General features: G+C 31.7%; 5 protein-coding genes, 1 long non-coding RNA gene, 1 other non-coding gene and 2 pseudogenes across 17 annotated transcripts in view; 7 read left to right on the forward strand and 2 right to left on the reverse strand.

Moving 5' to 3' along the window:
* LOC107934075 (chaperone protein dnaJ 13-like) overlaps positions 1–1691 on the forward strand; it is a 5725-nt pseudogene extending 4034 nt beyond the window's left edge.
* Positions 1692–5289: 3598 nt separating this feature from the next.
* On the forward strand, positions 5290–7792 carry LOC107934067 (bifunctional adenosine 5'-phosphosulfate phosphorylase/adenylylsulfatase HINT4). 2 transcript variants are annotated; one of them, XM_016866414.2, is made up of 6 exons: positions 5290–5986; positions 6100–6146; positions 6235–6311; positions 6440–6506; positions 7147–7215; positions 7348–7792. In XM_016866414.2, the coding sequence occupies exons 1-6, from the start codon at positions 5900–5902 to the stop codon at positions 7448–7450; spliced, it is 450 nt and encodes a 149-aa protein (XP_016721903.1). In that variant the 5' UTR covers positions 5290–5899; the 3' UTR covers positions 7451–7792. The 2 variants fall into 2 exon arrangements, with proteins under 2 accessions (XP_016721903.1, XP_016721904.1); XM_016866415.2 differs by having other exon boundaries at positions 5457–5974.
* A 2775-nt stretch (positions 7793–10567) lies between these two features.
* LOC107934096 (probable aspartyl protease At4g16563) lies at positions 10568–12565 on the forward strand. Its single transcript, XM_016866446.2, has one exon. It carries the CDS (start codon positions 10915–10917, stop codon positions 12349–12351), a length of 1437 nt encoding a protein of 478 aa, XP_016721935.1. The 5' UTR covers positions 10568–10914; the 3' UTR covers positions 12352–12565.
* A 21814-nt stretch (positions 12566–34379) lies between these two features.
* LOC121204632 (uncharacterized) lies at positions 34380–36194 on the reverse strand. Its single transcript, XR_005899824.1, has 3 exons — positions 36114–36194; positions 35556–35641; positions 34380–34679 (listed from the first exon to the last, which is right to left on the reverse strand). It is a non-coding gene; the product is annotated as an uncharacterized lncRNA (long non-coding RNA).
* Positions 36195–53132: 16938 nt separating this feature from the next.
* On the forward strand, positions 53133–54605 carry LOC107934070 (small heat shock protein, chloroplastic-like; annotated as a pseudogene).
* Positions 54606–55141: 536 nt separating this feature from the next.
* On the forward strand, positions 55142–55211 carry TRNAG-GCC (transfer RNA glycine (anticodon GCC)). Its single transcript has one exon. It is a non-coding gene; the product is annotated as a tRNA-Gly (tRNA).
* A 5344-nt stretch (positions 55212–60555) lies between these two features.
* Positions 60556–65303, forward strand: LOC107905654 (uncharacterized). Of its 6 annotated transcripts, XM_041074859.1 has the most exons (7): positions 60576–60875; positions 61239–61322; positions 61504–61589; positions 62242–62456; positions 62734–62880; positions 63187–63739; positions 63850–65303. In XM_041074859.1, the coding sequence occupies exons 4-7, from the start codon at positions 62319–62321 to the stop codon at positions 65199–65201; spliced, it is 2190 nt and encodes a 729-aa protein (XP_040930793.1). In that variant the 5' UTR covers positions 60576–60875; positions 61239–61322; positions 61504–61589; positions 62242–62318; the 3' UTR covers positions 65202–65303. The 6 variants fall into 6 exon arrangements, with proteins under 6 accessions (XP_016687840.1, XP_016687841.1, XP_016687843.1 ...); XM_016832352.2 differs by lacking the exon at positions 61504–61589 and having other exon boundaries at positions 60575–60875; XM_016832354.2 differs by lacking the exon at positions 61239–61322 and having other exon boundaries at positions 60575–60875.
* Positions 65304–66013: 710 nt separating this feature from the next.
* On the forward strand, positions 66014–69364 carry LOC107905653 (probable WRKY transcription factor 15). 5 transcript variants are annotated; one of them, XM_041074259.1, is made up of 5 exons: positions 66014–66202; positions 66432–66522; positions 66796–67422; positions 67523–67648; positions 68876–69364. In XM_041074259.1, exons 3-5 carry the CDS (start codon positions 66824–66826, stop codon positions 69027–69029), a joined length of 879 nt encoding a protein of 292 aa, XP_040930193.1. In that variant the 5' UTR covers positions 66014–66202; positions 66432–66522; positions 66796–66823; the 3' UTR covers positions 69030–69364.
* Positions 69365–70416: 1052 nt separating this feature from the next.
* Positions 70417–72089, reverse strand: part of LOC107902667 (protein NRT1/ PTR FAMILY 6.3) — a 3298-nt gene continuing 1625 nt past the window's right edge. Inside the window, exon 5 of the mRNA XM_041074863.1 lies at positions 70417–71428. Coding sequence (XP_040930797.1) covers positions 70573–71428 — 856 coding nt within the window. The 3' untranslated portion in view covers positions 70417–70572. The remainder of the gene's footprint in view (positions 71429–72089) is intronic.

The following is a 72089-nucleotide window of genomic DNA, read 5'->3' on the forward strand; positions in this document are numbered from 1 at the left end:
TTGAATGGTGTTCTTTATTCCATTTCCTTTTGGATAAATTGAATAAGTTATTTAGATATTAGGTGCATGGATATACTCTTAGTTCTTGTATAAGAACTATTATTTTAGAAGTTATTTTGTACCCAATTCAAGCTAAATATCATCTACAGAGGATAAACTAGTTATGTCTCTAAATTTTCTTGCTTTTGTCTTTTATAATTTTATTTGTTTTTACATAAATGACTATCATTATATGCACACATCAGAAATTTGTTTTTAAACCATATTACCTTAAGAGGGAAAAGCAAAAGAACTTAAAAAATATAGAAAGGACTGCCACCGAGGTATTTTTATTGGAATGCATTAGGATTCCTAATTTTATTACCTTTTGGCCTATTATTACTTTCTTCTAGATACTTGAAATCTTCTTTTGTTGTATACTTACTATGTAACTTATTTCTAGTTATATGTTTATGTAGTTGGTCATAGTATTTCTCATATAAATGAAAGTTGAGATGTAATCCACGTTGTCTTTCACCATAATTTTCAAAGCCATGATTGAATTCCTATATGTTTTGGCAGGAAGGTGGTGCATATAACAATTTTGAGATTAAATATTGGTGTTGCATACTTTTTTTATAAGCAAATAAGTTGTGTTCAAATAATTTTAAGAATATATTTTTACTTGGTGTGTATAAAGGTCCGAGAGGCAAGGAATGCAGTTGCAAAAGCTCAATAGTTGTTAGAAAATGTGACCAACAGAAAAAGAAATAAGCAACAAGAAACAGGTGGACTTGTTATTACTAATGCAATTTATGAAAATCGTAAAGCTTTGAAGAAAGGAGATGAGCTGAGAGAAGCAAACAATGAATTACCTTACAAGTGTTGGATGTAACATTATCTCTAAATTTCCTCGTTAACAATTTAGGGAAACTTAAAGCTTGTTTCTTTGACTATATGATAATGTATGTCATTTGGTTTATTGTGATAATGCCTTATGTTTAATTAGCCAATAACTCAAGAAATTTGGAAGACAAAATTCCCACTGAATAAGCTATGGAAGTTGTGCACCAAAAACCATCCAACATGGGTTCTTTCAATTTTAAGACTCTTGAAACATGTATTTTGTAAATACAGAAGCCAATTGAATAATTTGACTATGGATACATTTTAGTTTGTTTATTGGCTTCATATGCATCTGAAAATCTAGTAGTTGATAGATCCCATTACCAAAACTTATCTTTTGTATTGACACAGTTTCATGGTGGTGTAAAGAAGTCAGGCATTATGGGCTTCTACGATCCTTGCCCTAGGGAATCTAAGCAATTACATGTTGAGTACACTTATTGCAGTGACAGATATGAGGTACTACGGACTAATCACTTTTATTTTTTTTGAACAAAATTATTTTGATAAATGGTAACGAAGAAGGATATTGACCAACTTGAAATTTTAGAATCATGTTGTTGTAGATGATTACGAGGAGTTGCAAATACCTAAATTGGTGCACAAAATCTGAATTTACAAATTTTCACATGATTCTCTTTTTGACTCTGACAATTTTGTACACCAGACATGCTTCAAGGTACCACAAGTTTCAGTCATATAAATTCATTAGATTGGATCGTTCGCAACCTGAATAGAAGCATTGAATGGTATTTTATTTGGTGTAATTTTGTGATTGCTGAATAAATTCCTTGTTTATGTGATTTTGCCTCTAATTCAAACACCTCAGCAATCCTTTCAAGATTAAAGTTGGTGAACCTTCCCTAAATATTTCAAGATTGGGAGATGCCTCTGTTTTCTGCCTTAGATTAGTCTAATCATTGTTTTATTTTTATTTTTATTTTTATTGTTGACATATCGATAACATACTTTTAGAATAAGAGAATGGTTTGTAGATACTATGGATTTTGTAATTATTAGATGTCACGAATTAAGAATAGTTGGGAAAGCAACTAAATTAAACCCTGTTTTGTGTGCAATTTACTATCACCATGTAAAGTTGTTAACAAACAAATTGGAATTGTTCAAATAAAAGCATAAAAATTCAAAAAACTATAAAAAATTTTAAAAAATATATATCCTAAAAGGACAAATGGCAAATCTTCTACTTCATGTTATTCCCTTATGCCCAACTTTATGCAATTTCCTTTTATGGTTTCGGGCTCACTTTCTTTTACCTTTCTTCTACATAAAAATTGCAAATTTGATGACAAATCAAGTTAAAACATTCATCGTTTCTCTAAAAAACTTAGTCCTTCACTTATTCCGCAACAATCCCACCATTTTTCATTAATCAAACCTGAAAATGGCAAATATTAAACCCTTAAAGTTGTATCCAAGTTTCCCATTTGGGTATTTATTGAATCCCATTAGTTCAAATGGGTTAGCTACCATGAGGATCGAGGAGGGGGGAGTAGAGACTTTTTCTTCGGTGAGAATTTTGTGGGAAAGCTTTATTTCCTCTATCTTTTTTCTATATTTATTCAAATATTTTGGAAATATATAATATGGAATTAAATTTTCCCTTTTTATTTTATTTTGGAACAAAGCTTGATTTGAGGATTAGAATGAAATGTTTTATGATGTTTTTCTTGGTTTAATGGTGTGAAGTTAATGTTCTTTCTTTATACGGTTTCATTTCTCTTTTATGATTTTTATTTTTTTTACATTTTTATAACTTTTTTAATTTTTATTTATTTTCAAAAAAAATAAAAATTTTTATCAAAAAATCAATTTTAAATAATTTCCTATTTTATCTTTTATTTTATCTATTTTTTCATTTTCTAAATTGGGACTAAATTGATAATTTTTTTAAACAATGAAAGTTAAATTTGTTGAATTTTTTAGAACTAGGATTAAATTGATAGAATATGTAAATATTGGAGGGATAATTTTATTATTATGCCAATAAAAAATCCACATCATACTCCTATTATGGACTTAACAATAGAGAGACAAAAATCAAATTTTGAAAATGTTTGTGACTAAATAAAAAAATTAATTGGGTGACCAAAAAAAAAACTCTCATAATTGGATGACTATGCATGTAGTTTACCCAAAAAATATAATACTAACTATTTTAGGATTTTTTTATTATAACTAGTTGCAATGCACAAATTTATTGTTTTTAATATTAAAAATATATTTAATAATTTACATTATTTTTTGTTACATAAACATTTATTTTTTTATAGTATTTATTTAAAGTTTTCATTTTAAGTTACGCCACATAAGATATTATGTGTCATTTAATAAGTAAATTAAGACTTTAGTAACGAAATGACCTAATTGATATAACCTCAATAGTTTAGGGGTGTAATTAGAATTATTTGAAGTTTAGGGACCAATTTAGAATGAGGATCATAGTTTGAGGATGCTTGGTGCAATAAACCCAAGTTTTCTTCTTAAATTTAGCTACGTGTCATTTAATAGTTAAATAAACGGTTTTAATAACTAATGGACTTTATTGATATAACATTGATAATTTAGGGATATATTTAGAACATTTGAAACTTAGGGACCAAATTATGATGAGAGTCATAGTTTGGAGATGCCTGAATTTAATAGATGTACATTTTATATTTAAATAAATAAAACTAGAAATTCTATCATACATATGTGCATGTGAAAACCAAGAACACATATATATGTATAAAAATCATATACTATAAATAAAAGATATATGGTTTGAAACTAATAACAATACAAATGCAATATGTGTTAAATGAGATATGCAATATGGATGGGTGAAAACCTTTTTGTAATACTATTAAAATGCACCAAAAATTTAAAATGAATCATTGGTTATAGTAGTAAAGTTGAGGTTTTATACATGCTAATAGCATTAGTTTAAATCTCATTATTTACATTTTTTATTGGTTTCATTTAAAATGTAAAAAAAAAAAAGTACCCTAGTAAGAATATAACTTATTTCAAATAGTAAGAATAGTTTAGTAATTTTCCCAACCCAACTGGTGTCTGATTGACTTGTAATTGTTCAGTTACCTGATTAGTTAAAAGACTTGGTTAGTCAAGACACAAGACAGCCTAAGCATATTTATATGTTGGCCTTTTTGATCTAGACCTTTTTGGATGTTGTTTTAATAAGCAAATAGGCTTCTTGGACGTTCTGATTTCAATATTCAAAGCTGAAATTAAAGTAGTTGTATTTACGAAGAGTTTAAGTTTGACTTGAATTATGGTAAGAGTTTTTTCTCAATCTCAATGACATGTTTAATGGCTATTTTTAAGGAGATTTATTCTATTTAACTTAGGACTTCGTTAATAAATATTTTTCACTAGATGTCACTTACAAAAAGTCAAGTTAATCTCGATTTATTTGAGCTTATCCTTGTTGCCTGTGAAGCCTATAAATAGGTTATTATGCCGCATATTTGAAGGTGCCTTTTAGAGTGCTTTTGACTGGTTATTTATTAATTTTCTATTTGGTATTTTTGCACTCTTGTGTTAGGCTTTTATTAGATAGTTTATATTTGATGTAAGTAAGGTTTTTGGGTGAGTGGTTTGTAACAATTGGGATCGGTGGTGGAGCTCCAATTACTTCTTTGTGTAATGGTAGATTGGGCTTGAACCAATAGGTGATCCGAAAAATTATTGAATAAGAATCATTCACTGAACGAAGCTCTACAAAGTAGGATTATTTTCGAACTGCGTTAACAAAGGACTATGTGCAAATCTCTCTTTTTATTTTTTTTCGTTGACTGATCAATCCTGTAACTGAACACGACATTCAACAGTCAATCTAAACTTATAACAAACCTACTAGTTCTTTTTAATACTATTAAAGTGTACAAAAAATTGATTATATGCAATATTTATGGGTAAAAAATTGTGCAATACTATTAAAATGTATATAAAAAAACAAAATAAAGCATTAATTATGCTAATAGAGTTGAGGTTTTATGCACGTTGGTAGTATGGGTTCAAATATCATTGTTTGTAAATTTTTAATGATTTTCATTTAAAATCTAAAAATACAAAAGTATCATTATAAGAAGGAAAATTATTTCAAATATGTAATAACAAATTAATAATTTCCTCAACCGAGTCGAGTTAGCGCAGTTGTTGATACAATGTACAACAAGGAAGACAGGATGAGATTGTGGTGGTCCAAAAGAGATCGGTTCACCTTAACAAGCGAAAAGCTAGAGAAAGACGAGAAGATGGGGAAAAGGCTATGAGGACTTAGGAAGCTTGGTTGTAAAAAGTAAATGCTCAGGGAGAAGGATCCATTTCTCTTTGTTTAGGAGGGTATTTATAAGAGATGTCCTCTTGTCTGTTAGTATGACGAGCCAAGTCGTTATAAAGGAGGTTGTCATCATAGATTATGTGAAGGACGTACACGATGAGATCCATTCTATTATTGCTTTAGCCAATACAAGTTTGTTACACTTATAGGTCCTAGTAGTCACTGGAAAGAGTATTTACATTTGGAGTGTTTACATAAAAATGAGTGACCAAGCCACAAGCCACAATGAGCAGATGGCTAGATGAATGGAGGATATTTCTTTTATCAATAAGTAGCTTCGCAGCAAATAGCTAATGCGGGAGGTTGGACAATTAAAGATAACTCGAGGGATGGAGGGTAAAAGTCGGAGGTTGGACAATTAAAGATAAACTTTCTAGAAGTGCTAGGTGTGTAGCTTGGGTGGTGATATAACAATAATATAGATTAACAATACAAAAGGATTATTGTAAGAATATAATTTACTTTAAATATATAAGAATAGTAATTTCCCAATGGAATTAGTGTTTTAATTTACTATTTACACCAACTCTACCTGGGTTTAAATAATAACATAGATTAATCCTTCATTTCATAGATTATTTTAGTATAGATAAACTAAAGGTGGAAAATTTAGGGATTTAGAAGTGGTCTCGATTTGGGGATAAAATGGCGAGAGCGATCTCACCATGCATCTTCTGTCAAATTGCTGGAAGTTCCAACTCCACGCCCCTCCTTCATTCTGTTCGTTCCTTGGTTATTTTTTCTCTTTATATAATAATCCTTTTGGCTATCATTTTAATTCCACTTTCGCCTTCTTTTCAACTTGAAACTTTACCTTCTAATTAAATCTGTTCCACTCTTTTCAGGATGATAAGGTCGTTGCATTTAAAGATATCAACCCTTCAGCCTTCAGGTTTCATCAACTGATTGAAATGTAGAATGCTTTGTTCCATGAAAATTGTGTAATTTTAACCCTGAAATTACTGATTTTAACTTTATAGGCATTACTTGGTAGTCCCTGTGGAGCACATTCCGACAGTCAATGATCTTCAAAGAAGAAATGAGGATTACACTTTGGGTAAAGTTCCCTTTGGGTAAAGTTCCCTTTTTTTTTTTACTTTTTTTTTATTTACCCTTTTCTCCTTTCATTTTATTTTATTTTCCTTAGCTAAGTTTATTTTTTTTCATTATGTTATTATTCTTTAGTAAGTCATATGATAAATGTGGGGGAAACGCTGTTACGCCGAGATGCACCTCAGTCAAATCAATACAGGTATTGCTTCTTATAATGCAAATAAGTTTGCTATATGAATCTCCTGTGATGTACTAGCTTATGGAATTGATCAATGTTGAATATTGCTTATGAGTTTTCATTTCCTGACTTGACTGCCATGTTCTGTTTATAACTGCATTGCAATGTTACTGTAATGGTTTTCTTACTCTCTGCATTAAAACTCGGAATTCAGTTTCCCCTTCAAAGTCATGTAAATGCTTGATAACTTTTGCAATCTCATTCTTGTTGGAGAAAGGTAGTATATTTTTTAGTTATGTTTTATTGCATGAGCTCGGTGGCAAAGGAGCAGATGTTGCCCTTTGTGAGGAGAATGACGGGGAAGAGTATCAAGAATGTTAGCCTTACGTTGCTCATCCAAATCTATTTAAAATCCATGATGGATAATGCTCCCACTTCAATTTCAAATCTGCTTGTAAATCATAAATAAAACATTGAATGGAAATACAGTAGTATTATTTACCTAATGTTTAATAATTCTTGAACGAAGCATGTCCTGGCCTCATAAGTTACCTCAATTCATGTTTTATTTGGGAAAAAATAAAACATTTCTTTGTCTCTGAATGTGTTAACTCAAAGAAGGTTTATCTTCTGATCCTCTTGATCCTATGGGTTTTGGCAGATTTGGTTTTCATCAGCCTCCATTTAACCATCTCCACCTCCATTGTTTCGCTCTTCCCTTCATACCTAGGTAGGTGTTTGGGAGTTAGTAGTTTAATCTTCTTTCTTTTTTATTAAATTATATTTTTATTTTATGCTGAAATTTCCCAAATAAGTTACAAAGGCTTTAAGTGCTCATTCTAATTCTTAAAATATATGACAGATGGAAACAATTAAAATATATGTCTTTGGGACCACTTGGTGGGTTTATTGAGGCTGAGAAGTTGTTGGAGAAGATAAAACCTTTGTCACCAATCCCTCCATAGGTGCAATGGAATCACAGTTGGATTTCTCTCCCATATTGAACTCTAGGTTTTTTTTATATATGTGAAGTTCCTTGAGAAGTCATCATTATTTGTTCAAGATAGAGAATGCCATTAAAAACTTATTCTTCATAAGCTCTATGAATATTTGTTGTTATACTAGAGAAGGGTCATTGTTCTTAATAAGCAGACATAAACTTCTTCACAGGATCATATTCAAAATGTCCACAGATTTTTCAATGTCAATTGTGTATTCCAGATGTACAAGTGTCTTATGAATCTGCAATTTATGATGCTTGAGATTCTTGTAGCATAATCAATTCCCATATTCATAATTTTGTTTCAGGTCACATTGTTTTAGACTAATGATAAATTTGTCTGTACACGAAATGCTAAATTTATGGCTAAATTGACTCTTGTCAGCTTCTAAAAAACTTACAGGAGCAAAAGTAGAGTTTTGATACTGGGGAAGATGAACTGATCCCCTGTTAATCATTTTTACATTTTTAAGCATTGGTCATATATGTAATAACTATAGAAGTTTTGTGAAGCAAAAAAAAATATATATATATATATATAGAAGTTTTAATGGTTAGTACTGCAACCCATATGATAAATGGTGGTAACTGTTAAAGAAGGTAACTTTTTTCTTTTGGTGATTACCAAAAGTTACTGCTCTTGATAGATTTGGCATCCATTGTGCAATTTGTATGACATGGTTATTTCATCTTGCTATACTAACACACTATTTGTAAAGAATTGTTGTTCATAAGTTTCAACTTAATCTCTATTATTATCCTTGTTAGTATTGTAGGTTTTACTTCAGCTCCACAATCAGGAAATACTTCAAAGAGTTACTTTAGTTCTTTTATGAAATGCTTAATTGTTTTTAGTTATTTCTTTACAAGAATTCAAGGAGAAGCATAACAAATATTAGTATGAATATATGGTAGGCCAGTGAAATGCATGTTACTTAGTGACTGAATCATTTAAGAAGAATTTATCCATCATATGCAGTTCTGTTTGGTTTGAATTTATTTGTAAGGCCCTCAACAACGGGTTTGACAGTTGCTTAAATTTCTAATAAAAGTCTAATTCGGGTTCTATTTTTGGGTCTGGGGATGATGATCTTTGTTAGATATTATTAGTTCATGATCAACACCTTCCTTTATTCATATGGTAGATAAATTGCATTACTGGTTGCGTCCTGTGCATGAAGTAAGTTGTGTTCTTCTTAAACATTAATAACTTTGGAGGCTTATCTGAGGATGCTACAATAGGGAAGTCAGAGTTTTAATGTGATTAATGTGACTTAACTCTCATCATTTCTTTCTGTCTATGAAAACCACTTTTTTGAACCTTGAGATCAAACAAAATACGATCTACTCACAGGCATCTTGTGTAACAAGATTGAAGACAGCTTGCAGAGCCTTTAAAGTGCTCTATGTCATGGCTTAATACTGTGTTTACCATATGCTGGAATCCTACTGACCTGGTTGATGAAATGATTGCAAAAGTAGCCTATTTTTTAACATTCAAGGAAACAAATTCAAGTGAGGAAGTAAACCCAGTTCGATGAATGGAACGAACCCAACACAATTTTCACACAACTCCCATTGTTTATAGTTTCTTATGGAGTTTGAGGATTGAGGAAGGCACCAACAACTTGCAAAGCAAAGGATTTGGGTGTATGCTTGTGCTGTTTTGAAAGATTTCATTTTAGTTGTGCAGATGAATCTAACTGAACTCTGGTTCCTTTTGCTGTAAGCCTGAAACTGTACCAAAAATAAACTAATAAGAAATCCCATGTCTGCCTCTAAAAGAATACAATAGTGTATGTGTTTTTTCTAGAGTCTATATTTCATTCCATACAGAGGATGATGCTTTGCTTAATCTTTTTTCTTAATTTGTCATTTAGAAAAATGATTTATGTTATTATCTTCTTCTCTATCAAGCTCAATCGTTCTTGCTTTAAACACCCAAGCCCTCTTTAAATATTCTCTTTCTCTTTTCTTTTTTTTCTCGCCTTTTTTTTAGAAGTTACTTGCTGGGAGATACAAAGGTGAGAGATTTAGGTGTATGGTAGTGGAAGATACATGCACCATCCATGTTTTGCCCTTGATAGGGTAAAAGGACAAAAGATAGCGCCCAACTCCCAAACTTCAGAGCCTAATGCTTAGCTAAGGGCACTCACGAGATTTCCCTCTTTTCTCTTGTCGCATTAATGGATTACTTTGTTTTCTTTCAATACCATAAGTCATCACAACAGATATCCTTCCATTTGTTTCCTAGACCATTAATCAAGTTATTAGTGTCCTATGTATGTAGGTCCTTTGATTGCTACAATCATGTAACATCCCAAATACCATCAGATTTTTCAGATGAAAAAACACAAACTTTCTTCCCAACATTATTATTTCATAAACTATTGGATAAGGTTTGTAATTTAAGTACTGAATATGAGAAATGAAAATGAAAATTCATATAATGACTTTTAGCAGATAACAAGTAAATAGCAGTGCTGGCAATATCTATAAAGAAACTGATAAAAGAAGACTCATAAAGTAGTTTGTTTTTCTTACTTGCATTGGGTAATTTGATTATTTGCTGCATTTGGAACACTTTTATCAATGTTTTGCTGCTTCTTCCCAAGTTATTCAGGTTTATTGCTGTAATACTAACCAAGGCTGCCTCAAGTAATTGCTAGTCAGCCCATGCAGTAAAACAGAGTGGTTATTAAAACTTTAACATTCAAAGATATTGATTAAATTATCTTTAAACTTTTAACATATTCAATATTTTACATTATAAATTACGACTCTCACTTTGGACTTGGGTTATTACTTTATTTTGCTAACAAATTTCAATTATTTTTCATTCTTGAATTGACAAAAATGCAGTCCCTACTCTCCATAATTATGAGACAATTGAAGAGATTGGTGGGAACTCAAAACCTTTGTATTTCATGCAATTTCTTAATTAATTGATTTTTTTATAATTCAGACCTCATTGATTTCTTGGGAATCATTTCCAAAGGCCGCGAATTGCATCATCTTGAGAAGTAATAAGTGTTAATTTAGAAATAGGTTTAAACTTTTGTCCTTGTTCAAAGTCTCAAACACATGCAATAGTTGAATATAATTTACGGCGAAATGATTTGAACTAATATGAATAAAGTTATTACATTTTAACAAGAAGCCATTTCCATTAAAAATGAAATCCCCTGTTTTATGAGCTGCAAAAAAACGTTAAGAATTGTCACCCGCCAACAAACCAGAACCTTCCCCCCCCCCCTCTTACCACCCCACCCTTTATAAACATCACCTTTCTTTCACTTGTCCCAAAATTCAAATCATCTCTCTTTCTCTCTCTAACTTTCCCTCCTCTGTTTCTTACATGATCCAGCTATAAGCAAAGCAACAAGACTCTGTTTTTGCTCTGTTGTTTTACAATTCTGAACTCAAGCCATGGCAACTTGTGTTTGTCTGCTATACTTGTTTCTCTTTTCCACATGCTGGCTTACGGTTTCAATGTCAGAAGCGCTACTTCTTCCTTTAACTCATGCATTCTCCAAAACCCATTTCACCACCCCACACCACCTCCTCAAAACCACCTCTGCTCGCTCCGCCGCCCGATTCCGCCACCGCCATAAGCAAGTTCCACTTCCTCTTTCCTCTGGTAGCGACTATACTCTTTCCTTCACTCTCGGCTCCCCTCCTTCCCCGCCTATTTCCCTTTACCTTGACACAGGCAGCGACGTTGTTTGGCTTCCTTGTTCTCCATTTGAATGCATCCTCTGCGAATCAAAAGCACCACCACTCTCTCCTCCACTTAACCTTTCCGCCTCAGCCACTGCTGTCCCATGCAAATCCTCCGCCTGCTCAGCTGCTCACTCTTCCCTCCCTTCCTCTGACCTTTGCGCCATGGCACGTTGTCCCCTCGACGCCATCGAAACCTCCGACTGCAACTCCTTCCCTTGCCCTCCTTTCTACTATGCCTACGGTGACGGCAGCTTAACCGCCCGTCTCTATAAAGACTCTTTAACTCTCCCAAACTCTCTCTCTGTTCAAAACTTTACTTTTGGTTGCGCCCACACCACCTTGGCTGAACCGGTTGGTGTCGCCGGCTTCGGTTTCGGCCGGCTCTCTTTGCCGGCTCAGCTTTCCTCCGTGTCTCCTCAACTTGGCAACAGATTCTCCTACTGTCTAGTTTCTCATTCGTTCGATTCTGACAAAGTTAGGAGACCAAGTCCACTGATTCTTGGTCGGAACGAGGAAAAAGAAAAGCAGTTTGGTAATGAGATTGTTGAGTTTGTCTACACCGACATGCTTCACAATCCTAAACATCCTTATTTTTATTCTGTTGGGTTGGAGGGAATCTCTGTCGGGAAGAGGAATATTCCGGCGCCGGAGAATTTGAAGAAGGTTGATAGGAGAGGAAGCGGAGGGGTGGTGGTGGATTCAGGGACAACGTTCACGATGTTACCGTCGAATTTATATGACTCAGTGGTGAATGAGTTTGATCACCGAGTCGGACGATTTAACGAGCGGGCGAGTGCGGTAGAAGAAACAACGGGGCTAGGTCCGTGTTATTACAATGACAAGGTAGCCAAAGTGCCTGTAATTAGATTGCATTTCGTGGGGAATGGATCCCGTGTGGTGTTGCCTAGGAGGAATTACTTTTATGAGTTTTTAGACGGTGGTGATGGGATTGGGAAGAAGAGGAACGTGGGGTGTTTGATGTTGATGAACGGTGGTGATGAAGCGGAGTTGAGTGGTGGACCAGGGGCCACTCTAGGGAATTATCAGCAGCAAGGATTCGAAGTGGTTTATGATTTGGAGAAAAGGAAGATTGGATTTGCAAGGAGAAAGTGTTCTTCTTTGTGGGATAGCTTGAAAAATTAAGTTTACTTTTGGGTAAAAATCAGTGAATTGTTTTTCGTTTTTTTCCCTGTGGTTTATATTATTATATGCACTTCAATTTTTGCTTTATAAACTCTACTACCATCCTGTATATTTAAATATTGATGAAGCAAATATTGAAGTGCAAGGAAAATAAAATGTAAATGTTTGTGCATATCGGAGACTGAAAATAAAATAATAATACATCCCATTTTACTAAGTGTTTTGGTTGGTTGAGATTGCTGCAAATATGTTATAACCCAAAAACCCCCACTTTGGGGGACGCCATAAAAACTTGAATAAAGATGTAGGAAATAGTTTTACCAGTCAGCAGAGTTTTGATGGTTAGATTGGGGGGCTAGGGATGTGGACCAGAGATTGATCCTTATCTACACTGCAGCTTCGTAGCAAATATCTAACTCGGGATATGTTTGCACTGCTGAGAGATAACCAAGGCCGGGGGTTCTACATACAAAAAATCTTCACATTTTGATTTAGCTTGTGTTGCTGCTACAGTGATTGTAAAAAGTTTGTGATTCTCCTATTCTTTGAACAAAATGTATACAAATTGTTGTCTTGTAATTTTATTTACATTTTATAACTCTTTTTTTTGCTCTTTATAAATTGATACTTGGAATGGAGTTGGTGTAAAAGGCACCAATTACTTTCCCTAATTCCCACTTCGTCTGTATTTTGTGGGAGTGGTTCCAGCCTTGGACTTGAATCTTTTTGACCCGAATTTAAGGCGGCAAAAGAAGGAAGGGTACCACAAAGTATCTGCCAAGCTCAGCATGGCGTAACCCTTCAGCCACGAAATGAATAAAGTGGGTTTTGGCAGGAGTCGATATCAGTCTTTCTCTGACAATTCCCCCCCCCCACCCCATAATGTGATTTTCTATTGGCGCTGATTTTATCCGACGTACCCTGTCCCATCAACGCAATGCATGCATATGCTTGGACTTGGTCCTTCTTGCTACATGATTCTCCATGTTTTGGACGTATGAAAGTTAGAGGACAACGATATATTTCTTTTAGTTTTAAATTAAGTTCCGTTGAAATATACGTAAAAGTTTTTTAAGTTCCGTTGAAATATACGTAAAAGTTTTTTAAAAAATTATTTGCAGCTCTTTCCTATATTTATTTCATATAAGATAAGATAGTCAACTTAAAAAAAATTTCAGTCTAACATAAAATTATCCTCTTATACTCGTAAAATATCTTATCAATTTTTTTTGAAAATATTTTACAAATTGGTAAGGCTCTGTTTACTATAATACTTCCATACTCGACCCAAACATCGGGTCAAAGCACTAGGGTGTTACATTCTCTACTACAATCTTCACTTATCAAATATTTTTTATAAATTTTCATAACTTATCAATTTAGTCCATTTTTGTCATAAAAGTTTAATATTCACAAATTAATCATATTAAATTATTTTTCTTTTTTGTTACACTTTAATCACATAATTTATCTCAATATCTTATTTCACATATCAAATTTCTATGTATTTCACTTCTATTATTTTATCCACATATTTTCTCAAGTTTAACAATTTAGCCTTTATCATCGTAAAAATTTCATATTTTTCTACAATTTCACTTTCACAATACTTTATGCATATTTTATCATCTCATAACACATTCATCAAACTTTTATCATAATTTCCTGATTCACATATTAAATTGTTTCACACTTAAACTTTTGTACATTTTTCAATTTAGTCTTTATTGCCATGTAATTACTTTTCACCATATAATCACTTTAATCAAATAATTCATTATAATATCTTATTTCATATAACAAATTTTCATGCATATTACCTCTCTTATTTCAATTATAAATTTCACAAAATTTACAATTTAATCCTTAACATCATGAAGATTCATTATTTGCTATAATTTCACCTTAGCATCACTTTGTGATCATCTCACTATTTCATTTAAATTCTTTATCATAAATCTCAAATGTATTGTTTCCATTATAAATGTAGTATTAATTGAACTAAGGCTAAAGAAAGGGTTAGAAATTTATTAAGTACTTAAGGTCTGCGAATACGCCCTTTGGCGAAACCCTGATTAAGGCAAGATCGGAGGTTTAATAGACTCTTCGATAGAGTATACGCCGCCCCAAAAATAGATGAAAATAGTGAGTCGTATTGTTAAACCCCTAGTTTGATAGGAACGATAAATATATTGTTATCTTATTCTCTGATTAAAGAATTTAGTTGACCTAATGAGGACTAGTCAGGATTGAACAAAGTTTTTGAAAATGAAAGGACATGCATTTAAGATAAAAGAGAAAACTATTAGTTACGGGTAACGAAGGAAAGTTAGTGGAAGGAAATAAGCTTGCCCACTAAGTTTCCTATTCATGTGCACTTATATAAAGCCAACCTTAGCTTCCTAAACAAATTCTATACTTTCTTTGGCACTTCATACTTCTTTTCAACAATTCTCTCTGCATTTTCTAGGAAAACGTTAGAGCCAAGGCCTGTTTGAAAGATTAAAGTTCATTGTAATCAGCTAACTTCACCTTTGTGAGACCTGGTAAAAATGATTAAACCCTAACTGTTTTCGTGATTATTTATAGGGCCCTGGGCTTCATGCTTTAGGGACAGATTAAAGATTAAAGGAAGAAACTTCCAAATTCTGGGTTTCTTGATTAAGTGTTCTTGAAAGCTTGTTTAGTTCTTCTAAAAAACATGATTTGATAAGTTAACTATTTATGTTATAGCTCAAGAAACTCCCAAAAGCTCTCTAGACAAAGGTAAGTCACCTGCTGTTTAGTCTTTACTTCATCTTCTAGTGTGTTCCTTCATACCACATATGTGTGTTGTACAAGTCTGGGTCAAAGTAAGTTTACCTGTTTGGTGAAAAGTCTTGTAACACCCCCAGCCAATTTCTGTCGCTGAAATAGGATTACGGAACATTATCGAATAAAAGTAACCTAAAATTATTCATTGTTAAACATTTCAATAAACATAACATAATCCATTAATATACATGCATATCGTCCCTTATTCGAGCCCTTGAGGTCTTAGAATCACTTTAGAAATGATTCGGGACTAAATCGGGAACATTTGAAACATTGAGAAAAAAGTTAGAAAAATTCAAACTGTGGGGGTCACACGGCTAAGACATATGCCCGTGTCTCAGGTCGTGTAACATTCAAAATAGGGACACACGGTCGTGTCTCAGCTCATGTAACTCTCTTACTTGAGTCACACGGCCAAGCCATACGCTTGTGTGTCAAGTCATGTAACACTCGAAATGGCCTCACACACTTGTGTGCTAGGTCATGTAACTGCCTGATTTACAACCTTTAAAGCCTACAGGGGACACATGGCCGTGTCACATGACCGTGTGTCACACACGGCTGAGACACATGCCGTGTCTTAGGCCGTGTGGACAAGTAATTGGCCAAAATCAAGTCATTTCTTTCACCCATTCAAACATGTACCTACAAACCATTTGGATATATAACCAAAACCTTAAAACATGTCCAAATATACATAAAATGACCAAATCCCTATACCAATATTCCATACAACCAATATGCCAATAAGGCACCTCAAATACAATCCATCAAACCTATCTGAACATATGCTTACTTGGCTATTCATCAACCTTACACATTTAACTTATTTCAACTCAAAACATACCTTAATTAACCACATTGAAAATACACCATCACATACCAAATTGGTCATTCAAAACATGTATCATCTTGGACATAATAACACCAACCATCAAGGCACCAAAATACCATAAGTACATCAACTATAATAACACTTATACATGCAAAAAAAAAAAAGAACTAGATTATTAAACACAAGTCCACCTATACATGCCATTATAACCTTGACCAAAATATCAAAATCTATCGATATAATCGTCGGATAGTGTGATAGATCTCCAACAAGCTTTCAAACTAATTGAGCTTCCGATAATCTATAAAACATAAGAAAGAAAACTACGTAAGCATATAATTCTTAGTAAGTTCGTAAATCATGAACATAGCTTACCATTTCAATGCAAAACCTTATAAATTAAACATGAATCAATCCAACATGAGCTTGGCACAAGTCTAAGCATCATCAACAACACAAGTTAGTGCTTTAATACATAACTTAACAAAATCATCACATAGTAATACAGATTTCATGAACATTGTACAATTGAATTCATACTTTCTATAAGTATAATTATATACATACTTTGATCATTATAAATTCATACCTTTCCATAAGTTCATAACATAGTCATAGGAACACTTATTGTTCCTTCCCTTTTCATGCCAGTTCAACCATTTAGAATAATATCAGATACGAGGGAAGCTCACACAAAGTGTGCTAAACATATGGTCCAAACCATTCCTTTTTCATTTCCTTTACATCATTACTCACTCGAGCTATAAATGGGTCTGCTCGCACAAACTGACAGTCGGAATGTAGCTACATGACGCCGCTCACACAAGCTGACGAGTATCCGCAAAAAATGCCGAAATTCAGCCATCAGTAGGACATTCAGAACCAGCACCCAAAACATGGTAACCCTAATGACATGTCATTTGTATCCTATATATTCCTAAGGTTCAAACGGGGCTCAATAATTGTCGTACTTCGTTGGATCTCTATCGTTTCATGACATGATAAATAACACAATAGCATGCATATATCAAATAACATTAAAGTGTCATGTAAACATACAAACTTACTTTGATTTTAAGGATGTTGAAATAAGATCACTAATATGAGTCTTTAGCTTTTCCTCGATCTAGATTCGTTCGAGGTTTATCTTGATCTAAATAAGCAAATTCAATCCATTTAATATTCATACTATTCAATTCAGTCCAAAATTCATATTTTTGTAAAATTACACTTTTACCTCTAATGTTTTAACTTCTTTACAATTTAGTCCTTAAGCTCGTAAATTGACATTTATTCAAATTCATCCACATTTCATGCTAGTCGAATTACCTAGGGACTTATAATACCTCATACAATTCAACATTGCACAAATTTATCATGATATTTTACTACTTTTACAAATAAATCCCTAAATGATAATTTCATCAAAAATCACTTTACAAAACTTGTTTATTTCACAATGACTCATAATATTTCATTTAATTTCAAGAATCATGCAAACATTTTCATTGAAAAACCCTGATCCTTTAACAATTTTGCAAATTATTCCCTAGGATAGATAAATTAAGCTACAATGACTTCAAAAACATAAAAATCATTAAAAACGAGACAAATTTCACTTACATGCAGGCTAGAGAGTTGGTCGAATGCTTTGAACCCTAGAATGATGTTCTTTGTAACACCTCTATACCCGGTCCAACTATATGGACCTGGTATAAGACTATTACATTTGGTGCCAAAGCGGTTTTGGCTAGACATTGTATAATTCAATCATTCATATATAGTTTATTAACTTATTTAATCCAAAAATTATTAATATAAACATCTAGGGTTATTAACGAATGTTCGTTTACATTTGGAAATGATTTAAAGATTATTTTTACTCAAAACAGAGGCAAAATATTGATACTTAAACAAAAGGTATCGATATTTTATAAAAAGTATCTATACCACTGTATAAAATCGATACCAAAATAGCATTTTGCAACTCCAAAAATTCAAGTTATGATGAAGGTATCAATACTTTAGGCCTATGTATCGATACCTAGGCTTATATCGATACCCACCTCAAAAACGATACAAAAATTGCACTTTGTTTCTCAAAAAAATTAATTTTTGGGTTAAGGTATCAATACATTTTCCTCAGGTATCGATACCTTGGGTTATGATGACACAAAAACAGTTGGAAATTTTGCTAAAAAGCCCTCTGCACTAATTCAAAACATACAAACACTTCTAAACCGATTCAATACCCTCAAACTCATTAAAATTCACCACAAAATCTATATAATAACATCATATATGCATATCTGTTAAGCTATTATAAATTCCTTTCAAAAGCTAACAAAATATGCCATTAAATCACCAAAATAACAAGGTTTCCAAAGTTTGCTTTTTAGTCCATCTAACATTCACCTATACCAAGAACCTATGTACATGTCATACTAACCCCAAAATTCATACATACAACCTTGCCTCCTGGAATGGTGATGATATGGGATGCACCAACCTCGATATTAGCCCAACAGGATCTACTTCACCTATGCATTAGAGAAATAACACAGTAAGTCTGTGAAGACTTAGTAAGTACTTCAAAATTTTTAAAATTTACTATTAATAATAAAATAAAAGAAAATAATCTTCATTTTATAAACATAAAATTCACATAAAATTAGTCATTAAAATTTGATATATTTTTCTTAAAAATCACACTTACCATTACTTACCGTAACCCATTAATTGATAATAGCTGAATTACGACATTGTAGCCTAATATAGACTAGTTGAACACTTAGGATATACAAAAATAAATAATAATACATTTTTAATGCATATCATATATCACTAAGCACAAAGTGCAAATAACGATAAGCACTGATGTGCAAAATAATAACGATAAGTACCAAAGTACAAATTTTACAACGATAAGCATTGAAGTGCGAAATAATACGATAAACGTGCTATTTTTTCGTTAATGGCATGCCATCAATATCCCAATAGTTCATGGCTCATCTACCTGGGATTTTCTTATTATTAAATATTTTTATTCATTCACTTGATAAAAAATAGTATAACTTTGTATTTTTCACGATTTAGCCCTTATCACAATAATAACACTAAAACTTGTAAATTATCTTCATTTTTACCACATACAACACTATAATTTTTACATCACTTTATTTAAACTCACTTTCCATTTATTCATAATATCATAACATATTTTAATTTCTTTCAATTTAGTCATTTTTCGTTATCACCACAATACATCATATAATGGTAGACTAAAGTCAAAATTCTTAACATTTACATTACTTACCCATACTAAATACTTATTATGATAACATTAATTTAGTAATTAAACTACTTAATTAACATAACTTAAACAAAATTACTAGTTGAAGTACTTACAACCAAAATTTGGATGATGAGTTTTTCTTCTCTTCTACTCATTAGCCACTTCTTTTCCTTTCCTTTTACTTTTGCCTTCAAACTTCTTCTCTTTTTCTTCAATTTCATAAAAACATACAACATTTATAAGTTAAAACTAAAATCAAATAACTTTTGTATGCTAGATTATGAAAATAAACATGTATGTTATGAGAATTTCCATCATTCTTACCTTAACCTTTTTGAAAAACCAAAACTCTAACTCATGTATTTCTCTCTTTTAACCCATCTATGGAAGTTTCCTCATTAAACAAAGTTGCTCACTAGTCTTCTTTTTAGCTTTTACTAAAGAAATTTCAAAAAAAATGAAGGTTTGAAGCTTGGATGGTTCAACAATAGAGGAAGGATATGGAAGGAAATAAAAAAAAAGTTGGATGGATTTGGAGGGGGCGAGTGACAGTTTGATGAAGTGGGAAAATATGACATCTTTCATATTTTCTCCACTTTTCTACCCATTTTTATTAAATGGTCAATTTGCTAATAAGTCCTCAAGCCATCCATCTTAACACTTTTACCCATCATCATTACACCTTAAAATATCTACTTGGCTATTTACCATTTTATCCCAACTCATCTATTATAATTCCCAGGATGACTTATACTTCACTTGGTTAAATTTCTTCTTAATCCTTCATTCCTTTCTACTACCACTATGTATATCCTAACTTTCTAAATTCCTATTTACACCACAATAATTTTTATACTCGTTCAATTTAGTCTAAGCTTCTATTTAAATCTTTTCTATCTCGAAAATATTTTCTAATCTCCTATCGAGTCTAAATGCTTCCTAATTTTGAAACTAAAAAATCTCTATTTAGTATATTTCAAAATTTCTCCACTATTTCCTAACCCGGTCCATCACTGTACCTAGCTCCAAATCAAAACGTGGTCGTTACATTCTTAATCTTCAAAATCGGGGAGGAAGAAGATGAATTAAAAAATAGAATTTTTTTTGTTAAATTTTAACCTTAATTATCTAATTACGAAAAAAACCTTTAAAAACTTTAATAATTTCAATAAAAACAATCCATGATTGTCCACTAACTATATAAATGGTCTATTTACCATCTAAGTCCTCTTATTTTAAAGTTTCATAGCTATTTAATACCTTTAGATATTAGATCTCTACTTTTGCACCTTTTGCGATTTAGTCTTTTTCACTTAATTAAGCATGCAAACGTTAAAATTTCTTAACAAAAATTTTATACGACTTTACCAATATTTGGTTGACATTAAAATAATAAAAAAATAATTTTTTTACTTGTCAAATTTGTGGTTTCGAAATCACTATTCTGATTTTACTAAAAACGGGCTGTTACAAGTCTGTGTAAGAAATAAAATAGCCTTACTTAGTGTTGAGTCATTACCCACATTACTTTGAAAAAGGAACAAAATGGTCAAAGCAAAATAAGTGAATTCATGGTGTTGCCTTCATTGCAAAGTGCACTAAACTAACAGATCACAATATATGTGTAATAACCAATTTTGGCCCAGACCCCAAACAAAATAAATCCCAAATAAACAATTTAAATCCAAATTATTACAGTCTAACACATAGCCCAATCCAAACCCAACAATCAACCCAATCACTAACTCAAACCCAGACCAATATCAGATAGCCTAAACAATTAAAACCAAACAACCCAAATTTGAAGGCCCAAGTGGCCCAGAATGTTTAAACATTTGGAAACCCTAACCATAGCCACCAAAGTTTTCAGTCGCCACTACCCCTTCAACCTTGGCCACCACACGCGTCGCCTCGCCTCCCCCCGAGCCAACCACCACTCACCAACGCCTCTGACACCTGCAAAACGAAGGTTCACACGCAAGACAGAGGCAAATAATGGAGAAAACGACAAAAAGATAGGATTTAATCATTTTGTAAACGGCTTTAAAAGCCACAATTTCATCCTTGTTTTTTTTTTACGAATACTAAGCAATCAAACAGAAAAAAGAAGGTTGATTTTATTCTACACATCTCGCTTTCTTTTTGTTGTTTTCCTTTCTTTATTATTACCTTTTTATTTTATTAGAAACTGACTTTAAACAAAAAAAAAAGAAAGAAATAGAAAACTCACCGAGATACCTTGCAACCACATCGTCGGAGTTCGCCACCGTTGCCACGATTAGACCCAAAAAGGGGTCAAGGGCCCTCCCTTTTCGCCTTTTCAAGTGGGGACAGACTCGGCCTTCAAAGGGTTTCGAAACGGGGTTGAAATACCCATTGTTGCATGTCGCCAGCCACTGAACACAATAGTGGTACGGCGAACGATGAGGGAGCCCGATCAACTGGAGCAAAAAGGGGGAAGTGAGGGCCTGAGAGGGTTTTGAAAATCAAAAGAAAAAAGGAAAAAGCAAAATGAAAAAAAAAGGAAAAATTTGGCTTTTGTATCACGTATGAAACGGCGCCGTTTAGGGCTTGTATCAGTAGCCCTAAAATGACGCCATATTGTGCCTAGGCCCGTGCGACCCGACCCGCTCCAAGAGGATCCGTGCCTTTTTTACCTCTAGTCTGTTTGCGCGTTGGGTCCTCCACCTTTATAGCGCGTCTCATTGAGGTCCCTCCTTTATTTTTAAACTTCTGCCACAGGATTTTGTTTCTTTTTCATTTAAGTCCTCTGCCCATTTGAAGAGCCAGGCCCTTGAAACGCTGCGCATAGGGGGTTAGGGGTAATTGCCCAGTTAACCCCCGCTTTTTCGCGCGTGCTTCATTCTGGTCCCTGGCAGCTTTCTGTTATTATAATTTATACCCTTTTTTTTTACTTTGATTTTAATTTAATCATTGCCTCTTTTATTTCAAGCTGTTTTATCATATTTTATTATATGTTCTATTTACAATTTATTTAGATGTTACATTTTATTTAGTTTCAAACTTTATATGATATTTGTAAATTTGTCATTTGTTTATTTTTAAATTGTTTTATTGTTGTTTATTCCAAGTTTTACATATCAATTTTTTAAATATATACATATGTTATTTATTTTATTTTCACTTTTATAAAATGTTTGCTTCTTTTATATTTCTTTATTTTGTATGTTTATTTTAAGTCTTTCACATGATATTTTAATTTGTTTTTTTATTGATCTATTTTGAATACTTTATACTATTTTATCTTATGTTAAAGACATTATTCATATTAATTATTATAAATTGTTACATTTTTACTTTAAAGTACCATTTTCTATTTTTAAAATCGTTTCATGTATTATTTATTTAAAACTATTTCATTATTTTAAATTGTTTTACACACATTTCAAAATTCTATTTATTTATTTTAAATATAAGATTTTTATATTACTCGTTTCATACTTTTATGTACATATGTGTATATTATTTGTTCTAAAATATATATATCATTTTATTTTCTTAAAATTGTTTTATATATTATTGATTTTAAAAATTTATTTTTTTAATTTATTTATTTTTAAAACTTATTTATTATCTTTTTAAGTAGTTTTTGCGTTTTATTTATTTTGATTTGCTTTATACTATTTATTTTTTTATATTGTTATTTATATTTTTATTGTTCCTCGATTGCTAATGTTAGCATGTAAATAATGTATGTCGAATCATTCTTATCATTGTATGTACCATAATTTGTTCACTTGTATTTTCATATTATTGTCATACATTTGTGTGATATTATTCATGTATTATTGTCCACACTCATTATTGTATTGTATTTCATATCATTGCCTCACGAATTAAACCCCAACACATTTATCCAACTTAGATCGTTTTATTTTACTTCAAACAAAAACAATGTACGTTGTTAAATATCATACTCGCTATGGTTCAAAGACAAAATTTTCTAAATAAGGCAATATTTTGCGTTTTGGAACATCGAGGAATTGTGCCCTAACTTACGGGGTTTCAATTTTCTCGTTGATTTTAAATAGCCAAATATCCTTTCGAGTTTTAAAACACACGAAATTCCAATTAAAATTAAAGACAAACTTGCTCTCGGGAGTTCATGGGATCGTGTCCTAACTTACGGGATGTGATACTCTGATATCTCGAGACGAGGAAATCTTTAGCAATCGTTTTGATCTAATTCAAGTGTTTTTTTTAAATCGACGTTAATAAAAAAGGATCATATTTTAAATCTGTTCCTGATTTCCAACTTTCGACATTACGACACTAACTAATCAATTCGGTACCAATTTTGGGCGTTACGAGGGTGCTAATCATTCCTAGTACATAACCGACTCCCGAACCCATTTTCTCAAATTTCGTAGACCAAAATCGTTGTTTTAGTAGAACAAAATATTTTATTAAAACAATTAAATTACGAGGTGATTCAATCACACCTAAACAAAAAAAAGATTGGTGGCGACTCTCATTTTCGTTTTCAAAATAAAGTCGATTCCCGTTTTCAAAAAAAATGGTTTTGACAGCTTGGCGACTCTGCTGGGGAGTTTGAGAGTCGAGCCATAAGTTGATTAGTTTTTGTCTTTTGTCGAAAATTGAAAATTTGTTTTAAATTCATGATTACTTCATTGCATGTTATCTGTTACTTTCGTGGTTTTCTTCATAATATGCTTGCCTTAGTGGTTTAATTCTTTTCAGGTATCTTTGTATATCGCATCGCATAAATTGGTCAATTTTACCCTTTTAAGTGGGAGTGAGAAACTATTCCTTCGTGAGGTCTTCACTTCCGTATAAGATAGTGGATCACTTTCGGGATACATCTGTACCTACGTCTTCGTGAGATTTTCATCTCCGTATAGTCGTAGGGGAATGTATTCCCCTGAACCGAACTCGGTCCGTATGAGCTTATAATGGGTGAGGATCGAGGAATCTGTTGGTTCAGGTACCTTTACTTTAGAACCGAACCGCATGTAATAAGCCCTAAGAGCCTACCCTAGGTATAACTACTCCAAACCCTAGTGGTTACCCGAATAGGTGCTTGATTATTTCCTGTTTGCTTTGAGTTCTATTATTTGTTTTTAATACTGACTTGTTGTGTTTTGCTGTTATTGCATGGCATCTCATCATAAAAAGGTGTTGATTCATGTTCGGTTACTAGATAGAAAAGCTCAGCATGAAAAAAGGGTTTCTTGATAGAGCGGAGGACAATGAGGCCGTCCGAGTGTGGTCCAAGAGGAAGCAACAAGAGAAAGAAGATAGTTTGACCGAGGGATATGAATCGGAGTTATGGGATTTCACTAGCATCAGTGTGACTCAGAATGACCTGCAAGAGCTAAAAGAGATATGGGATAGTTGGAACAACGAGATCAAGCAACTCTTTTACTGTAATTACGGCGACCTACCCTATCTGCTCGATGTAAAGGTGGACAAATACTTGTTTCGAGCCCTCACACAGTTTTGGAATCCCGCCTACAGTTGCTTCACCTTTGGAGGAGTCGATTTGGTACCTACCGTGGAGGAATACATGGCTTTACTTAATTTCCCAAAGATTCAAGACGACAGGGTCTATTCAAGACCTATTAACATCTCACCTTTTTTGAAGAAATTGACGAATATCACGGGGATGAGCGAACAATGGGTTGTAGCCCGTATCAAACAAAAAGGGGATAGTAAGTGTATTCCTTGGAGGAATTTGAGGGACTTGATCCCTGCACACCCGGATATGAAGAAGAGGGTTGACGTTTTTGCCTTGAGACTCTACGATTTGATCGTCTTTCCCAATGCATTAGGACATGCAGAGGAAGCCGTCTCAGATTTATTCAATCGACTTGATAAAGGGACCACACCCGTCCCGGCAATCTTTACAGAAACTTTCAGATCCTTAAACGCATGTCGGAGGGCAGGTGAAGGAAGATTCGTGGCATGTGCGTAGTTGTTGGTGGCTTGGTTTCACAGCCACTTTTGGAAAGTAGAAAAGGTCCCCTATCAAATTTTCTCCAATGACTATTCCCTATTAAGAGAATTAGTAGCTACAGCGAGGCGAGACGACATCTCAGAAGAGAAATAGATAGCTATTCTCCAGAGTTTGCAAGGCGAAGATGTTGAATAGAGGGCTCTATGGTTGATCCCCGATGAGATTTTATATATGTGCGGTGATTTTGATTGGGTCCTTCTAACTGGAATATCGGGAGCCGTTGGATACGCTCCACTACTTGTATTAAGGCAATATCAGTCAAGGCAGTTTATACCTGTCACACAAGGGTTGGCTCAATGTGAGTTCTCTTATAAAGATAACAATTATAAGAAGAAGGTTCAAGAAATATCAGATGCTTGGAACCAAACACGAAGAATGAAGAAATTCACCACGGGCCCAACGATGACCCCCGAGTATGAAGGGTGGTGGAGTAGGAGAGTCAACAACAACATCCCTAGGCCAAATCAAGGGAACACTCAACCAATAGAAGAGCATTTACGAGTCGTCCCGTCTGAGTTAGAGATCATCAAGCAATATTTTGAGAAAAGGAGCTCGGAATTGAGAAAGAAGATAGAGCAGTTAGAAGAGGAGAAAATGAGTCGATATACACAAGCTAGAGGCTGAGAAATTAAGAAAACGAAAAAACAAAGCTGAGGAAGATTGGGATAGTCTGAAAACTGATCACAAGAAGCTGCATATATCGATAAGAACTGCCGGTTTGGGTAAAACGTCAGAACAGTGGCGTCAAGAAATTAAAGAAGAAAGGACTAGAGCTGATCATTGGGAGAAAAAGTTTCAAGATATTCGAGTACGGGAGGACGTTCTGAAAAGGAGTCTATTGGAAAGCCAAAATGAAAGAGAAAGGTTACGAGTTCGGGTGGCCGAATTAGAAAAATCACTACATCAGTATCGTAGTCGTAACTCCGTAATTGAGTTGAAAGCCAGTCTATGCAGGATCGAGGAGTTGAAAGGAAAAGTAGAGGAACTCGAGACTGCACTACGAGATAGAAAAATCCGAATATACACCTTAAAATTTCTCGAATATACACCTCCGCAAGTTTCTATAGTGACCAGTCAGTTCTGACGGCTATAAAATTAGCTGATTTCATAAGTCAATCAATGATTACCCAGATAGCATTCTTTTTACTCGTAGACAGTGGCAATCCAGTTACAAAATCCATTGTTATTCGGTCTCATTTCCATTCAGGAATATTAATAGGCTGAAGTAAACCAGTTGGAACCTGATGTTCAGCTTTGACTCGCTGACATGTTAAACATTTAGCCACATATTCCACTATATCTCTTTTCATACCTGGCCACCAATACAGTTCCTGTAAATCACGGTACATCTTCGTTCCTCCGGGATGTAATGCGAAAGAATTGTCATGTGCTTCTCGAAGTATTAACTCTTTCAACTCTGAAGTAGTTGGAATACAAAGTCAATTCTAAAATCTCAGACAATCATTTTCATCAATACTAAAGTTCCCTGTTGTACCATTCTGTACCGTCTTCCTCTTCTTCATTAACTTTTCACTTCTAACAGTCCTGTTCTGATTTGAACAAACATTACTGATTTTACTCTCAATTCAGCTAGAATATTTCCATCATCAACAATATTAAGTAGTGCAATCATTGCTCTCAATTCAGTTGCAGCTTTTCTACTCAATGCTTCAGCTACCACATTAGCTTTACCCGGATGATAGTCAATAACACAATCATAATCTTTTAAAAGTTCTATCCACCGACGCTGTCTCAAATTCAATTCTTTCTTTGACAGAAGGTACTTGAGACTTTTATGATCAATGTAAATATAACACTTTTCGCCGTACAGGTAATCTCCAAATTTTCAAGATAAATATCACTGCTGCTAATTCTAAATCATGTGTCGGATAATTGCGTTCATGCGATTTCAATTATCATGAAGCATAAGCAATTACCTTTCTATTTTGCATTAATACACATCCGAGACCATTTAAAGAAGCATCACTGTACACGACGAAATCTTTTCCCGACTCTAGCAAAGTCAATATTGGTGCCTCTGTCAACATTTACTTTAACGTTTCAAAACTTTTCTGACACTGTTCACTCCAAACAAAACGGAACATTCTTTTGCAGTAACTTTGTCATCAGTAAAGCTATTTTTGAAAATCTATTCACAAACCTTCAATAATATTGGCCAAACTAAGGAAACTACGTACCTCTGACACATTTCTAGGAACTTTCCACTGAAGTATGGCTTCAATCTTCTTTGGATCTAATCTAATCCCGTCTGCTGATACTACATGACCAAAGAATACAACCTCCGTTAACCAAAACTCCCACTTACTCAATTTCCCTTCTCTCGTAATATTTGCAAAACAATTCGTAAATGCTGTTCATGTTCAGTTTCAGACTTCGAATATACTAGAATATCATCAATAAAAACTACTACGAACTGATCCAAGTACGGTTGGAAAATCTGATTCATAAGATCCATAAAAGTAGCCAGAGCATTTGTTAACCCAAATGGCATCACCAAAAATTCATAATGTCCATACCATGTACGAAATGTTGTCTTCGGTACATCACTCTCCTTTACCTTCAGCTGATAATATCCCGATCTCAAACCAATTTTTGAAAATACAGAAGCTCTTTTTAATTGATCAAATAAATCATCAATGCGAGGTAACGGGTATTTATTCTTAACAGTCACCTTATTCAACTGTCAGTAATCAATACACAACTGCATCGAACCATCTTTCATTTTAACAAATAACACTGGAGCTCTCCACGGTTAACAAATAACACTGTGGCTCCCTACGGTGACTAACTAGGTCATATAAACCCCCGGTCCAATAAGTCTTGTAGTTGTACCTTCAAATCCTTCAACTCAGTAGGTGAAATTCATTATGGTGGTATTGACACTGGATCTATACCCGGGTATACTTCAATCGCAAATTCAACTTCCCGATTAGGAGGTAATCCAGGCAATTCTTCAGGAAATTCACATACAGTCCAAATTTTACTGCATTGACTCTCAGCTGAATCGGAGTTAATAACATATGCTAAGAAAGCAGCACATCCTTGGTAAAGAAGCTTACTAGCTTTGACTGTAGAAATGATTCTAGCTGAACCACTAGTTCTTATACCATTTACTTCAATCTGTTTACCATCTTCATTTTGGACAGTAATTTTCTTTTTATAACAGTCCAAAATTACTCCATGTTCTGACAACCAGTCCATACCCAGTATAATGTCAAAATCACCGAATGGCATAATCAAAAAATCAATAGAAAAGATTCTATCCTGAATCATCAACGGACATCTTCGACATATTTGATTTAATAACACAGTTTGCCCTAATGGACTAGACACTTCTATTGTTATTCTAGACAGTTCAGATTTTAAATTTCCTGTCTCAACTAGTTTTGTATTAACATAGAAATGTGACGATCCTAGATCTATTAAAGCATATACGGGTTCTGAATGTAATAAGAACATATCTATCACTACATCATGAGCATCCCCCTCGTCTTGAGTTCTTACAACATATGCTCGGGCCGGAGCTCTTACTTCAGATTGTTGGATAGCATTTTCACTAGTTCTTTTAGTACCTCCTCTAGCAACTGAACCACTTCGGCCTGATCCTCGACCTCTAGAAGCAAATTCAGATCTTTGTGATATCATTGGTGCTGACTTACCAATATTTGGACAATCCTTAACAAAATGATCAGTGAATCCACATCGGAAACAACCTCCAGTTAATTTTCTACATTTTTCTCTATGTCTGTTTCCACAATACTCACATTCTGGAATTTCAGTGTTCTAAGCTGGGCTTCTGATACTGCCAGTAGATACAGTAGTTTGTCTCTTTGGACTTCTGTCTCCTCTTTCTGATCTTGAACTGAATCTTTCACTACCACGAGATTCCCTCAATCGTTTGAATTGCAAACTTGAACTAGCAGTTCCAGGACGTTTTCCAGCTGAACGGACAGTTTCAGACTTTTTACTCTTCCCCAGTACTTGCTCAATCATTTTAGCTCTTTCTACTAAATCTGAAAATTCTGTAATCCGTAGAGGCATCAATTACAGTTGAAATTCATCTTGCAGTCCTATTAGAAATCGCTTGCATCTGTCAACTTCAGTCAGTACAAATTCAGTTGCATATTTGCTCAATCTCATAAATTCTCGTTCATAATCCACTACAAACATATCTCTCTGTTTTACCATCAAAAACTCCTATTTCCGATCTTCCATATATGTCTCTCCCAAATACTTCTTCTGAAATTCTCGTTGAAAGAATTCCCAGTTTACTTGTTCTTCTGGTATATTCTGAATCACTGATTCCCACCATATATAAGCCTCCTCTTGTAACAGAAAAACAACACATACCAAACTTTCCTAGGGCGTGCATTCTAATTGCTTCAAAACTCTCTTGGTAGTCTCTAACCAATTTTCAGCTATTGTTGAATCAATTCCATTGGATCCCAAAAATTTTGTAGCTCCATACTTTTGCAGTTCCTTAATAGGGGCTCTTCAGGTAGCAGGGGTAGAAGTAGTAGCAGGCATACTTCCTACCGCTCTTTGAAGAGCTTTGGCAATCATTCTAAATATTTCTGTATTATCCCTTTCAGTATTCGGTGGTTGGTTACCTACCGGATTTACACTTAAGGTTGCAGATTTAGATTCATTTACATCATATGATTTATCTCTACCGTACATTTCTTGATTGGTACCCTCGATACTTTCGTCAGACATCTTTTATTCACTATAAAACAGAGTTAATTTATCAGTATATAAATCAACATCCAATCCCGACTCAAAGTTAACATAATAACGGTATGTACCTCTAGACTCTATTTCTGTTCGATTCAGTCATAGAATCGACTAAACCTGAGTAGCTCTGATACCACTAAATGTAACACCCTTTAACCCTGAGCCGTTACCAGAATAGGGCTACAAGGTATTACCGGACTTATACACTAACATTTATACAAAACCGAGTCATAAACTTTACATTTCAGATTAATATTCATCAAACTTCATCATAATCCCTAATATGGGCCTACGGGGCCCAATATATATTTTAGAAGTGATTCAGAACTAAACTGGCAACTTTAGAAATTTTTCCTTGAAGATAGGGGCACACGCCCGTGTGGCCTGGGACATGGCCGTAGGGCCAGGCCATGGGCAAATTCTGACTTATTCACACGGCCTGGGCATACGCCCATGTGATTTGGCCGTGTAAAAACATGATTTTTGACCATTTTTAAGCTATTTTCACATGTTAAACACATCTATTTAATGCCCAAATATTTACTAATAGTTCTTAAATCAAATATCATTCATGATGCCATTCAAACTTAGCAAATATTCATTCATTCACTTCAATACCTCTTAAGAATTATGTACCACAATTCATATCAAAATTATACAACATTATCATACTAGTCAAACTCATGTAAGTTTAACTTCCAAAATATGCATATTTCATACCATGCTGCAATAACTTTTATGTTTATACACTATCATATACAAAATAACATCTTAACAACCTAGGTACATGTCATTTTACCAAAAGGAAAGTATTCACCACTTTGAGTCCGGGATTGGCTTGGATGCTGAGTCCTTAACTTTCTTTCACACTTAGACCTGCGCACGGAAACATACCGTACGCTGAGTATACACTCAGTGGTATTTCTATAAACTAATACTTAAAACAATAATAAGCTATGTATATAAATTGTAACATAACTTTTTATTTCATAATTTTATTAACTTCATCACTTACCTTTAACTTATAGCTCTTAAATGTATTTAAACAATTCTTTTTATACTTTTCATATCATTTAATATCTTTCAATACTTGTATAACAGTCACAGTCACATAATCAACAACAGTCAGTCTTTGTCTTTAGTACTTTCAATTACCCCTATTAACATAACTCGGACCTGGACGGATACACGGATCCAACCCACACACCGGGGATAATGTACAGTGTTTCATCGACCGAAACCGGAATACACCGTAGGGTAACAGTAACAGTAGCAGTAATAGTCATAGTCAGGTACAGAGTACCTCTTCAGAACGAATCCAGAACAATCACAGTAGTCGACACATATAGCGTCTCATCGACACACAGTCGGAATATCCCTGAACACTTCCAATCCTGTAGCATGCCAATTATATCCGACTAGTCCGATATTTGTTAATAGAGTGTACAAATCGTTACATTTCAATACAAAAGCAGTAATAATTTCTATCATATCATTCATTATCCATTCTAACTACTAAGAATAACAATTACATTGTATTAAATCATTAAGCATAGTTTATAGAAATACAAACTGAATTTCTCGAGTTTACTCGATATCCTCGTTCACTTTCTCCTTTTCCTTTTTCGATGATGTTTCCGGTGCTACGTTGGCTACATAAAATTTAACATTTAAAATTATCAATATAAATTATTTAATAACACACTCTTGTATTTCCATGTATCTTTTACTTAAATTCCAATTTAGTCCTTCCACCATAACCATTCTTTTTCTTCAAAACAAATCATATATTTTCATCCAATTATCATTTTAAACTATTTCAACTCTTAAATTTATAGCATAAAACACTAATTATAACATTTTCTCAATTCAATCCCTATTATTGCAAGACCTATATTTTCTTTCATAATTTAATCCTTCTCCCACTTCTAACTTGAATTTCCATCAAATTAACACTTAATTCTTTCATTTATTCAACTTAATCAACATCTAAAAATTCAATAACTTTCTAAATTTCAACATAACTCAAGTAGTATTCTTTCCTAGGATTCCATAGACATCAAAATTACAAGAAAATGGATCAAATTGACTTACCAATCAAGCTTGGAACTCTAAAACCCTAAATTTTCCTTTTCTTTTTATTTTTCTTTTTTTCATTCCCTGCTCTATTTCGTTTTCATTTTTTCTTTTATTTTCTTTGTTTTATTTAATTACTTTATTGTATTATATTATTATAATATACTTTAATCATTATTATTTTCTTATAAAATAAGTAAATACACATGTTTATTACATGTGTACCATTTATATTTTTACACATTTTATTTATTTTTATCATACATTTGTCACCTTATGGCTTAATTGTTAATTTAGTCCCTTGGCTTTCCTACAGTTTATAATTAAACTTTACACTATATTCAATCTAGTCCTTTCACTAAATTAGCCTTGATTAAGCTAAATTTACTTAATTAAAATCTAATTAACCTCTCACTTAACTTCGTAAATATTTCTAATAAATATTTACGAATCTAATTTCAAAATCGAAGACCCAAAAACTCATTTTTCCGATGACCTAAAAATTTGGGTCATTACAGGATCTGTGTGACATATAGATACCCTAATGTTCGCTCTGGAATTCACAAAGTTCTATGAACTTACTCTGTTTATCTTCCCTTCTTAGGACCACCAAGGAAGTAAAGGAACGGTCAAGGAGTACGCCAAAGGATACATTCTGTGTGAGGCTTCTAGTGATTTTGTATTATGCATGACAAATAAGGGTGGCATCAAGGCTTGAAATTTGAAGAACAATATTTTGTAACAAAAAAAAATGTATACGTCAAACTATGCTCTTTCCTTAAATCCTTATAATGAACTTTGATGTTGTAAAAATGTTTGGGCCCTTAAACTTAAATTTTTTATATATTATTGCGATAACAAATACCTATTTGTCTTTGTAAACCTAAGGTTCTGCCAATTGCATTTTTGAAAGGGAAAAACTTTCAAGCTGTAACGTACAATTCCTGGATCCTCCTTAAGGGTCAAGAATGGGGCACTACACTAGGTGTTGGAACATTCAAAATAACACATAGCTCTATAAGGAATGAATACTATGGAAACACATTTGTGTTCATTGTGGATTATAAATCGATGGGTCAATATTTTGACTTCAATTGCAAGTTGTTTGATAGAAGAAGAATTATATGTTGTCACATTATAAAAGTGTTTGCACACAAAAGGATTCATAAATTAAATGATGTAACACCCCTAATCCGTATCCGTCGCTGAAATGGGGTTGTAAGGCATTACTGAACCAAAGCACAGTTATGAATATATTCATAATAACTCAAATTATAATCATATAAATATAAACATAGAATTAATTAAATATTAAACATTCATTAAAAACAAATCATATTACATAGGTACACATCATGTTCAACACTCCACTAGTATTCGAATATCTAATTAATATCAAGATTTAACTTTTAATTCTTTACATGCACATCTTAAACCAATTAAAAGAATTCACATAGTAATTTGCTTCTTAACTTAAATGTCATAGACAAATTTACCGAATATTATTATATATAAATATGCATACATTTCATGACCAATAATCACATCATGCATATCAAACTACATCAAATTTGGATTATTGCCGAACCATCATTGCCTAAATCTTAATTCACATACTAATATAAAAGACCCGAATCATCTACATGCAAACAATTACCATTCAAGACACAAATAATGATTTAAAATACTCTTAAATCTCACATTAATTATCCTGTCTAAGATGCACAAAAGCAACCAAATTAACTAATTACGATTCAGTCATTAAATTAATCTTTCAAACAATTTTTAAATTACAAGTGCATATTTATATTAATTCAAGACATCATATGCATAGATATATAAATGTAAAGGTCAATACATCAATCAACATATATATTAATTAAATTCAAAATCTCATCAAAACTACTCACCAACCGAAATAAACTAATACCATCTTTTCAAGTCTTAACGGGGTTATAATAATATGTATCACTCAATTATACACACATTTATATAGAAAATTCACATACACCAACTAGATTATTCAAGCTGATTTATTTAATCAAACTCACCACCCACATCTATATACAAAAAAAAAATCTCCAAATAGTGCTAATTTTAAAACTGTTTACTCCCTATATCCATCACCATCACCACCACTAAACCGATTTAATACATACAATACCTAACACATATAACTTATAATTCCAAACATATAGCATTTTAATCAAAATAGGTTTAACCATACCTAATATAATTAAATTCGAACTTAAAAATAAAGCCATCTCCAATACATAATATATTTACCACAAATCAAACCATAATCAAACATATCCACATATTTCAAAATCAAGATCATAAAACATTATAGCTAAGCACACATAAAAACAAATTTAAACATAAATAGCAAGCCATTTTCGCATGGCCTTAGTTACATAACCAAAATTCAACATTTCAAAAATTTGTTCCAGCCTATACATGCCATAATACGAGTTTGACTTATTTAAATATCGAAGCTGTAGATACTGTGATAGACTTTGTTGACGATCCCAGAGCTTGTAACTTGAATTCAAAATCTATAAAACAAGATAACATGTATACATAGAGTAAGCTATTATAGCTTAGTAAGTCATAAGTAAATATTCATCACGATAACTATATCAATTGGATTAAACCAAAACCACTTATATAATTATAACACCTTTAAATTCATATATGTAAAGTTCATATTTCAATAATATTCATTCGTAAATACCACTTGGCCGAATGCTCATGTAACTAGATTATCATTAATATCATTTAATTTCCACCACCGAATAATCATCATTAACCTAGCTCACAATCCAAAAACACGTAAGCCCATGTATCACAATATGATTTCATATGTACAGGTTAATTATGTAGCCAAATGTGTAAAATCACACAGGCATATAATTGTAACTCATCCAATAATATTCACAAGATCGAATACACTTACCTCATTTTAATTATTAAAAAGCTAATACATACCTGTATATTTATCTCGTTTACACACTCGAACATAACTTATTTTTGCCCAGTAAACCGTTCGGAATTGGATAGGAGACTTGGATATCCACAAAAATCGTACAATGCCAACGTCTCAGACGTGGTCTTACATGTAGCCACAAATCGATGCCACTGTCCCAGACAGAGTCTTACTCGTAAACACATATCGTAATCACATATCGATGTCATGGTCTTACTCGCGCATATATATCGAAATCCTATGTCATGACATATGTATCCTAACTATTCCTAAGGTTCATACGCGGCTTTCGGACATCGTATCTCGGTGGAATCATATTCGTAAACATAGTTCCCAAACATTCTCACATTTGGCTATTAGTTATACAAATTCATAAAATTCAAAATCAGCATTATACATTCACATATATTTCAAATTTACGATATTTATTTGCTTATAAACTTACCTCGGACAACGAAAAATCGATACGAATCGACTGGTCGACAACTTTTGACTTTCCCCGATCCAAGTCCGATTTCTTTAGTTCTTGATCTAAACATATTCAAATTAAGCTCATTCAAAAATATTTTTATTCAATTTAGTCCAAAAACACATAAATAGGTAAATTACCAATTTACCCCTGACATTTATAATTTTTACAATTTAATCCCTATTGCACAAAACACAAAATACACCAAATTTCTCTATACTTATGTTGGGCTGAATTTACCCACTCTCAAACAAGTCCATATATTCAATTTATTTCATATTTTAGTTCCTCAAATTTTTATTTTTTGTAATTAAGTCCTAATTACTCAAAATCATCAAAAACTCCAATACAAAATATGTTAATCTAAAACATGTCTTTCATTTTTCATCATCAAACAACAAAAATCACAAGTTATCAACAATGGTACAACTCAAAATATTCCTCAAAATCAAAAATTAAAGTATGGGTCTTGAAGATTTCTAAGCAACGATCTCAAAAACGTAAAAATTATCAAAAACCGAGCTAAACTCATACCTTAATTAAGCTCCAAATTGGCCGCACCCTAGCCTTGTGTTCTTTCTTTTTATTTTTGTTTAGTTTCGGCAAATGAAGAACAAATATAACTAGTATGTAAACTTTATTTTATGTTTTATATTATATATGTTTTATTATAATAGTTTATAATATTAGTTTACAAAAATAACCTTAATTAATTCATACCAAAACATTATAATATAACCCATTACCGTCCACTAAAAAAACTATGGGCTATTTACAACATGAATGCCTCAATTTAAAAAGCCACTAACTTTTTGACCCTTATACTTTAAACTATCAAATTTTCTATTTACGCGATTAAGTCCTTTTATTAAATCGGACACTCAAACGACAAAATTAAATCAGGAAAATTTCACAGATATAAATTCACACAAAATAAACACATAAAATAATTTTTAAATATTTTTCTGACTCGGATTCGTGGTCCCAAAACCACCGTTCCGATTAGGGTCTAAATCAAGCTGTTATAAATGACATTTGTATAAAAAGAATACGGAGAAATGATGTATATCAACCTCACTTAAACAAGTTTTTTAAAAGATCGTACCTAAAATGTTTGTCGACTACCAAAAATGCAAATAACTTCTTCCTTACTTTAATAGTGTTGTTAATATTACTGTGAACATCAATGCTAGGATGAATTACATCAAAACAAAGTTGATTGAACTGAAGAATAAACTTGTTGAAGTGGAATGGAAGTGATGATGTAACACCCCTATACCCGGTTCGACCTAAAGAACTTGATATAAGAATATTACATTTGGTGTCGAAGTGATTTTAGCTAATCACTAATATATTTGAACATTAAAAAAATAAATTTACATAACTTATATTTCAGTCCCTACTACTTAGAACACACTTAATATTCCTAAGTGCATGTCATTCTATTCAAAATTTTGAAATGTACCCTCTTGGCACTTGGAGATGTGATGAGATTGATGCTCACAACCTCAATTACAGCTCTTCAGAATCACTATACCTATTCTGCGCACGGAAAACAAAATCGTATGCTGAGTAAAAACCTCAGTGATATTTCTATAATCCGAAATTTATAGACAAGATAATATAATAGGCACAATTAAATTATAAGGACATATTAATGTCTAGTATCATAACTATCATTCTTCATTTATTAAACAATATCCTAATTCACACAATTGCTATATAAATGGTTATTCACATATCAAACTATATTTATTCGTACAATGGCATCAATCATGCAATACTCAATTCATGAATACATCATTTCATACCATACTCGATTCTCATCATTTGTTATATAATAGTTGTGATACACATCATTTAAACAACAATATTGTTCATTCCATATCCAATTCATGAATACATAATTCATGTGTGGCATCCGTATTCCAATTCACTATCCCATTTTCATTCCACATACAATATTATCCAATACCAATTATAGTGTCATTTCATTTAATTACCCTTATTAACACGACTCAAACTCGAACGGATACATGGATCCAACCAAAACACACCAGATTAATACTCAGTGCCTCATTGGATAATTCGAAGTATAAAATTGACACCCAGTGTCTCATCGATTAAACCGAAGTAAATTGGCACCCAGTGCCTTGTCAAATAGATCTGAAGTAATAAATAGACACCCAGTGTCTCATCGACTTGAAGTCGAAGAAATCCTTGAACCCTTGCAATCCTATGGCATGTCATCTATATCCGACTTAGCCCGAGACAGTTAATAGGGTTCCAATTCACTTTCCAAATACAACCAATATCCAATACTAATTTTTTATATAATCACATATAATCATTTCAATTCAATAATCAATACATTCAATATGTATTTATTAATTCAATCCATTTCAATCAATTATCAAAATATTAATTACTCACCTCAACACTTACCATATACATTAAATTGAATCATAACAATTAACAACTAAGTTTGGATTATAGAAATACAAACCAGAAATTCCGAGCTATTCCTCATCGATTTTATCTTTCCCCTTTTTATTTGAAGATTCCGGTACAACGTTAGCTACGGAATTAAAACAATTAAAATTCATCAATACAACACAATTCAATCTCATAATTAATATTTCAATTTTTATTCCATATTTCCTAAATTTCAATTTAGTCCCTAAATCGAGACTAATTTTTATTCTTCACAATTAATCTTATATTTTCATAAACATTTCACTTTAAACTAAATTTAACTCTCCATTTTCACTTAAATTCCTAAATTTTGAATTTTCCACAATTTAATCCCTATTACTCAAAATTTACAATTTATTCTACAATTTAATCCTTTTTCATTTCTAACTTAAAAATCTATCAATTTAATCTCTTATACTAAAATTATTCAACATTAACAACACTTAAAAACTCAATAATTTCTAAAATATCGAATGGGTTAGGTAATATATAACACCGGAATTCTAAAAATATAAAAATTATAAGAAAAATGAATTAAATTGACTAACCAATTGAACTTTGAAATTTGAAATTTTGAAGCCCTTAAGCCCTTGGTCTCTTTCCTTCTCCTTCTTTCTTTCCCTTTTTCTTTTCTTTCTTTTCCTTTCTATTTCATTTTGCTTGTCTTTCTTTTTTTGTTTTATTTATTTGTTTTATTATATTATAATATAATATATATACTTAATAATTAAGTATAATTTAATATAATATATATTAAATTGACATACTTTTAACTTATGCCGCCTCATTAATAAAAAAATGACATAATTCCTTCTTTAGTCCTTTTAGTTATTCTTTAATCTATAATTCAACTTTCATCTTTTATGCACTTTAAGCCTTATACTTAATTACTCTTATTTCATGCAAATTTACTTAACCAAAACCTAATTAACTACACAACTAACTTAGTAAATATTTTTAATAAATATTTACGAGTCTGATTTACGAAAATGGAGTCCCAAAAATGTACTTTCTGACACCCCTGACTATCGGGTCATTACAGATGAAGGAAGCCTTATGAACCCTAACATAAGGAGATTGGATCGTATCTACCTTGAAGACATATCTTTGTTATCTTTAGGGCATCCTGGAATTTATTAATATATTGTACACACTGTTTTCGTTGTTACTTTAATGAAGAGATTAATTGTAATTTATCTAGTATGTTAGCAAGTCAAAACAAGTATTTATTAACAACCCAATTTTTAGTGGTGCCAAAAAAGGCGGTTTCAGGACTCCATTTCTTTAAATCAGGACCGTAAATATTAATATAAATATTTACGAGGTTAATGTAAAAGTTTATTAAAGGTTGGTCCAATAATTTGTTGAATTAATTTCTTAATTAGGGTACAATGACTAAATTGTAAAAGTCTTATCGCTATAGGTTTTTAATTGGCCAAATATTTAGGGATTTAAATTACTAATGGCCAAAGATTCAAAAAGGTATTAAACCATTTTGTAATGTGACTTAATGCTTGGTGATGGAAGAATCCACTTATTTTAATTAAAAATGATTAAGTTAATTAAGTTCTAATCTAAGTACAAAAGCCAAAATTAAGTAAAGTTTGTCATCTTTTTCCATTCATCTTCTTCTTTTCGTAAAACAAAGAGAGAAAAACCCTTTAAAAGCTTCAAACTTTCGACTATCAATTGCTATGCTTAATTAAGTCATTTTCTTGTAATTTTTATGTTTTTGAGATCATGGGAGCTTGATTTAGCTAGCCTAAGTACCAATTTGTAAAAATGTTAAAGTTATGAAATTTGTCATTATTGATTTTTTTTTGAAGAAATTGGTGTTAAATTGATAGATTTTAAGCTTAAATGAGAAAAAAGACTAGATTGTAATGTTTAATTGTTAGTTTTGTTAATAAGGACTAAAGTGAATAAAATGTAAAATTTTGGTAATAACAAATAGTAGAGGGTCTATAGTGAATGTAATTGGGTTCGATTTTCGAACTGAAGCTCAATATTGAAAGTTATGGCTATTTTGGTTTTAAAAACTAAACTGAATCAAATGTAAAAATTTAGGGGTACCGAAAAATGAAGTTTCATAGGTTCGTTCATATCATAACATAATGTATAAATGTTTGGTATTGATGAGTTGAATGAAATAATTGAATAGATTAAGAATTGGATCAAACTGGAGATAATCGAAGAAAAGCCAAAATTGACGATTAGTCCCTGAAGATTCAACTTGTTTGCTATTTTTGCCAAGTAAGTTCATGTGGTATTTATTTATATAGGTTTTTGTGCATTTGATCTGTAATCATATATATGTTTGGTTGTGAATTGGTTAAAAAGGTGAAATTTGGACTAAATTGAAAAGTGATGTTAATATGCGTAATAAATAGCCGTGTGAACTTGGTAAAAGTTAGGATACGATTAGCATGCCGATAGGGTTTTGTGCGCGCTAGTTCGAGGATTACAGAGGATTATCGAGATCCAACATTTGTTGTGAATACTCAAATACATTGACACAAGTTTAGATAGAATGAGTGACATGACGTCGTTTTAAAGGTTTAGCTTAGACAGGTAACCTAACATGTAAATATTCAGCTTGGACATGCAATCAGATTTGTCATTATAAATGTTAAGTAATTTCTAATGTGTAAACTGCAAACATATAAAACATGTTCATGAGGAATAAATTTTTTCTATTTTTTTATGAAAAATATTGTTTTATGGAAAATAAAAAAGTGCTTGAAAAAATAAAAGTTTCATGCAAACATGATTTTCCATAAAAATTATATTTTCTATTTAATGCTAATTAATTCCTTTGTTTTTCATAAAAAAAAAAAGTTTTCTTTCATTTATTTAGAAAATTCTCTCTCTCTCTTCCTCATTTCTTTTCATTTTTCATTAACTTTTTTGAATGAAAGCTAACAACAGAGAAGGAGATATAAGGTAATAAAAATGGAGAAAGATAGAGAAGCAAAAGATAAAGACTAATGACGCTAATCTAATTGACATCGCCAAAAAATGGTATGAGTGATGCCAATTTATTTGATACCACTATGGAATACAAATATTTATACTGGTGATGCCAAAATGCCAAATATATTGACATCGCCTAAAAAAATATTTTTTAATTCTGCCAGCCAATCATTGGCTGATATGGTAATTTGTAACTCTAATAGAATTGGCATTACCCATATTTATTGTTGAATAAAAATCATTTACGTACTTAATTAAAAAAGTAAATTATTTTTATAAATAAATAAAAAATTTAGATATTTTGATAAAAAAAATATGGTTGATGTTAAAGTCAGGATCACAATAATTGAAAAATTAAACACCTTTCCCAAGAAACGTCTATCCAATCTGGTGATGATGGCTTGGGGCTGACGTGGGTGCACACCCCTGCGGACCATTCTACTTACGGCCTAACCTTTCTCATGCAATCCAGCTGTTCCCCATTCACTTCACCAATCCAACTTCCCATTCTACTATTTTTTTTAAATGCCTCTCCTTAGCCATGCAATCTCCTCAAATTTAGAATGATTGTATTATATTTCTAGGCAATATGTTTTATTTAATCTTATTCCTACTTCCATGCTTCAAAGCTAAGCTTCACTTTATTCTCCTAATCATATTATTGTTGTAGTTGAGAAATTTTTTTATGATAAACCCACGCACCTAAACTCTTTTTCTCTTTTCAAGTTTTATCCAAAATAATAGTTTGGCATATAATATATTGTGCCATGAGCTGTCAATGATAGAATCTTGCTATTAATATTTTTTTAGTCTCCCCTTGACATGACTGATTTATGAATTTAATTAAAACTTTCACCAATAATTTATTTTAAACCTAACAATATGTGTATTTATAATATAATGTTTTAATATATAGAAATAAATAAATAATTTTTTTATATGTTGAAAGGACTAGTTGATAAAAAAGAAAGTCTTCAACATAAAAAGAAATGATCGTATTATTAGTTTATTATAATTGGGTCTAAAGCTTACGATTAGGAAGGTTAGACGTGGATAGCTGTGTAGTGTTTTGACTTCTTAAGTCAATCACCTTTTGTTTACACGTGGCAAAGTACGATTGCGACGGCGCCGCGAAATTATTACTTCTATTATTTGGTTTTGAGACAGTGACATGTTTTTCCGATTTTCCAAGACGTAAAAGCGTGCCTCACTGCTAGCTGTCGCCATACGTGTGCTTCTAGATGTTTCTCTTCCTTCTCCATTTCTGTGGGACCTATTCTTTCACGTGTGGGCTCCCACACACTCTCTTTTCTGAACCCAGAATCTTGCTTATGTAAAACATAATAATTTTTTTTTTAAAATATCTTACTTTTATTAAATTTATAATTCAGTTTTTTTTTCAAGAATTTAATTTTTTTATTTTTTAGATTCTAAATTTTAAGTTTAATAGTTAATACTATTAAAATTATTTTCTACAATTAAATAATTATTAAGTGAGTTTTCTTTTTATTTCAAAATATCAAACCAATAATTTAACCCAAAAAATTAATAATTTTAACAATTAAACTTAAATTTTGAAATATGAAAAATAGAAAGATTGTTGAGGCAAGTTGTGGAGCAACATTCTAAGTGGCATTCGGTAGTGGCCATTACCGTTACCCCTACAGTATTGCATTAAAACTTGACATATTTGCTGTTGACAATTACAATCCTTTCATTACGGAGAATCGTTTGGGATTGCATTGAGAATTACCTTAAAGAATGAATCTCCTTAAATCATGTTCAGTTGAACTTTATTAATATGTTACTTGTGCTATTTTATAGCTATTGATTTTAAGAGGTTGCATTGTAATTAATCACTAGTATGTTAACAAGTCTCAAAACGCCTATAACGATGCTTGTATAGGTTTTGTATGAGAGCATATTGAGAACACTATATGTGTTCATTGAGAAATTTATTGTGAGTGCAATTGAAGGGTAGACCAATTGTATTTATCGTTTAAGCTCTCGAGAGGAGAATTTAAAGGTGAGTGTTCTAGTTTTTAAGTACAAATGTGAGGTTTTTATACTTGGCTAGTGATAGAGTATGATTCATTTATTGTATTATAGGTTAAAGACAGTGTACTTACTAACTAAGTTAGGCTCCTCAGACGTAGAGAAACTAAATGGAGCAAACAAACCTTTGTATTCTTTGTTATTTCATGTACATAATTTTCACATTACCAGCTATAATGGAAATTGCAATGTGGCAATTCAAGCAATTATTTAAGACTTTATATCCCAATAGATGAATTTTTTAAAAAAATATAAATATAAATACTAAATTCTAAATTTGTTATGACATATTTTAACATTTTTTATTCATCATATCTATGAAACATTATGATTTTCAATATTTTTAGTTTAAAGATAAATAAAATTTAGTTGCCATCAACTTAGGCTGTTTACATAATACGAGTCTGGATCAAGTCTTGATAAATGAAATGCAAATTTATTTATTCGTTTTCATTTATTTTGTACCTTTCAAGTAATTATTCATTAAAACCTTCCATGTATAAGCTGAGTTTCATTGAAATAAAAACAGTAGAGTTATAAATATAAGATAAATATTTGATCAATAACAGTGTAGAAGATAGCCATATGATAAATGAAGAATTAGACAAAAGTTGGAGTGGAATACAAGTAGAAAAGAATTAAATACATATGCCTAAAGCACATTACAAATGCTAAAAATCTAAATCATCATAAATTTTAGCTTAATGGTTTTGTATTGAAGGGTGTGTATCATTGGGTGGGGCACATATTTGGTTGTTTCGTAGCGCCCATTGGCACGTACAATTATATTTGGTACGTATAATTCCTATTTTTAATAGTAAAAGAAATTGAGCAAATTAGTGGTGGGAATTGTAAAGAAGCTCACATATTGCTTGGAACTATGTGTCTGAATTTATAAATGTTAGTAGTCGGCCTAGAGAAGAAAAAACAAAAAATTTGGAGTAGATGTAGGAGCCATAAATCCAACTCATCTTTGTCAAGAGGTTGGTCAAATTTCTTTTCCTAATTCATTTAATGGTTCAAAGTAGGGTGGTTTCCATATCCTTTTCTCAATTTAGTATTTGAATTGCTATCCATCAGCCTCCATTCATTTTTCCTTTTCCTTTTTCTTTTTTCTATTTTATGCATTTTTTTAATTTAAAAAAAATTGAATTGGTTAATGCTTCTTTTGAGTGATACACGAATTTAATATATGTATTTTTTTTATGAATAATATTAGGGGAAATAAAATTCCAGCATATTTTATTTTTTTAATAAAAAAGATGTATTTTAGTTTTTTACTTCAATTAGTTAAAAAGGGTGAATTATTTTAATAAAAGTTAATTTAGATATTTGTAAGGTGAGATTTTTTTAAAAAATGAATTGTAATTATAGTTTATAAAAAATGAGTGGATACTTCCAATATATTAAATTTAGTAGTAATTTTAAAATAATAATACCAAAAAACTTTCATACCCTTTTAAAATATGGATTGATTATATATAGTAGATCATGTTTTATTTTGACATGAAGTAAAAAAATAGTGAAACCATTTATCAATTTGAAAAAATATAAATAAATATTATAAAGTCTAAGATTATATTTATATGTATATTTTATAAGTTAGTTTTAAATAATTTGGTTGTCAATTTATATTTATATGTTGCTGATATGAGTTCCAAATTTATATTTGATATTGGACATTCAATGGTAATATAAAGTAGCAATTTAAATAACTACCAACAATCAATTAGCAAATCATTATGGGAATATAATTCTTTGACACGTGGCAGCACATCACATTATTCTAATGCAACATTAGCAAGGTTTCTCAACCTTGTTAGAGTACTAGTTTTTTTATTCGCCTGATGTAGGTTGATCGTGTATATTAATTAAAATTCAAACATTTTACTTAACAATTTTATAAAAATATATATAATAAAATAAGACAAAATACAAAATCATTTGTTCTTAAAAGCAATATTGTCACATAAAATAAATAAAGACAATTCAATTTAATTAAAGTAAACATAAAAAAGAATTAAATGGGAATGTATATTAAATAATTAAATTCTTAAATTTCATTGCTTGCAATTAAAAGTAAATGCAAACAAAATTAAAAGTAAGGGTATATTAAAGTTATATTAATTAAGTTCTTACCTTGATTCAATCCGGTTCGAATTTTAATTAAATAATATTATAAAATATTTTTATTTTTATTTTGATTCCTCTTATGTGTTTGAATGATATTGATTAACTAAAATTTTAAAATTTTTAAACACAATAACTTGTCTGATATTCCATGTATGCTCCATACTATTTATTTTTAATTTTTATGAATTTATATATATATTTTTTAATTTTATCCATTTATTTTACCCAGCCTGAAAAATGGGTCTCAAATTTTGCTCAAACTCAGCCTGAGTAAAAATGCTAAAACTCGAGCTTGGCCCAACCATTCGTAATAAAAAAAGTTTGTATTGTTTTTTTTATAAAAAAATAAATTTTAAAAATATAATACATCAAATACACTAAAAACATTCAAATAAATGTTTCACAACAAATGGAAAAAAAATTAAAAAAATATTTTTAAATAACACTAAGATAAGTACAATTTAGCAAGAAAATACCTTTAAAATAGTAGTAAACTAATAATAATAAAAAAGAGTTATACAATATTCAAATAATAACACAAAAATAATAGCAAAACAATGGATTTTTTTTTTTACAAATTTGGGTTAGTTTGGGCTTGGACCAAAAAAAAATTTACTTGAGGCCCCAACCCGTTTAGGAAGCAGAGCTTATTTTTTTTATTTAAACTCATTTTTTGTACCTATAATTTTGCCTAAACCCTCTCACTTTTTAGGCGGACCTTCAGGTCGAGCCAACTCATGAACAAACCTAATTGTCACACCAACAATGTTAAGAATTAATATTTAAAAGTAATTAGTCTTTGGTTAATAATTGACTTATGACTATCTTATTCATTAAGGTATTAATTATGATAATAATCTAGCTGAATGAGGAAAAAAAGAACATATGAAGAGAAAGTTAGATTTTCCATTTGTTTTTACATGATAGGAAAGAAACAAAGAAAGTAGGAATTTGAGGTTAGATGGTTGTAATGAAGGATTTCAACATTTGACTTTTAAATAATAACATAATTTTGTATTTCAAAGATTGAATGATCCTCGGATCTTGTGGTTATCCAATGTTGCTAACACAAGTGAATAGAAAATAAAGTTCACATGTACTAATACCCTTTGGTATCACTCAAAACTTTTGCATTAAATATCTTAATTAAGCTGATCTTAGTTAAGATTACATTAAATTGGGATATCTTACAATATCTTAAATATATTATGCATGGCTCTCATCTTTCACCTTTCAAAACTATCTATCTTACTGCATTTTGGGGTATTCTTCAGCATTGTCGTTTTCCAATCTAACTTTTAACCTAAACATTTAGGTATTCACATTTTATATATTTTTTGAGACTGGCTCATAATCATGGGCTCGTTTTGTCACAAATTCAATGGAATGCCAGCATACACTATCACATAGTAGTTGGGCCTATGCACCTTCATGGTTCCTACTGGGCTTCGAACATTTTTTTTCTTGCATGGGTTTCCTTCTATCATAGGTGCAAACCGTGGAACCACTTGCTAAGGCCGTTAAAATTCTTTCCTTAATAAATAGTGATCAAGTCACTGTTGAATTTAGAAGTGAGTAAAATTTGATTTAGTTTGAAAATTTTGATAAAAAATTTAAATTTTGAATTAAATAATTTGAGTTATTTAAGTTAATCAAGTCATTTTGATCAACTCGAATAAAAAATTAAGTTTTTCGGTTTAACTCGAATATGAATTATACAATTCGAGTTATTAGAAAATTCAAATAAGAAAAGGCAAAACTACATCATTTTGATAAATGTTTACTCATTAAGTTAAAAGGTAAAATCATTATATTGTTTATGTAGTTAAATAATCTTGTACTTCATCCACTAGTTAAATAATCGATTCATATAAACGCAACATTGAGTATAAATAATACGATTCATTAACTTGACTCGAAATTTTTTGACTCGATTCGACTCGACTTGATCGAATACTCACCCCTAGTTAGAGTAATAGAATTATTATTCGTTTGCATTATCAGATACTACTGTTTCGGTTTTAAACCTAGTTTTATGTTTTGTTGGGTTAAAATTTCAGTGTATATTTCATTGTGATTTAACTTATTTTAATTGATTATCAATTGGTATAAAATTTTGATATTTTAAATTAAATTTTTAATTACATTTAAAATTAAAATATAGTTAAACTTATATTTACATATTGGGATATTATGTATATATAATATATAATTTATTAAGGAATTAAAAATCAAACATAAATTTAAAAAAAATCAGTAAATCTGAAATAATAGAGCAAAATATGTAAATACCAATACTAAGGCTGGGTATTATAATATAATAAACTTGTGAAGACTAGTATCGTTTTGTGGGTAAAAGAGAAGGCCACCAGATTCTGGCCCAACTCCTTTTAATGTAATACTGGTATTAAGTGTTGTTTTTATTTAAGAAATTATTTACAATTTTTTGTCATATTAATTATTAATTTCATATTTTTAACGTAATTATATTATTATCTTTCTATTCTATTTAAAAGTTTTTTTTAAACAATCTTATTATAAGTTTTAATCATATGAAGCAATATCTAGAATTATTTATAGTCTCTCCCCAACCTATGAATAAAAGGATAATATGCTTCAGTATACTCAAACTCATATCCTCATACATTGACAATAATACTCAGACCAATTCAGTCCACATTCTATTTAAAAGTTAAAATGATGACTAGATTGGTATTATAAATTCCCTAGAAAGGAAAATAAGCCATTTTTAAAAAAAAAATTTAACATATTAGTAAAATATATAAGTATTAATTAAAAAAAGTTTAAAGTTGTAGAAGAGAATTTAAAAAAAGTTTATAAACATTCCCTGTTTTTTTCTCATCATCTCATATAGGGTTTTCTTTTATCATTATTCACAATATTTTAATTTTAATTTTTATAAGTAATCATTAACTGATCATACATTTTTTTAACATCATCTCATGAGTATTTTTTTCTCAATTTATTAATTATTTATATATTTTCTTAAAATATGTTTGAAAAATTATCTAATAATTAGATTTAAGTATAATTATTTGTAAATTGTAATCATAAAAGCTATATATTTGTATATTTATAATAATTAATTAAATGTATTAAATCGAGTGTAATTGAAATAATTAATGTCATTTTTTAATTTTTAAGAGGTTGAAAATATTGGAAGTATACAAATAATTAATTATGATGACTATAAAAAATGTATTTAGGTTTGTTAAAAAAATGTGTGAGACAAATATTTTATTAAATTAGTACAGGCAAATATTAAATTTATATGAACTTTGTTTTAATGTCTAATTTAATATATAATTTAATATATAAAATTTTATTTGATGTAATTATATACATAAAACTTATATTATCGTTCATATATATATACATAAAACTTTGATTTTGATTCAATTGTACATTTAAACAAATAAATGCATATATTTATTTTCATAGTGGATCAATATGTCTATGTATGTAATATTCAACACAAAATCAAAGTTCATGTATGAGATTACAAATTTGATTAAAATTCAACTACAATATTGATACTTATCCCAATTAGAATTCATTGTAATTACAAGGCAATATAATTACACTTTATTAGCATTGGTTTAGTATATCCAAACATACATTTAAAAGGGCTTTTGGTATGATGGAAAGTTATCACTCCACAAATAATTTAATTAGTTGAAATGTGATTCCAACGTTTGGTATGCAAAAATTGATTTACTTTCATTGGGATATTTCCCTTCTAAGTTACTTTCGCACAAGTAATTGAAAGTGATTTGCTTGATAATTGATGAAAGAGGTAATTTCTCATCTATATGAAAAGTAAAAAATAAAAAAAAAAATTGCTAACACAAAATTTTCATATATTAAATATATTAGAAATGTTTTTTAAATATATTTTTTATTGATATTAAATTTTAGTATTAAGATAATTTGATGTCATATATGTATTGTATGAATACACCTAAATTATACCTATAATGTAACAAGAAAAAGAATTGCAAATTATATACCCTTCATTGAAGGATTGTTGATTTTTGCTCATCAAATATATGTTAAGTTGCAACTAAATCAAGTCACTACTACTTGTAAAATAGAGATGGACACCAAAAGTTGGCTTACACAGTTCGAAAATTTCTTACGTTTGTGGGACCTTATTTAGAGAGTTAATCCATTATACTCAATGAGTACAAGGTGTGATTTAAGTCCTCACTCATTAAGTAGCAACATCATCTCTTTACTCTAAACAAGATCACTTTCCCTCTAAGACTTTCCTCTTAAAAGCTTAGTTGTAAATTAATTGATTTAGTTCGACTTACTTACAATGTTTTTATACTCAATGAAACAATTCTTATACAAACAAAATGAAATGCTCTTATCCACTAAATAGATGCATAGAAAAAGTTCATCGTGTATATTCAATTATCCTCATAATGGCAGAGATGTTCTCAATGTTAAACTCTTATTAAGATTCGATCTTCTATATAAGAGAACTTGAATTGAATTGAAAGTATTCATTTGATCTTCGATTTATTTATTTCTTGCATGTTCAAGCTTGTAACAACCCCAACCCGTATCCCTCGCCAGAACCGGGTTATGGAGCATTATCGGAGTTTACAGATCAAATAGACAGAAATTTCAAACATTTTATATCATCAAAACATCATTTTTAATCCAAATTATAAACATACCAAATCCAAATCAATTTGCCTAGTTCATGAGCACTTAAACATAAAATTAAATTCACATGTACCTATCTAGATTTAGTTCAATTTACCATGCCATAATATGGCTTCAAAAACAAACACATATTTATGTATAAAACCAACTAAAATTAAAGTTATAACCTCACTTACAATCAAACCACAAAATAACTATTATTTAAATACCCTAGGTACATGCCAACACAAAGGATAAACATCACCTCATTTGAGTTCGGGATCGTTGTTGGATGCTGGATTAGCAATCAAAAGTTAAGTACCTAACCTGCGCACGAGAAACAAAACCGTACGCTGAGTAAAACTCAATGGTATTTCTATAATCCGAATATTTAAAAACAAAAAATATAATAGGCAAAATTAAATATTAAGCAGAATTGAATATTTAAAATTCACATTTTCTTATACAATAGCATTAACCATTCAATACTCCAATCATAAATACATCATTTTATACAATACTCAATTCTCATCACTTGCTATATAAATAGCTTTTCACAATTTATTTCACAATTCATTATACAATTGCATTATCCATTCCATATGTTTGCAACATATTTCACATTCTATTTTCAATTCACTATTTCACTTTTATTTCTCATGTCATGCCATTTCAATGTCAATTATAAACTTTATTATTCATTTACCCTTATTAACACGACTCGGACTCGAACGTATACACAGATCCAACCAAAACATCGGCACCCAGTGCCTCATCGGATAATTCGAAGTAATAAATTGACACCCAGTGTCTCACTAGCTAAACTGAAGTAAATTGGCACCCAGTGCCTCATCGAACTAATCTGAAGTAATAAATTGACACCCAGTGTCTCATCGACTCGAAGTCGAATAAATCTATGAACTCTTCCAATCATATGGCATGCTATCTATATCCGACTCAGCCCGATACAGTTAATAGGGTTTAAATTTCACAATTCAATAATAATCAATATCCAATGTCAATTTTTCATATAATCACATAATTACACATATAATCATTTCAATTCAAAAATCAATCCATTCAATACATATATTTATCTATCAATTCAAATCACTCAATCAATTATCAAAATATCAATTACTCACCTCAACACTTAGCATAAACATTAAATCAAAATACAACAATTAATAACTAAGTTCGGATTATAGAAATACAAATTAGAAATTACGAGCTATTTATTGTCGAATTTATCTTTCCTATTTTTAGTCGAGGGTTCTGGTACGACGTTAGCTACGGAATTAAAACAATTAAAATTTATCAAAATAATACAATTTAAATTTCATATTGAACATTTCAACTTTTTACTCAACATTCGTCTAAATTCCAATTTAGTCCCTAAACCGAGACTAATTTTATTTCTTCACAATTAATTCTATATTTTTATTCAATATCCACTTAAACTATATTTAACTCTCTAATTTCACTTAAATCCCTAAATTTAAAAATTTTCACAATTTAGTCTTTATTACTCGAATTTTACAATTTATTCTACAATTCAATCATTTTTCATTTCTAACATGAAAATCTATCAATTTAGGCCTTAATACTAAAAATTCAACATTAACAACACTTAAAAATTCAATAATTTCTAAAATTTTAAAGTAGGTCGGGTAGTATTTATAACTGGAATTCTAAAAACATAAGAATTACAAGAAAAATGACTAAATTGACTAACCAATTGAGCTTTTAACCCTTGAGACCCTAATTCTCCTTCTTTCTCCTTTTCTTTCTTTTCTTCTCTGTTTCGTTCTATCTTTTTTTTTCTTTTATTATTATAATATAATATATATACTTAAACATTAACAATTATAATATTATATATAATAAATACACAAATATATTACTTATGCAGCCTCAATTAATGTCAATGATATAATTGCTTTTTTAGTCCCTTTAATTTTTTTAATTTATAATTCAACTTTCACACTATATGCAATTTAGTCCTTATACCTAATTACTTTTAATTCAAGCAAATTCACTTAACCGAAACCTAATTAACTACACAACTAGCTTCGTAAATATTTATTAAAAATATTTATGAGTCCGATTTACCTGAACGGAGTCCCCGGAATGCATTTTTTTAATTTGGTTCTTTTTAATTAATTAACTATTGAAACATTAAAATTTCTTAACGAAACTTTAATACCACCTTAATGACACTCCGTAAATATTTATAAAAAATATTTATGTCTTAGTTTATAAAAATAAGGCCCTAATACCTAATTTTCTAAAACTACTTGAACTTAATAAATCACTTACATGACATAAATTATCAAATCAAAAACCTTTTTAAAAATCACACTTGTCTCATAAATATTAAATAATAAAATTTATGAACTTACTTGTCAGATTGTCAGATCTGGTGGCCTTGAAACCACTGTTTTCGACACCGTTAAAAAACGAATTGTTATAAAGCTTCACTAATTGGTTGTTTTAACAGAGTTCATGATTCATCAAGCAAAGGTCCGTATAGTTTAGTTCAAAAATGTGTCATTCATATAATGCAAGTTTTATCATACTGTTAACTATTTCTCAAGTTGCAATTTGCTTCGCATTAAATTAATGACTAAATTTGAAATTTAACAATTATCTTTTAGTAATGATTGAAAATTTAAAATTTAGAAAGTATAGAACTAAATTTGACCAAATTAAAGTACAAGGATTATAACTACAAATTTCATAAAGTATAAGGACTAATAATAGAATTTAACCTTTAGGTTATGGCTTCATTTTGTTGATTATTTTAATTGGTTATTGATTTTTAAATGTTTAAATCTATGGACCGAAAAAAATGACTTAATTTAATATTTTTATTTATTTAAAATATATTTATAATTTATAATTCATAATATATAAAATGAATACATATTAATGAAATCCAATAATCCAACCAATAATTAAAGTTGATTTCAGTTAAGTAAATTCTTTAAGCTTTAATTCAATTAATAGGATACTTATTAAGGTTGAGTTTAAATGAGTAGTACGTTTACTTACAGTTATTGTAAAAATAGTGGTGAATCCCCCGTCCAAATAAACCTAAGCTTGCTACAAAGATACCTTGGAAAACAAAAAAAAAATGTAAAAAAAAAAATTAAGAGATAGTTCTCCAACATTCGGGAAGTTTCTGCGACCGCTCAGTTTTGCCACCTTCTCTCCTTTTCCGTTATCCACGTTTCTACATTGCTGCCATGTTTAGTCTCCTTTATAAACCCCCCCCCCTACCCAAATCCACAATTACAAAACATTGCCAAAATCCAATACAAAGAAGAACCATTCACTGTTTTAGAAGCAATGGCATATTCGACTGCTTTAAGAAGAGTCCCTGTATCGACTCTGGTTTCGAAGCTGGCCAATCTTTCACCAGCACGTACCGTTTCAGTGGCTACTCCCACCGTGGCTCGCTCCTTCAATACCAATGCTCAGCTCACCAACTTCAACGACGAGGATCGCTCCGTCAACGTTCAGCGCCAATCTGATCGCTCTGTCTCTCGCCGTCGTGATTCTCCCCGTTTCTTCTCTGGTACTTGTTTTCTAACCCCTCCTTTTCCCCTTTCTTTCGTGTTTCTTTCTGTGACATTATAAATATCATATTTGAGCACTTGAAGCTCTTTTTTTTTCAGTTAGGTTTTATGATCGAGATGGGTATTTGTTTTCTTCTTTTAAAGTTGAATTTTGTTTTAAAGAGTGAAGCTTTGGATGTTTTCCTGTAGATGATATAATCCAATCTGAAAAAAGAAATGAATGTAACAAATAAGTAATTACTATCTAAAACAATGAAATAATTACAGTTTTGAATGTGGATGCTGATACAAATTTCATTCAAATTCAAATTTGTTTAAAAACTCTCATTATTCCGGAAGCAGGGGAAATGCTTATAGCTATATTGTTGGTGGTACAGATGTATTTGATCCATTTTCACCAACAAGAAGCCTGAGCCAAGTCCTGAACCTAATGGATCAATTCACGGACCACCCATTGCTGTCAACTCCGAGCTTGTCGTCAAGGAAAGGTGGGACATGAGGGAGGACAACAATGCTCTTTATATCCGGATTGAAATGCCGGGGCTTAGCAAGGAGGATGTTAAGATCTCGGTGGAACAGAACACACTCATTATCCGAGGAGAAGGGGGTAAAGATTGGGAGGACGAAGAAGAAGAAGAAGTGGGGGGAGGGATACGGTACTCGAGCAGGCTTGACCTACCCCCCACCATGTATAAGGTGGATGAGATAAAGGCTGAGATGAAAAATGGGGTGTTGAAAGTGGTTGTGCCTAAAGTGAAGGAGGAGGAGAGGAAGGATGTGTATCAAGTCACCGTTGAGTAGTGTACAAGTTTATTGTTAGTGAAGGTAAATGGATGTGAATAAGGACTAGGGTTTTTGCTGCTTTAGGGTGATGGAGAGTTAATGTTAGCTCATATTGTAATGTAATCTTCGAGTCTTTAAGATGCGAGTTTAATAAATAAACTAGGGTTATGTTTTGTATGATAAAAGTAGTTTCTCTCCATCTTTAGTTTGTTAGCTTCATTTCTGCCACACTTGATATAACTGAGGCACTCTCAAATAGAGAATTGAAGTAAGTATGACAATTAGCTTTGCATTCAATTGGTGAAAATTTGTCTGAAAATCAGATAATAAAACACTTTCTTTGCAGTAATTGAGATTGTAAGAGAAACCCTGACCGGCGAAAGGGGAAGACATGGAGCTAAACCTGGTGGGCAAATACATGCTTGTATAGAGGTCTCACTCCATTTTCAACCACATTCGCTGATTAAGCTATGGTCTTTACCAGAGGTTAAAAATTTATTTATTTCTAAAGCCAATAATTTTGATAGTCAAAAGTACTAAAACCAATCTAACTTTTTCCATTTTTGTTCTTTTTGTTACCAAAATACAAAAGCCAAATCGAAGTAAAAAACAAAAAACAAAAAAAAAGAAGAAGAAGAAACGATAAGTACCGAGTACGGTGTGAGGCTCAGCTCGGACAAAACAAACAATGATGGCATTATTTTGATAAACAATAGCTTCAATACTATACTGAATTTCCAAACACTTAATAAAGCCAACTATCTAATCATATTATATATCATGCAGGCTGTTTTCCACATGTCCCATCTGTAACTTAATCGGGGAACAAAGTGTGAATACATAGTATATATTTATCAAATGCGAAACCACCCCCTCAACAAGAGGGCACCAGTGGTCTAGTGGTAGAATAGTACCCTGCCACGGTACAGGCCCGGGTTCGATCCCGGCTGGTGCATTGAAATTTTGCCTTTTACAAGGTAACCGTAATTTTTCACTGTCTGTAAGTGAAACAGGAAATCATCCCTATTTTATGGATCAACATCTTTAACCTGATGTCTAGCATGTTGTGATGGCAGAACCTTCTTCCAACATTTTTTCTTTTCTTACACACAACGTTATGGTCTGATGGCCTTAGCTCCTTAATGCCAGATCTAAAAAACAGTAATGGCGTGGTTTGTGGGATAAGTTGAGAAGGAGCATGGTGATGAACTGATATAGTTAAGTCAACTTTTTGTTTCAATTTTTAGAGCCAACATAAATTAATAAATATTTAAAGCTAAACTTATTAATTTATAAAATGTATAAATTCTAAGACGAAAAAAATAAACAAGTGAGGAAATTAACAAAATCCTTCTTTTGTGTACACATGTATTTTGTTTATTAATTTATGAAATCGAAGATTGATAATAAATAATTCACTCATCATCACATCAATTAAATATAACTCATTAAAAACATACATATTTAAAGAAACAGCTTTTAAGTTTCCTAGTATGTGAATTCCTTTTCAATTTTATTTTGATTTAAGTATATTTTAATTTTTAATTTATTCATGCATTATAATAATTTAATTTCATTCAAATATATATTAATTATAATCATAATCAATAACCATACATATGAATAACTTTTATAAAAAATTATATTGTATTTATATTTACACAATAACATAAATGAAATCTTTTGGAGAATTACGAGGATTATATCAAATTAGTCTCTCTATTATTAAATAAATCAATTGAATTCATTTGCTACTAAAAAGAATCAAAGCAATTTGAATTGGAACAGAGTTAATATTTACCACATGAAAAATATTTTGAAAAATATTTTTTTCAACTGCACTTTAATTTCAAACAAAATATTTCATTTACAAAACCATATAAACTTTTAAAAAAAATATTAATTCTAGTAAACAATAAATTATAATATTTTTTAAAGGGATAATATTTGATGCATTGTTGGTGCATAAGTATCATGCACCATCATCATTGGTGTAAATTAAAAACCTATCTAAGGGCTTGAAAATAAATACAATTAACTTTATTTAAATATAATTAAATATTAGTCATAATTATTTTATTTATATTTTAAGTTTTAGATTTGATTATTTATTTATTTATTTATGTTTAATAATTACAATTAATATTTATTTTTAAACCCTTCAATTTCTTTTTTGTTTTATGTTAGTGATGATATGTCATTTTATTATTTAATGGTGTATGAAATCTATACACTTACAATAATCAAATATTTTCTTTTTTTCAGAAAAATAATAAATGTTAACTATATTCCGATTTGACTTTATATGATTTATTTAATAGTACATGGATTAAATCAATTCACTTAATAAGGATAGCATAACACGGGATTTCCCAGAAACTTTTGACATTTTTTTTAAAATTGAAGAAAGCAGCTTGTTTGAATAATTTAGTTAGTGAAGTTGAGCAGAACGTCGTGGTTGTCATTTTCTTTTTTTCTGCAATATATAGATATTTTGGTTTACGTACAAAATAGTTTATAAAAAAAGACAGTTTTGTAGCCAAAATAAAAGGGTATCAGGTTGTATTTAATTTTCATAACCATGCAATAAAACTAATAAAATATTTGGGAATTCCAGAAATGAAATGAACTTGTCTAGGGTTAGGGTATTGATTGCTATATAGCTGGGAATGGGAGTATCAAAACTATTAGTTGAAAGAAATAGTAGAAAATGAATGGTAATCAACCAAAATCAGACACAATATCCCAATAATTGAGGCCAACCTGTTGTAACTTTTTAGCACTCTTGGTCCCACTAATTATCCACAAGCTTTATTACTTGTACATCTACCCAACTTATCCATAGTCATAGGTATAATACCCATTCCGGCTAATCATGTGAGACTTTCAGAAAGTAGCATATGAATGTTTGAATATAGTTTTTCATCTCTCATTTATCCCTTTGTTTTTGACTACTTAGTTTTTGTAACTTATTACTTGTCATGAGATTACCGAGAAAATGTCTTTTTTTCATCGGGTTTCTTGTTTAATATGATTTGCTCACCCGCTTTTCAGTTTGAATGTTCTTTTTAGAGTTCATTGAGGATCAATTAAGCATAATAACTTGTATCGCCTCAAAAAAGAATCATAAAATGAGCTTCACCTTGCACGCCCTCATGCCCTGCAATCAACCTTCCTAGCCTTCATAACAATCTACCTCCTCTTGTCTTTCTTTGACTCTCCGTCTATTTAGGTGAATTGGTCTTCTTTGCACCGCCACCCTCTTCTCCTTATTTCCTCAATTGTTGAAACTTGTATCAATAATAAGTAAGAAAAAAAATCATATAATTCCAATTAGAGGTGTGCATGGGCCGGGCCGGGCCCACAAAAAATTTCAGGCCCATTTTCTAGGCCCGGGCCCGGCCCGACCCGAAATATGGGCCTAAAAATTTGCCCAAGCCCGGCCCAAAATAAAATTGTTAAACCCGAGCCCGACCCGGCCCGGTCCATATTAAATTTTTTTAACTTATTTTATTAAATAAAAAATTTTAAAATATATTAAATAATCAAATACATTTAAAACAAATATTAAAACAAGAAACAAATAAAAAATATATTAAAACAATTCTTAAAACAATACACAAATTGAAAATATATAATAAAAATTGATTATATTAAAATTAAAATTAAAATATAAATATAATTAAAAATAATAAAAAAATATATTTATTATATAATTCGGGCCAGGCCGGGCCGGGGCAGGGCCAAAACAATTTTACCCGAGCCCGGTCCATTTTCTAAACGGGCCTCATTTTTGTGCCCAAACCCATATTTCGGGCCTATATTTTTACCCAAACCCTCCCATTTTTCGGGCGGGCCTTCGGGCCGGGCCGGGTAGCCCAGCCCATGCACACCTCTAATTCCAATGTATTAAATTGTTCACTTAGATCATATGATTTTATGTATAATTCTATATGCTATCAACTTGTGACAAAAAAAAATTTAAGTATCAATTTGAGAAAAAATTATATAATTTAGATATTAATTTGTAAGTTAAGACCTTTTAAAATAGATTTAACAGTTTAACTAACGGTTGGATTAAAGGAGGTGTCAATTTAGGAAAAAAAAAATTTAAATACCACGTGACAAAAAAATTTAAATACCAAAATAGGAAAAGAATATAATTTAAATAACAAATTGTGAATATCTCAAAATCATGCTATTTCGTTTTTTTTCGACTATGATATTGGGGAAAAAATGTTCTCCGATTCAATTTGTTCCAATCTGTTCATTTGTTTGGGATCCAAAAACTTAATAAAATTATTGCTAATTTTTAAGTTGGGTGTAGATATTTGTACTCATTTAAAAAAAATAAAAGAATATATATTTAAAATTTTGATTTTTTTAAAAATTATATATATTTGAAATTTGAACTTATATATTTTTATTTTTTAGATTTTTATACATTTTTATTTTTAAATAAATTTTTTAAAATTATGACAACATTAATAGAATGTACAAATATTAATAGTTAAAATTTTTGATATTTTTAGAATTAAGACTCAATTAATAAAATGTGCGAGTGTTGATGACTAAATTTAATATTATAACAATCAAAAGTAGTATAAATTGATGGGAAGCATGGACGCTGTAATTAATTATCCTTAGTGACTTTAGAAATTGATAGTGACTAAATTACTCCATATTTTGATAATAGATCAATTTGCTAAATATCGAAATTGAGAGAAACTAGAGAAAATTTTTACTTTTTTTTTCAAATAGATGTTCCTTACTTAAAAAAAAAACTCAAAAATTTGAGGGACCGTAGCCTTTATCCGCTTCCTTAGTTATGCCCTTGTATGATACATAGTTAAGAAATTTTAAAATTAAATGGCTTTATTTTTGATGATGTATCATTATATTATTTTAGGGAGGGATCTACCTATATCTTGTAAAATTTTAAAGTGATTTAATATTTTTTCGTAATTTTTTATATAATTAATATTAATATTTTATAACCTATTCATATAGATTATACATGTCAAGTTTCATATAAATTAAAAAAAAATTCTAACTATTTATTTGATATAAAAAGTTTTCAAAAGCTAAATATATATTAATATAAACAATATTTTAGATTATTATGATAGATGTATTTGATAGATTCAAAAATTTACATGCACAAATGTCTTAATAAATTCTTAATTATATAAAAAGTGACGAAAATATGTAAAACCATAAATCAACACTTTTATTCTATTTTATTTTTTGACAATGTATAAAATCAAATGTTATGAATAAATCTTAATTATACAATTAATTTAAAGAAAAAAATAGTGAAATATATTAATTTATTCTTTATTTTAAGAAATAAGAGGCATTTGTAAATGATTTTAAACATTCATCAGGTACCAACATAAAATACTCTATAATTCATGAACATTTGATTTAGCAATACGAGACCGGAGGTTGGACGAATAAGCGATAGACCAATGGGAGTGGAGAGCGTAGAAATGGAAGGTCTTAATGGCTTCCTCTTTGCTTTTTGCAGTTGAAACTTGAAACTGTCCTACCACCCCTGACTGCTCTCAATTAGGGGTGTTCATTCAGTTAACCGACCGGTTAACCGACCCGAAATTACTATAACCGAATTAATCGATCTTCTAAAAATTTTAACCGTTAACCGAACCGATTTTTTTTAAAAAAATTTAACCGAACCGAAATTTTTTCGGTTAATAAGGTCGGTTAACCGAATTAACCGAAAATTATGTATTTTTTATTTTTGGTTAAAAATTACCCGAATTACTCGAATTACCCGAATTACCCGAATTAACCGAATTACCGAAAAATACCCGAATTTTTTTTATTTTTTATTTTTAAAATTTAAAAAATTTATAAATTATTAAAGTAAATTGGGTTTTAGACTTTAGTAAATTGGGTTGTCTTTTAGTTTTAGTTTTATTGGATTGGGTAATTGGGTAAACTTTAGTTTTAGTTTTATTGGGTTGGGTAATTGAGTTTGGGTTGGGTTGGATAATTTTATTTATTAATTTTTTCGGTTAACCGACCGATTTCGAACCGAATTAACCGTTAACCGAAAAATTATAAAATAATTAACCGACCCCCGACCGAAAAAATTCGGTTAACCGACCGATTAACCGAATTCGGTCGGTTAACCGAATTTTTTCGGTTTTACCCGAATTATGCACACCCCTACTCTCAATAACCCACAAATCTAAAATATATTATTATTTTATATAAGCAATGGAAAGGAATCCCAAAGATTATGAGAGAGAAAGAGACGACAGAAAGTGAATATAAATACCAGAAAAAGAAACAATGATGTGCCACACAAACCACTCAACACCTTTCTCTTCTGATAGAGAAAGCAAAAGAAAAACAAATAAAAATAAAAATCTCTCCTCTTTCATAGTTTCATTACATTAAATTCCTTCCTCTCTTTCATCTTTTTTTTTTCTTGTCTTAAACCCAAAGTGATGGTCTGATTGTTTTTCTCTCTTGGGATTCTTGGGTTTTTCTTTTAATATATTCATGGGGAGGAACTAGTGGAAAGTAGAGACTTTTTTTTTTTTTAATCTATCTAATGATGGAATGCTTTTTTTGGGTTATTTGTCTCCTGGTGAGTTCCTTTCCCCTCACAGTTATGGGATTCGGTGGATAAATTTTAAGCTTTGTTTCTTTTGTTGTTTTATGTGTTTATATATCTTGTTTGTTTCTCTGCCTCTCTGTTTTAATGCTTCATGGCTTTTCTTTTATTGGAATTTGTTTTCATAAATGTTGATGTGCTTAAAATTATTGGAATTTAACATCAAGTCCTGTTTCGCTGGGTTGATTCTGTTTCTATGTTTTCATAATCAATGTTTTTCTTTTTTGTATGCGTATAACAACTGTAAACAGTGTGGTTTCCATGGCTTTTGTTATATCTTAAAAATTTCCCATTAATTTTACTAAGATCCATCTGCATGGTTCAATCATGCACCAGATAAGTGCAAGAAATGGCTATATCTCCATGAAGGAATGAAAGACCTTTTTCCCTGCACATCCTTTGAACTATGCAATGCAAAGGGTTGGTTCAATGTCTCTTTGTAATCACATAGTGTACTACTTTAGCGATGTTTCTTTTATATTCAACTGACTCGTCTATGTTTGATTAGCTTGAGTCTTGTATGTGATTGTAAGAAGTGAATTCCAATCACCTAAATCTGCAAGTTTTCTTACATTTTCATGATGAGATCTGTGTGTTTCAGCCGGCTATCTTTTGCCCCAACTAAAGGGTTTGTTGGTGGATGATTCTCTTTTCCTTTTTCATAGGCAAGAGTATAGCATGCATCAAGTTGAGTTGATCCTTCTTGTTATCTCTTAGATCATTTCATAGTTGCTAAATGTTATCATTCTGGGGGATTCCCTTGTATCATATCATGAGATAACATTACTGTTCAATCCGAATTAGCTGATAAAATATAATCTTTATCTGTGGTGCTAAAGTTTGTTATATATTCTTTGATTTATAAGCTTAGATCTTTCACCATGCCGTCAGATCCTTTGCTTCATACAGCTGAATGATCTATATTTTTCATCATAATCCCACCTAGGGCCTATGTACCATTTGGCTACTTTAACTTGCTTGGCTTGTTTTAGTTCCTAAACTCTTCTATACTAAGTATGCTAGTAGATAGAGTTACAGCAAAAGACTTGCAATGACTACAATTAATTTGGTATTTCTGTTTAAATTTTTCGTTGTTTAAATGGAAATATTTGTCAGTAAGGACTTGTCCTATTTGCATGCCATGAAATTGATGAAACATCTTCGAAGTATATCTGATAGTTGTTAAAACTGGAATTTTCTAGGCACGTTTCCCACGCGGAAGGCTAGTATCTTTCCAAGATTGGCTGCCTTAATGGCTATTATCAGTTTTCCAGCCTTATTGATTATTGGTGGTACATCACTAACTAATAACCATCATTTCTCTGTGGAAACTGTGCAGAGATGGAGAGCAAAAGACTGTGTAAAACATCATTTCAAGACTCAGTTATTCGAGGATGCAAGATTTGATATCAATTAATGTATTTGTTCAATTTTTACGAGGAAAAGATGTTGGTCGGAGATTTTGATATGAATTCGATGCCACGAGACACTGATTCACTTAAAGATGTTTTCAAGCAGACCATGCTTGATCAAGATATCATATTCAGAAAGCAGGTACAAGGATTTTCCTTTATGGCTCATTACATGTAGTTTGCTACATTTTTCCATTCAAAATTGGCATAAGGGCTTCAGCCATCTTGGTGCGGAAGGTTTTGGCTCGAAGCTTCTGTTCTTGCCAATTTTATTTTCATGTGATTTACTATTATATTTCAACTCATTGCTTTTACAGTAAGGGTTGAACATGAGGCTGTGCATGTCACATCTGTTGCATGGAAGAAGCATATGCCTCTCCCTCATTTTAGATGCTTATGCTCTGGATGTTCTGTTTTAGGTCTGTGAGCTCCATCGTTTGTATAGTGTTCAGAAGACTCTAATGAAGGATCTTACAACACCGGAGCTTGAAAAGTACAATTCATGGAAAGCAAATCTACAATCTTTTCCCCAAAAAACAAGATTGCCCACAAATTCAATTCCCCTGGTAATTGAAGCTACTGTCTTTTGAGATGTTAGAAGTCGACTGCCAATATATTAGTTATTGGTTTCTCTCTTTCTTGAGTGGTGTTATGAAAAAAATTCCCTAAATCTAAAGCATTTTAAGGTTTGATCAGGTGTAATCATGAAGGTTTGCTAAAAACTATTCTATAATAAGAGAAATCTACTTGAAAATTCTTTTCTTTTGCATGCACTATCATGACTTTCAACATCAGGGAAGTATCTGTATTGTTTTGTTCAGGACGGATTAACTGATCTAATACTAAACCTTTCTCTTTGACATTTTCTTCAGTTAGACTCGGGAGTATCTTCAAGTCTGGAGTTGTTAGAAGGGTGGAAGGACAATAACTATAAGTATCAGCCTAGGCCTTTCGACCGTCAACTTGTACCTGATCGGTATATTCGCCTTGGAGATAATAATAACCTTCCAAAAAAAGTAAAGGTTGGAGATCACTTAAAGGAAACTTTGGGAGTAAATTCTGTCCATGATGGTGGTTTCTCGGATCCACTGGAGTTGAGGCTTTCTCTAAGCCTAGGAGTGGCCAAGGGGAAAAAGGAAGATAAACAGAGAAGCAGGTGTGACAAGAAAACTAATACCTTCTCTAGAGTTGTGATTGATCTGGAAGAATCTACCGAGAGGACCTCAGATGAGGATGCAAAAAATTCACCTTTTGATTTTGCTGCAAAAGTTACTTATTTTGGAGGAAAGCATGATTCACAAGTTGCAATAAATTCTAATCCAATCACTTCAGGATGCATGAAGAAAGATTTATCTTATAAGATAGCTGAGACTAGCTCCTTTGTCGGGGATAGAAACTACCAAGACTGGAGTGATTCTGATCAAGGTACTTTAATTTCTTTACATTAGAAGCTGTGGTTTCATATTCATTTCCTGTTCAGTTGAAGCATATATTTTATGTAATTTAATCTATCATATCTTTACTCCCATTTGCAGGATTAAAATGCCACAGAAATATGCTACACAAAAACCTTTTGACCAGGAAGCAACAGTTCACTTCATGTGGAATGGGAAATGTGGACCTTAATGAAGTCCAGCTTGATGATTTGTCTTGTGAGTCTGATGATGCCATAGTGGTCAATCCTCTAATGACTAGCTCGTCATGTGGTTTTAGTGGACTGGTTAGCAAGAATCATGAAGCCATGTGTCCAATTATACTTTGGGGAAAAGAAATTAAGGAGTTCCCCAACGGCACTTCTGAGATGATTCAACAAGAAGATGGTGTAAAACTTGATTTAATTAATTCCAATAACAAAGACAGGAGAACAGAAGTTCAAGTCAGAAATTCTGAACATTGTGGAAGGAATGAATGTGGAATCAGTCTTAATAATCCTGCATCTGAATCCAGCCCCCGAATAAACATGCCCGAGGACCGTTGCAGCCATGGTGGAATCACAAAGAAGGGAAGGGATGAGCTGATACTGAAACTACAAAATGGTTCTGCTCATGGTCTGAACCCTGCATGTTTTGTTGCTACACAATTTGGTTGTGAGAAGACTGAAGAAGAGGAGAATGTGTCGATATATTCCGATAAAGTTCAAATTACTATTGAAGATGAACATCATGATGCGTCTCCTCACTCAGGGAAGTCTAGTTGCATTTCAGATAATGATTCTAGTCCTATAAGGACTATGGAATCTGGAATTCAATCCTGTAATTCAACTATTCCTGCTTCTGATCAATTTTCGGGAACCCATGGGAGACCTAAAGTTGCAGAAACTTTATCAGGTGAGCAGGATCAAAGATCTTCTGGCAGTAATGAAATGAAACATGAGTGTTGCTATAACAGGGAAGAATCAGCCGAAGTGGATGATTTGATCCATATAGCAGCTGAATCACTTATCCATATCTCCTTGGAGAGCTCAGCTTGCTATCAGGAATCTTCAACCCAGGCAGCATCGAATGAGTTAGAGAATGAGGACAAGGAGCAGCCACAGCGTTCCATTGATTCTTTTGAGTTAATGACTTTGGAACAGGCAGAAACTGGTGCTGATGAATATTCTGTAACATCGAAGCCATTTGAAGTAAGTGATGGACAGACAAAAGATTTTGGTATCAAGTTGAGAAGAGGAAGAAGACTAAAGGATTTTCAAAAGGACATACTTCCGGGCCTCGCATCTCTTTCTAGACATGAAATTTGTGAAGATAAAAACATTCTTGAGGGAGTTTTAAGATCCAGGGAGTACAAGAAAATGAGAGCCAAGATGGCTATTGGAGAGAACTGGTGCACACCGGTGAGAAGTAGACAGTCAAGGCTCAATTATGTTGGAAGAAAAACTTTTAGATAATATTCTAGTTCACGTTGGAAACTTAATCAGATTTTTAACGTAAATGTATTGTGTAATCCAACATCTGTTAACTGCAAATGATCTTTTAACTATTTTCTGATATATGATTCGACCTTTCAATTGGTACTCATTTTCTTCAACTTATTTTAGCTATGCTTTTGAATGTGATTCAAGGGAGAAGGAACTTGAGTAGTAAACATCATATGTATGACCTGTGAGTGGAGGAGTGTTGTTCCTAGAAATTTAACTCATAATGGATTTTGTCAAGTGCCATGAAGTTCTGTACGAAGTGCCCAATTTTATATGGCTATTCCCACCAGCAGAATCCATATGATCAGCACTAGAATCTAATGATAGAGTCCATTTTAGTGGCCCCATGCACAATCTTGAGCATATCGGTGAGGGAATGATCCCAGAAATGAAATCTACGGCCTTGATTCATAGATAACAGCGTATTTATTAGAGGATCAGTCCATCATATCATTATTTTCTTTGACAAGAAAATTAGACAATGAAATAATGGAAGGAGTGGAAGCGAAGCCACTAAAGAACAACCTTTGGGAACAAGCATGCTTCAATCAGGGCCCCAATAAGAAAAAGGATAAATACCAATGGTTGAAGTCCCTTGAGTGAAAGTGACTTCTTCTAATATTTGATTAGTTGGCTGCTTTAGTGGGTTAGATTGATAGGCAACTCGAATAATGCCACATGCAGCCAAGATTTTTCACCTAAATCTTTGAATCTTTGTGTTGTATGTGTCATCCTTTGTAATTTCACACATCCCCACTAATATAATTCTATTTCATTAATCTATTAATACCAAAAGGTCAGGGATATCGTTATATATTTGTTTCTTTATCTTCATTGGCTGTCTCTAATATTATTCTAATCTATAAGGGTATCATCCTCTCAAGAAATTTAATATACTTGGTGTCGAATATATACCCATATCCATAATTCGTCTACGTCCTGGTAATATTGGCAAGCAGTGCACCTTTAAGGTTGGTTCTCGTCGAACTATATTTCTTTTTACTTTTTATCACTGAGTCTTTTTGAAGCAGAAAAATGATTACAACATTGATTAATACATAAAACCAGCAACTTGAACATGTATTTGCGTTCATTGTTGGGTCTGCTTTTTCAATTTTCTTATCTGTTTTCACCTTCATCCCTTTCTATCCGTCTTTATTATTAATTTGTTGCTAATTTTGAGACTATAATGGTTTATAGTGTGCATTGGTTGGCGTATTATCTAACCCAAGCCACCGTTGACTAAGAGGGCAGAGTGTTAGATGTGATCGGTTGAGCACTTCAAAAAAAAGTAAACTTTAATATGAACTTGGTTTTCTACATTTGGCTCATTCACTTAATACAAAACAGGGTTCATCTATTGGTTGTTTCTGGTGCATAGGTTTTATCAAAAACTTAGTTTAAATCTCTCTAGCCTATGTTATTTTTTTATAAAGTTGATCATTAAATTCTTTGGGGGTGAAAAGCCTTTTGCTTATTTGCTACATTTCAGGCTTTAACTGCTAGATTCAGATGCATTTCTTTCTTATTAGTGCATAAATGCAGTAGTAAATTGTAAAATTAGGACAGAAGCTTCAGGTGTTTGTGTGTCAATGAGCCCAAGATGGGATTTGAAAGTCCATGAAGTTGCTGAAAGCAGTTTCAGACGTGCCAATCACCTCTTTAGCTGCATTTGTGATGGAAGTCAAAAGAGAAGCAATCAAGAAATTAGCCTAATGGCTCAAGATACAGTAAATGGATTCAGGAAATTGCTTAGCCTCCTTGATGGATCAATGCAATCAGAGTGTAAAAGGATCAGGAAGGGTCCACTGCCGAAATCCCATAATGTAAATCCGGCTGAATTGATGGATAGCCCCAGTTTTGCATCCCAAAGTTCCATTTGCAAACCGAGTCAACCACATATTCTGGGACAATTTGTCTCTCCACAGTTTAATCAATCAAATACTGGTTTGATCCCCAGAAATGTGGTGGTTTTACCAAATTTGATCATGGGATTGCAGCATTCTTCAACACTACCAACCATGATGCCAATGTTTGACAAGAAGTTAATTCCATGGTCATCGTCAGAAATTGTGGTTCCTCAGGATGAGTCTTGTATGCTTCTTTCAAAGAGAAAGATTGGGGTGGGGAGTGAAGAAGCTAGTACAAAATGTGCAGCCTCAACCGGGGGATGTCACTGTTCAAAGAGAAGGTAAATCCTTATCATTGAAAGAGTAACATGGAACATTAATAATCTGATATAAAGGATGAATTTGATCAGTTCCTTTATTTCTTATTTTCTTTCCCTGCAGGAAACTGAGAATAAAGAAAACTATACGAGTCCCAGCTATAAGTAATAAACCATCTGATATACCACCAGATGATCACTCTTGGAGGAAATATGGACAAAAACCCATAAAAGGATCTCCATATCCTAGGTATGACATAGTATTGCTTTTTTCATATTCATCCCAAACTAGCTAGTTTATTAATTCAAGAGTCAAAATTCTAAATTGTTGGATATATGTTGAAGAATGGACTGAAATTGAAGCGAAAACAAGATAAAAATAAGCTAAGAATAATAATAAAATAATTACAACTTGACTAATCTTGGAACATGATTAATTCAACTTGCTTCTTTATTAGATGATTTCAGTCTAATCAGCAATCAAAATGTCTTATAAAAAATTATCACTCTTTCAGTGCAAGTTGACAAGTTAGCAACTTGCAAGGGTAAGGGCTCGCCTAACATAACTTGCACTATTGAATACTTCACAGCTTTAATGAGCTCGCACTATTACAGAACTCACAGTTTTGGGTGAGCCTGCAACTTTGTAGAGCTCGCACATTTGGTGAGTTCGTAGTCTTACAGTCTAAGTTTGTCAACGCATAGATAATCACTTCACAACATAAATCAACTCTTTTAGATTTGAGATTGTTGAGGGGTCAAATATTGTCTCCACTGGGGTTTTGTCTGAAAAACTAAAACCTTGGTCGGCCTAATCATAAAAATAAAAAATAAAAAATTGAAGAGTTTGCGTTAGAGGTTGCATGGGTCGGGCCGGGTTAAAACAAAAATTTTAAACCCGTTTTCTAGGCCAGGGTCCTGCCCGGCCCGAAATATGGGCCTAAAAATTTGTTCAAGCCCACCCGAAATAAAATTGTTAAGCCCGAGCCCGGCTCGGCCCGACTCATATTAATTTTTTTTAGCTTATTTCATTAAATAAAAAATTTTAAAATATATTAAATCAAATACATTTAAAAATATAAAAACAAGAAACAAATAAAAAATTAGAGAAACAATTCTTAAAACAATACACAAATTGAAAATATAATAAAAAGTGGTTATATTAAAATTGAAAATAAAATGTAAATATGATTAAAAATAAATAAATAAATAAATATATATTTAGTATATAATTCGGGTCGGGCCGGACCCTGGCTAAAAAAGTTTTATCCGTGGCCCGACCTGTTTTCTAAACGGGCCTCGTTTTGCCCAAACCCATATTCAGGTATATATTTTTATTCGAACCTTCTCATTTTTTGAACGAGCTTTCGGGCCGAACCGAATAGCCCGGCACATGCTTACCTCTAGTTTGCGTGCAGTTAAACTTATTATCAATCTTGACTGACATAATTATTTTTTCATGAATTTAATTTCAAAGGAGTTACTACAAATGCAGCAGCACGAGGGGATGCCCTGCTAGAAAGCACGTGGAACGATGTTTGGAGGATCCTAGCATGCTAGTTGTGACATATGAAGGAGATCATAAGCACTCGAGGATTACATGTCAATTCCCTTCCAATGTGATAGTTTAAATTCGGTAATAGCAAAGGAAGGTCGTTTAAAGATTTTGTTTTCACTCGTCACAAGCCTATGTCGAATATTTTAAAAATGACCCTAGGAAATGAAGTATAAACATGGGGGAGTTAAGTTCATGGGAAACGAGAGTATGATTAGACTTGCAAAAATCAACTCAAATCTTCTGAGATGGGCCTAAATCTTGAGATAATATTGAGCAACATGTTTTATTTCTGAAAGGGGCCTTCTAATGTTGGGTTTTCTCTTTTTCCCCCCTTACATTAGATATCATTTGTATGAAGAGAAAACCTATGACTTAAAAATCTTCAATTAAAATTTTTAACATTCTACATGGAATTCGTCTTTTAAGCAAATATTATTTGTTGAGTGTCGGTTGATATTATCAGATGATGGATTTCTAATATTTGATACATAAGTGGGGAATATGAGTGGAACAAGTGTACGTGTGAAATAAAGTTTGGCACTACACGCCGATTATTTCTTCTCTTCTATTACCGATGCCTTGCTCCCTTGGGTGGTAGGCCCAAAATATCATAGGTTTTTTTTTATCTTCTTACGGCAAGAAAGTATATTTTTTGAGTTTAAATATGTTAAAGATCTATATACTCTTTTAAATTTTAAATTTTAATAATGTATTTATTATACATTATTTAAAAATTTTGATACCTTCATTTAGTTTTGTCATTAAAATTAATATAGATTTAATATTATAGATGGTATGTTTTTCCTTTTTTGATCTAATCGATGTCATGTTTAATTCACTACATAACAATCAGTATTAAGTAATTACGGATTGGAACACATGTAAAATATTTTTTTTTTCCAAAAAAACGGTAACAGTTTATCACTAAAATATAGATTGATGAACATCATTTGCTATAAACTGCGGCCAAACTGACCATCAGTCATCCTTATTATTTTCCAATCAAGTTTTTCTTCTTAATTTTCAAGTTTTTCCTTTTGAAAAATCTAATTTATTATTCTCTTGTTGGGAAAAAATAAGGATAATGTAAAATTAAAATTTTATACAATCCTTTCCCTGGCCATGAATTGGTTGTAATTAACTATTAATAACTTTGGAAAAGGTATTCTGGGGGTTTCATGTTCCTTTTCCTGATTTTCCTCCTACTTTTATCACACTCTCATTTGCATGGCCAAAATTCAAGTCTTGAATACTTTACAGCTAGTTGTAGATTGTGTATATATGGTCATATATATTTTTATATATATCCTTTACAAATTAAATGATTTCTGTGCCTTTTCAGCTTGCGAGAACGAACCAAGTGGGGTATTGTCACATGATATATATTGTCGTTAAGTTGCACCCAAATCAGAGTTTCAGTTTTTCTATACGTTTTTAGATGCTATAGGCTTATATGTATATCATTTCGAAGTTTCCATGTTGATCTTTTATCATTCTTTTTGTACAAGTAAATAGGGTTTCAGACTTATTTAAAGTCAAGCGGAGGACTAAAAATAATACAAAGTTATAATATAAGCACAAAAATCTTAACCAGTTTAAGAAACTGTCATGTTCTTCTAATGGAAGGTAGGTTCGGCTTCTTCCAATTCAATCCCTTCATCTGCAAGCCTCTTGTCTTTGTACATATACCATTTAGCAAAAACCAAGTAAATTCCCAAGTTGAAGCAACTCAAAATTGTCAAAAGCCAATAGAAATTATAGAGCCTCCCTTGGTTCAGATTGTTTGGCAGCCATGGTTTATTGTTACCGGTGACCTTGTGAACTACGGTCACCAACAAAGAACTAACGAAGAATCCTAATGAAAGGGTACTCAAAAATAAACCTGTACTCATCGCTTTCATCCCTTTGGGGCACTCCCTTAAGAAAAAGTCAAGCTGCCCTATATATGTGAAGGCCTCCCCGGCCCCCACTAACAAAAACTGAGGGACCAACCAGAAGACGCTTAATGGGATTTTAGCCATCGGGTTGTTTGTAAGACCACGTGAGCTTGCGGTTCTCAATCGCTTTATTTCCGTCAGTGCTGCCGCGATCATGGCTATTATGGATAAAACTAAACCAACCCCGATCCTTTGCAAAGGGGTTAAACCTTGTGGATTGTTTAACACCTTTTTTGCAATTGGAGCAATGAGCTTGTCATAAACTGGGACAGTCAAGAGAATGGCAGCGACGAAGAAAACTGTGAGTGATGCGGGTGGGATTTGAAATTTGCCAATGTGACGATCCATAGTAGTAGCCTGAGAAACTGAAAACGTTGTCATTTGGGCATAGACAGTCCAAAATATGACAGTGGTTGCCCAAATTGGCAACATTCTGAGCACCATTTTCACTTCTTCAACATCCGTTAATGTAGCTAAACTCCACTTGTTTGCCTCAAGACCAGGTTGGTTCATGATCGCGGCCCTGTCTAAGAATCTGCACACAATTTAAAGCTCTCAAACACATATATAGCCAATAATAAGAAACGACAGACAGATGCGTTTTTGTTTGTTTGTTTGTTTTGTTTTTGTATCTGAAACTTTCCATACACGACATCGAGCCAAAAAGTAATGAAAGTGTTGGTTAATTTCTATTAATAGAGCGTGATGCAATATCACTTTGAGTATTAAGTGGGGAGTCGCGTGAAGTGAATCGACTGGGAGACAAGTCTGGCAAGGTGGCTCGTGATATTACTATCTAGTAAATATTACTTACTTACCTCTCTCGTGATTGTTTAATCTTAAACACCCACGTATTTTTATGGTCTGGAGGAAACCAATCTCTATTTCATAACACAAGATGTCCTTATCTCTATGGGGGAAAACTTTCGGTTTGGGATGCAAATACATGGCACAAATTTCTTGTTTGTTTACTTTATTAAAGTATGTTTGTCTTTTGGTTGCAAATGGCAACGAGAAAAGGAAACCTAAACTAGAATTGCGAACATGCAAACTTTGGTTTGAATCTAAGGTACCAGAGGCAAGAGAGAACAAAGGCAAAATCCAATCGTGTTTTGTCGATTCTTTGAATTGGACTAGCAATAAATGTCCTGGTTGTAGGGTGGTCCATTATCAAGAACCTTGATTAATTCAATAAT

This window comes from Gossypium hirsutum, chromosome A08 (assembly GCF_007990345.1).
Source record: "Gossypium hirsutum isolate 1008001.06 chromosome A08, Gossypium_hirsutum_v2.1, whole genome shotgun sequence".
Lineage (NCBI taxonomy): Eukaryota > Viridiplantae > Streptophyta > Magnoliopsida > Malvales > Malvaceae > Gossypium > Gossypium hirsutum.

Excerpts from the sequence above, each read along its gene's own strand:
- LOC107934067 (XM_016866414.2), top strand. The coding sequence starts at position 5,900 with ATGGCGAGAGCGATCTCACCATGCATCTTCTGTCAAATTGCTGGAAGT. Across the intron at positions 5,987-6,099 it reads TTCATTCTGTTCGTTCCTTG|GATGATAAGGTCGTTGCATT; the intron begins GTTATTTTTTCT and ends CACTCTTTTCAG. Across the intron at positions 6,507-7,146 it reads CCTCAGTCAAATCAATACAG|ATTTGGTTTTCATCAGCCTC; the intron begins GTATTGCTTCTT and ends GGGTTTTGGCAG.
- LOC107934096 (XM_016866446.2), top strand. The coding sequence starts at position 10,915 with ATGGCAACTTGTGTTTGTCTGCTATACTTGTTTCTCTTTTCCACATGC.
- LOC107905654 (XM_016832351.2), top strand. The coding sequence starts at position 62,319 with ATGTATTTGTTCAATTTTTACGAGGAAAAGATGTTGGTCGGAGATTTT. Across the intron at positions 62,881-63,186 it reads CCACAAATTCAATTCCCCTG|TTAGACTCGGGAGTATCTTC; the intron begins GTAATTGAAGCT and ends CATTTTCTTCAG. Across the intron at positions 63,740-63,849 it reads CTGGAGTGATTCTGATCAAG|GATTAAAATGCCACAGAAAT; the intron begins GTACTTTAATTT and ends TCCCATTTGCAG.
- LOC107905653 (XM_041074259.1), top strand. The coding sequence starts at position 66,824 with ATGAGCCCAAGATGGGATTTGAAAGTCCATGAAGTTGCTGAAAGCAGT. Across the intron at positions 67,423-67,522 it reads TGTCACTGTTCAAAGAGAAG|GAAACTGAGAATAAAGAAAA; the intron begins GTAAATCCTTAT and ends CTTTCCCTGCAG. Across the intron at positions 67,649-68,875 it reads AAAGGATCTCCATATCCTAG|GAGTTACTACAAATGCAGCA; the intron begins GTATGACATAGT and ends TTAATTTCAAAG.